The 63,694-nt window shown below is 42.3% G+C and overlaps 14 protein-coding genes across 25 annotated transcripts in view; 6 read left to right on the top strand and 8 right to left on the bottom strand.

The window, feature by feature from the left end:
• The window catches only part of LOC9636825 (probable esterase D14L), a 1,480-nt gene extending 280 nt beyond the window's left edge, over positions 1 to 1,200 (bottom strand). The window contains exons 1-3 of the mRNA XM_024677710.1: positions 982 to 1,200; positions 513 to 923; positions 1 to 213 (exon numbers count right to left, since the gene is read on the bottom strand). The exon at positions 1 to 213 is cut by the window's left edge and continues 280 nt beyond it. Of these exons, the coding sequence (XP_024533478.1) occupies positions 1 to 213; positions 513 to 877 (578 nt within the window). The 5' untranslated portion in view covers positions 878 to 923; positions 982 to 1,200. The remainder of the gene's footprint in view (positions 214 to 512; positions 924 to 981) is intronic.
• Positions 1,201 to 1,361: 161 nt separating this feature from the next.
• On the bottom strand, positions 1,362 to 3,974 carry LOC112347196 (pentatricopeptide repeat-containing protein At4g02750-like). Its single transcript, XM_024677665.1, has one exon. It carries the CDS (start codon positions 3,972 to 3,974, stop codon positions 1,362 to 1,364), a length of 2,613 nt encoding a protein of 870 aa, XP_024533433.1.
• A 340-nt stretch (positions 3,975 to 4,314) lies between these two features.
• Positions 4,315 to 7,124, bottom strand: LOC9637488 (zinc finger CCCH domain-containing protein 64). Its single transcript, XM_024677822.1, has 11 exons — positions 7,007 to 7,124; positions 6,678 to 6,939; positions 6,464 to 6,614; positions 6,289 to 6,396; positions 6,110 to 6,227; positions 5,565 to 6,049; positions 5,194 to 5,509; positions 5,027 to 5,120; positions 4,839 to 4,969; positions 4,638 to 4,781; positions 4,315 to 4,580 (listed from the first exon to the last, which is right to left on the bottom strand). The coding sequence occupies exons 1-10, from the start codon at positions 7,079 to 7,081 to the stop codon at positions 4,647 to 4,649; spliced, it is 1,875 nt and encodes a 624-aa protein (XP_024533590.1). The 5' UTR covers positions 7,082 to 7,124; the 3' UTR covers positions 4,315 to 4,580; positions 4,638 to 4,646.
• Positions 7,125 to 9,785, top strand: LOC9637487 (acyl-CoA thioesterase 2). Of its 5 annotated transcripts, XR_002992717.1 has the most exons (18): positions 7,125 to 7,228; positions 7,272 to 7,364; positions 7,419 to 7,474; positions 7,536 to 7,590; positions 7,646 to 7,686; positions 7,752 to 7,865; positions 7,921 to 7,998; positions 8,067 to 8,154; positions 8,243 to 8,355; positions 8,434 to 8,493; positions 8,551 to 8,606; positions 8,657 to 8,761; positions 8,810 to 8,866; positions 8,929 to 9,048; positions 9,104 to 9,152; positions 9,200 to 9,268; positions 9,327 to 9,447; positions 9,496 to 9,785. XR_002992717.1 is itself a non-coding variant. In XM_024677825.1 (17 exons), the coding sequence occupies exons 1-17, from the start codon at positions 7,180 to 7,182 to the stop codon at positions 9,541 to 9,543; spliced, it is 1,419 nt and encodes a 472-aa protein (XP_024533593.1). In that variant the 5' UTR covers positions 7,125 to 7,179; the 3' UTR covers positions 9,544 to 9,785. The 5 variants fall into 5 exon arrangements, 4 of the variants coding, with proteins under 4 accessions (XP_024533593.1, XP_024533594.1, XP_024533591.1 ...); XM_024677825.1 differs by having other exon boundaries at positions 9,104 to 9,268; XM_024677826.1 differs by lacking the exon at positions 9,496 to 9,785 and having other exon boundaries at positions 9,327 to 9,489.
• An 8,010-nt stretch (positions 9,786 to 17,795) lies between these two features.
• On the bottom strand, positions 17,796 to 18,555 carry LOC112347195 (pentatricopeptide repeat-containing protein At2g35030, mitochondrial-like). The gene is made up of 2 exons (XM_024677664.1): positions 18,259 to 18,555; positions 17,796 to 18,068 (listed from the first exon to the last, which is right to left on the bottom strand). The coding sequence occupies exons 1-2, from the start codon at positions 18,553 to 18,555 to the stop codon at positions 17,796 to 17,798; spliced, it is 570 nt and encodes a 189-aa protein (XP_024533432.1).
• A 6,547-nt stretch (positions 18,556 to 25,102) lies between these two features.
• LOC112347293 lies at positions 25,103 to 26,405 on the top strand. The gene is made up of 5 exons (XM_024677969.1): positions 25,103 to 25,460; positions 25,528 to 25,650; positions 25,721 to 25,998; positions 26,054 to 26,182; positions 26,238 to 26,405. The coding sequence occupies exons 1-5, from the start codon at positions 25,167 to 25,169 to the stop codon at positions 26,353 to 26,355; spliced, it is 942 nt and encodes a 313-aa protein (XP_024533737.1). The 5' UTR covers positions 25,103 to 25,166; the 3' UTR covers positions 26,356 to 26,405.
• A 511-nt stretch (positions 26,406 to 26,916) lies between these two features.
• Positions 26,917 to 29,951, top strand: LOC112347292 (pentatricopeptide repeat-containing protein At4g02750-like). Its single transcript, XM_024677966.1, has 2 exons — positions 26,917 to 27,110; positions 27,204 to 29,951. The coding sequence occupies exon 2, from the start codon at positions 27,423 to 27,425 to the stop codon at positions 29,421 to 29,423; it is 2,001 nt and encodes a 666-aa protein (XP_024533734.1). The 5' UTR covers positions 26,917 to 27,110; positions 27,204 to 27,422; the 3' UTR covers positions 29,424 to 29,951.
• Positions 29,952 to 30,868: 917 nt separating this feature from the next.
• LOC9637486 (acyl-coenzyme A thioesterase 8) lies at positions 30,869 to 33,128 on the top strand. The gene is made up of 17 exons (XM_024678023.1): positions 30,869 to 30,948; positions 31,003 to 31,095; positions 31,149 to 31,216; positions 31,274 to 31,334; positions 31,382 to 31,437; positions 31,497 to 31,619; positions 31,667 to 31,741; positions 31,809 to 31,896; positions 31,954 to 32,066; positions 32,119 to 32,178; positions 32,232 to 32,287; positions 32,336 to 32,440; positions 32,510 to 32,566; positions 32,623 to 32,727; positions 32,784 to 32,832; positions 32,881 to 32,949; positions 33,003 to 33,128. Exons 1-17 carry the CDS (start codon positions 30,900 to 30,902, stop codon positions 33,060 to 33,062), a joined length of 1,287 nt encoding a protein of 428 aa, XP_024533791.1. The 5' UTR covers positions 30,869 to 30,899; the 3' UTR covers positions 33,063 to 33,128.
• A 5,013-nt stretch (positions 33,129 to 38,141) lies between these two features.
• On the top strand, positions 38,142 to 39,017 carry LOC9636824 (protein TIC 20-I, chloroplastic). Its single transcript, XM_002972992.2, has 2 exons — positions 38,142 to 38,252; positions 38,321 to 39,017. Exons 1-2 carry the CDS (start codon positions 38,165 to 38,167, stop codon positions 38,974 to 38,976), a joined length of 744 nt encoding a protein of 247 aa, XP_002973038.2. The 5' UTR covers positions 38,142 to 38,164; the 3' UTR covers positions 38,977 to 39,017.
• Positions 39,018 to 39,124: 107 nt separating this feature from the next.
• On the top strand, positions 39,125 to 40,731 carry LOC112347203 (adenine nucleotide transporter BT1, chloroplastic/mitochondrial-like). The gene is made up of 4 exons (XM_024677680.1): positions 39,125 to 39,336; positions 39,389 to 39,481; positions 39,573 to 39,971; positions 40,036 to 40,731. The coding sequence occupies exons 1-4, from the start codon at positions 39,262 to 39,264 to the stop codon at positions 40,522 to 40,524; spliced, it is 1,056 nt and encodes a 351-aa protein (XP_024533448.1). The 5' UTR covers positions 39,125 to 39,261; the 3' UTR covers positions 40,525 to 40,731.
• Positions 40,567 to 41,423, bottom strand: LOC9636823 (elicitor-responsive protein 3). Of its 4 annotated transcripts, none has more exons than XM_024677682.1 (6): positions 41,307 to 41,423; positions 41,160 to 41,242; positions 41,046 to 41,111; positions 40,869 to 40,995; positions 40,694 to 40,811; positions 40,567 to 40,643 (listed from the first exon to the last, which is right to left on the bottom strand). In XM_024677682.1, the coding sequence occupies exons 2-6, from the start codon at positions 41,230 to 41,232 to the stop codon at positions 40,611 to 40,613; spliced, it is 417 nt and encodes a 138-aa protein (XP_024533450.1). In that variant the 5' UTR covers positions 41,233 to 41,242; positions 41,307 to 41,423; the 3' UTR covers positions 40,567 to 40,610. The 4 variants fall into 4 exon arrangements, with proteins under 4 accessions (XP_024533450.1, XP_024533452.1, XP_024533449.1 ...); XM_024677684.1 differs by having other exon boundaries at positions 40,567 to 40,640; XM_024677681.1 differs by having other exon boundaries at positions 40,614 to 40,811.
• Positions 41,424 to 41,428: 5 nt separating this feature from the next.
• Positions 41,429 to 43,682, bottom strand: LOC9636822 (acyl-CoA thioesterase 2). Of its 3 annotated transcripts, none has more exons than XM_024677679.1 (17): positions 43,597 to 43,682; positions 43,450 to 43,542; positions 43,333 to 43,400; positions 43,213 to 43,279; positions 43,106 to 43,158; positions 42,946 to 43,053; positions 42,786 to 42,896; positions 42,645 to 42,732; positions 42,478 to 42,590; positions 42,370 to 42,429; positions 42,259 to 42,314; positions 42,107 to 42,211; positions 42,002 to 42,058; positions 41,848 to 41,952; positions 41,749 to 41,805; positions 41,632 to 41,700; positions 41,429 to 41,577 (listed from the first exon to the last, which is right to left on the bottom strand). In XM_024677679.1, exons 1-16 carry the CDS (start codon positions 43,616 to 43,618, stop codon positions 41,664 to 41,666), a joined length of 1,200 nt encoding a protein of 399 aa, XP_024533447.1. In that variant the 5' UTR covers positions 43,619 to 43,682; the 3' UTR covers positions 41,429 to 41,577; positions 41,632 to 41,663. The 3 variants fall into 3 exon arrangements, with proteins under 3 accessions (XP_024533447.1, XP_002972815.2, XP_024533446.1); XM_002972769.2 differs by having other exon boundaries at positions 41,749 to 41,797; XM_024677678.1 differs by having other exon boundaries at positions 41,749 to 41,797; positions 42,478 to 42,584.
• Positions 43,666 to 45,737, bottom strand: LOC9637485. Its single transcript, XM_002972768.2, has 4 exons — positions 44,764 to 45,737; positions 44,106 to 44,707; positions 44,002 to 44,058; positions 43,666 to 43,949 (listed from the first exon to the last, which is right to left on the bottom strand). The coding sequence occupies exons 1-4, from the start codon at positions 45,713 to 45,715 to the stop codon at positions 43,716 to 43,718; spliced, it is 1,845 nt and encodes a 614-aa protein (XP_002972814.1). The 5' UTR covers positions 45,716 to 45,737; the 3' UTR covers positions 43,666 to 43,715.
• Positions 45,738 to 45,775: 38 nt separating this feature from the next.
• LOC112347202 lies at positions 45,776 to 49,155 on the bottom strand. 3 transcript variants are annotated; one of them, XR_002992702.1, is made up of 14 exons: positions 48,862 to 49,155; positions 48,609 to 48,792; positions 48,481 to 48,549; positions 48,314 to 48,412; positions 48,176 to 48,255; positions 47,503 to 48,118; positions 46,791 to 47,437; positions 46,655 to 46,739; positions 46,538 to 46,589; positions 46,433 to 46,482; positions 46,332 to 46,379; positions 46,063 to 46,268; positions 45,951 to 45,990; positions 45,776 to 45,869 (listed from the first exon to the last, which is right to left on the bottom strand). XR_002992702.1 is itself a non-coding variant. In XM_024677676.1 (13 exons), the coding sequence occupies exons 1-12, from the start codon at positions 49,143 to 49,145 to the stop codon at positions 46,077 to 46,079; spliced, it is 2,406 nt and encodes an 801-aa protein (XP_024533444.1). In that variant the 5' UTR covers positions 49,146 to 49,155; the 3' UTR covers positions 45,871 to 45,990; positions 46,063 to 46,076. The 3 variants fall into 3 exon arrangements, 1 of the variants encoding a protein (XP_024533444.1); XR_002992701.1 differs by lacking the exon at positions 45,776 to 45,869 and adding an exon at positions 45,871 to 45,899; XM_024677676.1 differs by lacking the exon at positions 45,776 to 45,869 and having other exon boundaries at positions 45,871 to 45,990.
• Positions 49,156 to 63,694: the final 14,539 nt, after the last annotated feature.

The following is a 63,694-nucleotide window of genomic DNA, read 5'->3' as shown; positions in this document are numbered from 1 at the left end:
AAGATGCTCTTGGCGACGGCGAGGGCGATGTCCGGGCGGACGTTGAAGAGCGTGCGGCTGAATTCCTGGACCGTGGCCGATTCCATATCGTCGCCCACTACCAGCGGAGCGAATCCGGACACCCACGCCTTGAAGTTGGATTGCATCGCGTCAAACAGCTCGTTGAGATCCTGCTGCTCGAAGCCTCCGAAGTAATTCTCATCGTTCAAGTACCTGGAGAAAGTTGGAAGAGTCGCGAGATCAGCCATCCATTTTCCATATGGACAAAAGAAAGAAACTACCAAAGAGAGAGCTATCCTCCATTTGGAATGGGAGATCTCAGAAAGAAGGAAGAGATCTTTGAGATCTTAGAAATCTAGGAAGAGAGCTTGGAATAGAAGAGAGAAGCTATCAGTGATTTAAGTAACCGCTAGAGAGAGCTCTGTGAGAGCTCAGAGAGAGAGACAGAGATCTATGCGTAATCTATCGCGAGAGATCTATGCGTATAATCGAAAGTAAACTGGATTTCTTACCTGGGAGAGGCCGAGAGAAGGATGATCTTGGAGAAGATTTCGGGGCGAGCAGCGGCGGCCAGGCAGCCGATCATGCCCGAGACCGAGTGGCCGACGTAGATGCACGAGTCGATCTCCAGCTCGTCGATGATGGAGAGGAGATCCTGCGCATAGCCGGCGAGAGTGGCATAGCGCTCGAAGCTGAAGAACTCGGCGTTGGTGGTGCCGGCGCCCATGATGTCAAAGAGGACCATGCGATACTCATCGACGAGGTGGGGGACGAGGTGCTTCCACACCGATTGATCCGTGCCAAAGCCATGGCTCAGGATGACGATCCGCTGGCCATTCCCAACGATCCTCAGGTTGTGCGCCTCGATCAGCGACATTGTCTCGCGCTGTGAATCAAAGATTTCGAGGTTTCCTGCTTGATTCCTGCGCAAGGAGTTGTCAAAGCACCCAAAAGCATGCGAGAAAGCCTCTTGTCCTATACCTGTGCCTAATTAGACGAATGTAGCGCAATTTTCAAAGATTTTCCCGGCCAAATCAATAAGCTCCTCACCAGCAATGGCTAGAAGCGCCGGATGCAAGCGTGAATCTGGAAATTATCGCTTGCTTCCATGGATAGAAGAGGAGGCGCGCGAAACCCTTTCCCTCTCCTTTCCTTCTCACGAACACTTTATTCCGTGCCTAGGCATTAGCTGGAAATTTCGGAATCGCAATCGTATCGGAACCGTCAGATCGTCACTGCTGTATGCGATCTAGTACAGCGGTCGCCAAACTATTTATTTGAAATTGGACTGTAATGCCGACGACGACGTGGTCAGAAACTGTCCACTCCGGTCGCAGAAGTTGCCAACGTGGCAAAATATCTCAACGTGGCAAACTCCTATTGGCGAGTCTGGAATGTTTCGAGTATCTCTCTTCCAGGTGACGTTCCTGGTCGATCCGCGCGATTGATTCCAATCGCTGCCTCGCGGAGAGGTTCCCCAGCAACACGTACGCGGCGGTGTTCTTGGGATCCGAGCGGAGGATGTGCTTGGCAGCCTTGATCCCGTGCTGGGCGCTGCGATAGCTCGCTGCGGATCCCAGCAGCGACGTCCACTCGAGCGAATCCGGCACGAATGGCATGCTATCGATGAGCTCCGCCGCCGCGATCAGGTACCCAGCTCGCCCCAGGAGATCGATCAGGCAGGTGTAGTGCTGCTTCCTCGCCTCGATTCCAAAATCCATGGCCATGGACACGAAGCATTGCCTGCCGCGATTCACGTCGCCCTCGTGGCCGCAAGCGTGGATCGCCGACGCGAAGCAGCTCTGCTCGGTGGAATCCATGACTTTGATCTCCGCGAAGAGGTTCGCGGCGTGGATGGGATGTCCCTTGTGGGCATAGGCCGCGAGCGTCGCGCTCCACGCGATGGAGTCCTTCTCGGGCATGGAATCGAAGAATCGCCTCACTCGATCCATCCGATGGCCGATCTGGGCGAAGCCCACCAGCATCGTCGTCCAGGAGATGAGATTTCTCTGCGGCATTTGGTGGAAGAGGTGCTGGGCTTCGTCCAGGGATCCACTCTGGGCATAGGCCGAGAGCATCGCGTTCCAGACGATGAGGTTCTCTTTGGGCGCTTCGAGGAAGATCTCTCGAGCCTTGTCGATCAAGCCGGTTCTCGCGTAGGCCGAGAGGATCGCTGTTTGAGAGATTGGATCACTTGGAGTTGGATCGATATCTATTGCTCGATCCGGGCAGCCGTGTCTCGTGTAAGCAGCGAGCAATGCCGAGCAAGAGATTTCGTTCACATCGTGTTCTTCGCGACCATCTTCTTTGCTGCTCAAGAACATAGCCTTGGCCTCGTCCCAATGCCCGTTTTGGGCATAGGCCGCAATCATGGCGGTGCGTGAGACGGAATCTTGACGTGGAATCTGGTCAAAAATGAGCTTTGCTTCCTCGAGCTTGCCGTTTTGAGCATATGCCGAGAGCATCACCGTCCAAGAGACGAGATTCCGATCCGGCATCTCGTCAAAGATGAGCTTTGCCTTGTCGAGGAGATTGTTTTGAGAGTATGCAGCAAGCATGGCAGTCCAGGAGATGAGATTCCTCTGCGACATTGCGTCGAAAACTTGCTTTGCTTCGTGAATATGCCCGCTCTGGGCATAAGCAGCAAGCATCGCATTGTAAGACACTAGATCACGGTCTGGCATGAGATCAAACAGCGCTTTTGCTTGATCCAAATTCTTGTGCTGGTAGAAAGCCGAAAGCATGGCTTTCCAAGACACAAGGTTCTTGTGGGGGATTAAATCGAAGGTCTCCTTCGCTTTTTCAAGCTGCCCATTGTGGGCATACGCTGTTAAAAGTGTGTTCCAGGAGACAACGTCGTGCTTTGGCATCGAATCGAAAACTTCTTTAACGCGGAATATTTTCTCCTGCAAAGATAAGACCGAAAGTATTGTGTTCCAGGACGTTAAGTTTGCCTGCGGCATCTCGTCAAAAAGCTCCAAAGCTTCGTGAAGATGCCCGTTTTGGGCATAAGCCGCTATCATAGAGTTCCAGGATACGATGTCCCGCTGCGGCATTTTGTCAAAAATGTGCTTGGCATCCCGGAGATTCCCACTCTGTGCGTAAGCAGTTACAATTGTCGTCCACGACACAATGTTTTGTTCGTCCATTTGGTCGAACATTTCTTTCGCTTGTTCCAGGTGCCCTCCTTGGGTATACGCCGAGAGCATTGCATTTGATGCCACGATATCTTTCACTGGCATTTTCTCTAAAGTTTTCTTTGCTTCTTCCACGAGCCCGTTTTGCGAATATCCGGATAAAAGAGCCTTCCAAGAGATGAGATCCCTCTCCGGCATTGAATCAAATATGTCTTTCGCCTCGACGATATGCCCTTTGTGGGCATATGTGCAAAGCAGTGTGTTCCAAGACGAGACATTCAGTTGTGGCATATCATAAAACACCCTTTTCGCGATCTCAGTGCTCGAGTTTTGGCCATAAGCCGAAAGAAGAACGTTCCAAGCCGCAACATTCCTCTCAGGCATCTTTTCAAACAGAGCCTGTGTTCGTTGCAGATGCCCACTTCGGGCATATGCAGAGAGCATCGCATTCCAGCAAATAGCATCTCTCTCGGGCATCTCATCGAATGTGTTCTTTGCGTCACGAAGGTGGCCACTCTGGGAGAACGCAACGATCATTGCTGTGCACGAAACGACGCTTTTCCTGGGCATCTTGGAGAAGAAGTCTGCTGCATCCTCGATCTGGGCATTCCCAGCGTAGGCCGCAAGCATGAAATCCCATGACATAGTGTTTTTGGTGGCGATGCTTTCGAAAACCCTGCGAGCATGAGTGACACTCCCACACTTTGCGTACATTTGGATGATCTTGTTGAGAAGAAACGTGTTTTTGGTGTGTTTGATCCGCGAGTGGAGGGATTGGGCCGTGGAGAGTGACTTGCATGAATCGATGAGCCGGACGAGCTCAATCTCCTCGTCCATGTTCTCATGTTCCTCAGGTTGGAACTTGTATTGTCCAAGTGGGTGATATTTCCAATAGGATGTCCAAGTGGGCGATCTTATCAATAGTACTAATTTGGTGAAAGCATGGGTGGAGAGGATGTACTTGGGACTCCAATATAAGACATTGATTGCGAAACAGCTTGTAATTTCAACGTTGTTGTTGTCCATCTCGATCAATCGCATTCCTTGTTTGGCACACGTTGGATATTTCGTTTGTTTTCTCCATTCCACATACCTCCAGCCAGAGACTCATGAAGCAGTCAAAGTTGTCTTGTTCCTATTGGAGAGATCTTGCCTTCATGATATTGGAGAGATCTTGTCCCGATAAAAGAGCTCTATATATTCATTACAGTTCCTGGAATTCTTTTTTTTTTTTTGTTGTTTTTTGTAACTAGTGACTACCACTTGAAGAAGTAAATGATTTCTTAATTTACTACATAGTGGTCGAGGACAGGGATCAAATGCTTATCTCGTCCTCGGGACCGGCTACTGAAAACTCGGGCTGTCAAAATTGTTTTCCTTTTACCGATGACTACAGGTTCCCTTACAATGTTTCCTTTTTTCTTTCTTTCTTGCAACGTCCACCTGAGAAAAAACATGGAAGAGCGTTTTACTCAATCTTGAAACGAAGTTGTCTCTTACTCAATCGAGCTACGGGTACTGCATCGGATCGAATGCTTGGAACTGGTGCTTGAAGTCTTCCACCAGTTTGGTTTCCTCGTCCTTGGTTAGCTTGCAAGCCTTCCAATCCGTCTTCTCTGGCGTGCCAAGAAGGCCTGCTAGCACCTGAGAAGAGAATTGTAGTCTAGAAGCAAAGAGATGCGTGGATAAATTCAGCTTTACCTCACGTCCAAACTGCATTGGCATTTTCTCTCCGGCAGCACAGGGATGAGCCAATGTCGTTCCATCGGGAAGCTCAACAACGAAGTAGTTTACTCTGTCCAGCAAACGTCTCAAGTCATTGGACTGGCTTCCTGTAAAGAAACAAGAATTTAATGCATACGAACAAAGGGGAAGATCGAGATCCTTACTACGCATTATGATGAACGAGAATCCTAGCTCGCTTGCAGCTGCATCAAATGCTTCACGGCAGGATTCTGCTGCTGACGATGAAACAGGAACTACCTGGAAGATAAAAAAGAAAAGAAAAGAAAAACACACTGTTAAAGGAGCGTAAAATAAAGAGCGACCATAGTACCTGTACATGCGCGTGAGTTCCTGCTCTTATGTTGATGTATCTCTCGAATATGATAATGGACGATCCCTGGCTCTCAAAAAACTTGCGGAGCGAGTCTTTGTACATCTCGAGCTCCTTCTCAACCTCTCGTGACACACACACGGCGGACGGCGTGTGTTCAATGGGAACTATCAGCATGTGCTTGTCCATCAGAGGCCCTTTCGCAAGCGCAACGTAGCAATGATCTCCAACGCTCGCAACCAGATGTGTCTCGACGTTTGGGCTCGCCAAACAAAACCAGCATTCTTGTTGCTTTCTTTCCGAAGAATGGCTAAATCTGTTCAGAACTTATATGTTAGAAAAAAGCAAAAGAGATAGAACAGAGCCATTACCTGCAGTCATCTCCCTTCTCACAGCTTCCTTTCTTGAAAAAGTTGAAACAAGAACCTGGTGGAAGCTGTTGTTCGTTGTCTGCTGCCGTAGAGCTTGCATTCTCATCTGATGAATGTAGATATCGGCACTCCGAGCCCCGCTCGCAGCTTCCTTTTGTGATAAAATCGTAGCAGGATCGTTTTGGAATAAGCACACCGTTTTCAAACGCGTGCTTAAACTTGCATCTGTCCCCACGAGCACACGAGCCCTTGGTGACAAAATCGAAGCATGCTCCCTCCACTCGCTTGGTCTTCTTCGCATCGGACGTGTCGTAACGCCAGAATTGTCCCTCGGACTGCGACGACGGTATCATCTCGGACAAGGGACGCTTTTTACTCGAGGGACGATTCTCATACGGAGAAAGAGTGCTGTTTGGAGGAGTAACAGCAAGCTCTTCGCTTGACAACTTTGAAGCTGGTGTTGGAGAAAGAGCATGTAGATATTTCTGCAAGTTAGAATGAAAAAAGAAATCCTTAGATTAGCACTGGTTTAAGCACAACCATACCTGTTTCTTATCATTCCCCACGACTCCCAGAGCCACAAATCGCGTTACGTGAGGCACACCTTGGTTGGTATAAGGCTCCCGTGTAAAGAATACGCCTTCTGATCCAGCAATGTGGTACCTGAAAGGAAAAGAAATGCAGGCCCTTTAATAGTGTTTATAGTTTTAGTGAGACGTCTTACCGAGGCCTGAGCTCTGCCGCTAGCTCTGCTATGACTGGATTCCCAGAAACTTTTTCGCTTGGTATCTCCCCTTTGCTTCCAGATAGCACTCCTTGAGGCCAGTCATTAGTGTGAACGTTAAGACCAAACGACCACAGAGAAAGAAAACAGATTAGGAGAAACATAGCAAGGATATGTGAGAAACAAATCGATGACTTGAGAATCGTCCGCTAGAGCTCGCAAAGCATCGACATCATCCTGATGAAATGCCCCCACGTCCGCTGCAAGCTTTGCATCTTCGTAGGCTAAAGCATCGGACTTTCCACTTAGAAACGCGATACGAAGTTCTTCCATACACAATGTCCGTCTTAGCAAACAGAGCAAAAAGAGAAAAAAGAAAGAACACGTACCATGAACGAATACCACACCACTTCCTCGAAGCCAAAATAGATTTTTGGAGACGACCACCGGCTCTGAGACGAGGCCGCGATCTTTTGCCGGTGCCAGCAATTGCAAAGCCTCCTCTCCATAATTCCCCGTGAAATACGTGGGGAGAGGAATTTCCTTGGCGCCATCGATGTATTCCCTCACTTGGGACACGCCGTGTTCGTCCAGAGGAAAGAACTGCCCCACACAAAAGAGCGCATCGAATGGCCCATTGGCCGTGTTTACCTGGAAATCGATCGCCAAAGAGAGCCAGCGATCAGCACACAATGCAGCAATGGAGCGGGGATCTTACAGCGGCGACGCGCTTGAAGAGCTGATCCAATCGTCCCACAACATCCCCACACAGGAGGATTCTTGGTTGCGACATGACCAACGATAAACCCTAAATAACCAGAAGCCCCATTTTCTTCTTTTTTGCTTCGTTTTTGCTCGTTGCCCATAAACCCTAATGATCATAAACCCTAAATGGGCGATCTCTTCCGGATCAATGGGACGGGAGTCACTCTGTCGCAAGGTAACAAACGCTTTTCTCTACCACTTCTCATCCATTTTTTTAGTTCTCGAATTTCTGGGCTCGATTCCAAGCTTCCAGCAGCTCCCAATCACTGCAATTGAAAGATTAGCTCTTGCTGTGCAACCAAAAGAGTGTTGTAAGTACTTTTTTTTTTTGCCTTTATTTCTTGGTGTCTAGCTTTTTTTTTCAGTACCATTAGAGCTTTCAAATCTTCCTCGCGGAGTCTACATTGTTTGGAGTGGAGAGGTAACGAGAAAGAAAGAAGAAAAATGTTGCTTTCTCTCTTTAACTTGAACGCGACTTTTAGCTTGCGCTTGGCACAGGGAATTCAAGCGTAAAAATCCTGAGTCGAGGAGGTTTTGGTTAGTGTTTTGTGTGTAAGCTTTGAATTATTTTCTTATGGTATCTCCTTTCTAGTAACTCAAGAAGAGCTCCAAGGTGCTACAGCGAGTGGCAAGGTGAATCATGGAACATTTTTTACTTATATTTTCTGGGTGTTAATTCTTTCAATTTATTTCCCCAGGTTGTTTTCTTGGTTCTCAACTCTGCTGATGCTGCGTTGATTCATACCAAACATATTTGGACACCCGGTGGAACGAGTGTCATAGAAAAACTTCTACAACTCGAAAAAGTGGAGGTCCGCCATTTTGCTTTTCTTTCACCTATTTTTTGGGTTTTTTCTTCGTTTTCAGATCGATGTTTACCGTGGATTCTCTAATCCTAATCTTGTAGAATTCAAGCAGATATTTGGAGGGCAACTAGTTGGGCAAGTTTGTGCTTAGTCTCAAAACTTGAATGACGAGAAACCATATTACGTCTTGTAATTCTTCTGTTGCAGGCTTTAGCTGCGGCGAGCAAGTCCGTAAATCCTTTCTTTCTGGTACACAGCCTCCACTCGTATTTTCTATTTCCCGGTGATAAAAGCAGTAAGTTTGGATGGGTTTTCTGTCATATAGATTAGTTTACCTTGCTTGTAACGAGTTTTTCATCGTTGTCGCTATGATTTTCTTGCAGTCCCAATAATCTATCGCGTCCAAAGAATCCGGGATGGATACAACTTTGCAAATCGATCCGTGAGTGCATTCCAAAGCGACCAAATTATCTTCACAATGACTGCATCATTTCGGGTGCGATATGAAAATCAATTGTTTTGCTGATGAACGTTTCTTTTCTCTCCTTTGTTTTTTACTTCTAATCTTTTTTAGAGGGGAGAGAGTGGCGCTGAACACCAGCTTCCCGTGCCTTGTGTGCCACCACCCGAGGAGGTATTAATTTTTTACCTTTGCATATTTCGCTCTTAAGAAAGAGTTTTATTTGCACAGCTGGAACGCGAAGAAATTGCTCAGCAGCGCTACCTCTCGGACCCTCGCCTTTCACTGTAAACGTATGTTTCTTCTTGCTCTAAAGCTTAAATCCATTTGTTCACAGATCAAAGAAGGAACTCCTGAAGAACAATTCTTCCAAAGAACACCCTCTGGATTTGCGTCGTTGCGAGGACTTTGATGAAGTGGACCCGGAACCATGCGAGTCAAGGTAGAGAATAAGATAAGAGTCGACTCATTTTAATTTGATGTTTGCTAGACTGGCGTTATGGTTTCGAGCCAAAGGAACGCTTCCGGATGATCAAGCGTTACACCGGTAAAAACAAGCCACCATTGTAATTTTCATGACTTTTTTTGTATTTTGTTTCGTGTAAGCAGCTGTATCCTGGCCTATGCTTCCGACTGGATTTTTCTCGAGTCGGCTTTAAGGCCCCACGGCTGGACATCCGGACCAACTGGGATTTTTACAGACATCAAAGTACTCAGTATGGATCATTCGTAAGTTGTGATCATCAAAAACATAAACTTTTGTTTATTGATTTTGTGCTGTCAGGCTATGGTTCCACACTTCTGTCAAAGCAACTGACTGGCACCTCTTCTCGGTGCTGCAAATTTACTTTCTTCGTGTGTTCACAGTTTCTCATTGCAGATGGAGAGTCCCTGTGCCGCATCAGGTCGAGCATTTGTCTCTGGCCATATTTACTCGAGACAAGGAAAGGTATTTTCCATAAGTTTTCTTCCACTGTGAAGTATCAACGTTCGCAATTCGTTTCTAGCTGGTGGTTTCCGCAACACAGGAAGGCCTCGTCCGAAAGAAGCTGGAATCTAGGCTGTGACAAGATGGTTTCTGTGATAGCTTCTTCCCATGCTCTTTACAAGCGTAGTTCTCTTCGAAAGGTACCATCAACCCCTTGTGGCGAACAATCTTTCACGCCCTTGTACCAGCCTCCAAAGCTTACCAAAGTCTTCATCCTGAACATTACTCCTGCGTGATCAAGATCTTGAGATAAAAGAGAAACTCAGAAAAGAAAAACCAAAAACCTCGCGTGTTTGTGCTGAGCAAGCGCGCTCCATCGCCAAAGTAGCTCACTGTCCATGCAAGACGAAGGGACGAGCTACTAGGCAGTTGCTCTGGCGCAAAGCGCAAGCCTGGAATCCACGAAGATATAATTTAACTCATGGAACCCACAAAGAAACAAACTCATGGACCTCAATCCATGCCATTTGTTCCTGTCTTCTGGGAGCATCGAGCTTATCATATACTGCCACGTCGACAACCAACCATCCTAGTCACCGGAAGCGCATTTACTCAGACTAATTATAGCTTCATGAAGGATCAACTCTTACAACAATTAAGTACCTCTCTTGGGCTGCCCTCCACCATTTTGACTAGCAGTACATTGAAGGGTTAGCTAATCTAATTTTAAGAAGAATCTAAACTAGCAAATAAAACAGTGTTCATGAATCTCATCTTGTTCTTCAAAAAAGCTCTTACAAAAAGCTTACATTTTGTTCTTTTATGATACCTTGTTATTATTTGTATGCATCCTAAACTGCCCATAACAATAGAAGATTTCTCCACATAGGGCTCAATTGAATATACTAGGGAATCTGGTACTCGCAACAATCTGCTGCACGAAGATATATGGAATTTCACACACAGCTAGTACCTAAAGATCTCATTCTACTTCTCTGTCCAAAGATCCTCGCGTGGAAATCGTCACAGCATCGCAGCGCAATCCGGCATTGCGCTCGGCAGTGGCGAAGCACGGCTCGGACTAGCAGCGAATATCTCGAGTGAAGCAGCGGCATTCCAGGGAAACGCGATCGATTGCAGATCTCCTCGTCGCCCTAGCTGCGCTAGAAGATCCTGACTAGAGTTCTGCCACGTAGGACCACCCCGTGTCTGAGATTCTATAGTAGCGCAATTTTCGAAAGGCACTCGCGCTTGTGCTTTGATTCCTCGTCTAGATCGATGGAAGGACGGCGGCGCTGGCGCCAATGTATATGCATTTCAGTCGCCAGGGAGGAGCGAAATCTTCGAGCGATGGCGCAGCATCGGCATACACAGCAATCTCGTCCAGGGTTTCTTCGCAGTGCGAGATGAAACGAAGTAAGTTCATCGCCACGGCCGCTCTGGACAGTGGACGATGAACAAGGCGCATTGGCATTTCTCTCCGAGGTCTAGTTTTGGAAAGAAGAAAATCGCGATCTTAGCTCATTCTTTTTTTTGCAAGGTCTTGGATCCGCATCTCACAATTGCTGAGCTTACAAGGTGGTTCTTTTATTTCGCCTTCTTCTTTTCCTTGCTGGAATGTTTCATTTTCTTCCAGCTTAGATCAAAGAACGCTATCGTTTTAGCGATGGTGGAGAGCCTGGAGGAACGGCAGGACGGCCAATCTATGCTGCCAGAGAAAATTCTGGTGTGGATGGAGTTATGATCATTGTCACGAGGTACCTATCATCGTTTTTCCAAACGAAAGAACAAAAGCTAATTGGAAATCCAGGTACTTTGGTGGAACGAGGCTTGGAACTGGAGGACTCGTTCGAGCTTATGGAGGAATCGCTGCTGACTGCCTCAAAAACGCACCGACGCACATTGTCAAAGCAAAGGTTTTCTTATGTAGTTTGGTGTTGTCTACTTACTTGCATCGAGTGTGTAGATCTACCTGGTTCTCAATCTTGGCTTTGATCATCTTGGAGATGTGTACCCTCTCCTAGGCATTGGTGTTATTAGTTTCGATCTTTATGTCTTGATGGGCAACGAATCCAGCTTCAGCTTCACGGTGCCGAGAACATTAAAGAAAGCAGCGGGACGTGGGTACTTGGAATTCAGTCATGGTGGGACACGGTGACAATGGTGAACCAGAGCTCTAGAGTTATTCCAGGAGATGAAAGCTCGGGGTTCTCAGCCAAACGCTCGGAGCTACGTTGCTGCAGTGAAAGTCTGGCAAGCTGCTAAAGGTGGTGTCGAGTTGGAGTATTTCGTTGCAAACACGCTGGTGGATTTCTACGTCAAATGTGGGAGCTCGGCAGACGCTCGCAGAGTTTTTGACAAGATGCCACTGCACGATGTCGTGTCCTGGACGGCGCTGGTGCTGGGCTACGCTGAAAACGGTGAAGGCCAGGTGGCCTTGGATCTCTTAGAGGACATGCAATCTCTTGCAAAACATCTCTAGAGGAATGAAAGAAAAGAGATCATCGTCACTTACTGGAGACAGATCGCCAGGATTTCTTCTCGTTTTCTTCATTTGTCATGACTCGCAAAGTCGAAGGTAGCGGAGAGTTCAATAAACTCGGGCCGTCAGTGACTTCACTTCCGAGCAGTCACCTTTCTTGCTCCCAAGGACGTGTATTGCCTCGTCCCAGAAGCTATCTCCTGGTGATACATACTCGTCGAGTAGCCACTTCGGAGTGGGATCACCATTTCCAGTGGAGTGCATGGTAGCTTTTTCGCACTGTGCTGAAAGGGTGGTAATTGTCTGTCAGCCACTTCAACCATTTCTGCCGAGAAGATGGACGTCTCTTCAAAGCAAAGCTTTGAGAAACGAGATGGCGATTTCTCTCAGTGCAACGAAGTGGAACGAGTGGCTGAAATGGTTAAAGTGGCTGACAGACAATTACCGCCCTTTCAGCACAGTGCGAAGAAGCTACCATGCACTCCTCATGCAAGCGCTGGAAATGGTGATCCCACTCCGAAGTGGCTACTCGACGAGTATGTATCACCAGGAGATAGCTTCTGGGACGAGGCAATACACGTCCTTGGGAGCAAGAAAGGTGACTGCTCGAAAGTGAAGTCGTTGACGGCCCGAGTTTATTGAACTCTCTGCTACCTTCGACTTTGCGAGTCATGACAACGTTGGCAAAGAAGCTGCTGCAGCTCCCATTGACGAAGGAAAGGCAATCGTGAACGATCTGTCGTCCTCAGTCTCCGGTGAGAAGTTGTCCAATTGGCTTCCGGCTGAATTATGTGAAGGATACTTTCGGAAAGGGGTTAGAAGACTGTATCAATGGCAGGTAATCTAACTGTTTGTGATTTTAGTGCCTACTTTCGACAAGGTGCTTGAGATTAGTTTTCTTTTATGGTAATCCGTAAAACTTTTGACAGTGCAGGAACGAGTCTTGTTGGAGAATTTTGATGTTAAAAAGAGTGCTGGCGACAGGGAAAATGGCAATGCTGGTTTTACCATATGTCGCGTTGTGTTCTGAGAAGGTATGCTTGGTTTTGTTTTGTCAAAACGTCAACTGGTTTTTACTTTGCTAGACAGAGCATTTAGAGGCGGTACTTTGTGTCCGTGGATATTTTGGGACTCACGGGAGTAAAACGCTACCTCCAGATACTTCACTTGCAGTTCGTACCATCAAAAGAAAATGGTAACCATGGCTCCAATGCGTTTGGAGGCTTGCGGAAAAGAAGGCCAAGGACCCAATCTTGCCGCTGTCCAGCACAGTGAAAACGGAAACATAAACAAAGTATTAAAGTATTGTATGCATGAGTAGATTGGACTTCTTTCAAATAAAAAGTCACATCTTAGATCTGGAAGCAAGGTTTTGATACATGCCCAAGCCAATAAGACTACTTCCTGATTTCAGGACAGTGGAAAATTCTTGTTGTGAACATCATCTTTAATTCAAAAAAGTGGTATTTCGATCTAATGTTATTAAACATGGAAGTATTTGTTTTCTTTTTTCTATCCTGATTGTATTGATTTAATTATTGATTCAATCAACAAAAAATATTACCTTGCAGATTTGATTTGAAATTAAAAATACCACTACATTTAGCTTTCTCCAATTCCATTTTCTAGAGTATCATGGATTCCTCTTTTCGCTTATCTTCTTCGGGCTCGAGATCTTGTTCAAGCTCAAGAGCAAAATCAATGTCCCCCTCCATTGCCTTTGCCTGCTCCTCCTGAGAATCCCCCTCAAGCACAAGATCTTCATTGTCCACATTCTTTTGGAGGATTTGGCTCGTTTCCCCATTGCCAATTTGAATTTCCACCAAGCCCTCATGTTCTGGCTGCTCAAAAACCTCCTCAAACGCAAGATCTAGCATCTCCTCATCATCCACGTCCTCAAGATTTTATGACAAAATTTCAGTCATCTCTTTGTCACTCACTTCAATTTCCGCCACCTCAGGGAACACAAGAGGGATGTGTTCCTCCTTGCTTGGGACATCATTCTCCTCGACCAGTGCCATGATTCTAGCCACCTCCAGGTCATCCATGTCAAAATCTTCCATGTCCTCCGCCCGGATCACCGCCCCAGCTTTATCGGCCTGTTGACCACTCTGCTTCACTTGACTTTTGTCCACCAGCAAACCCTTCCTCATCTCGTCTTCAACTGGAGTGCACTTGAGTTTCTTGTTCTCATGTGCCATGTCGACTTCTTGAGTGCTGCTTGACCTTGGCTGCTTCATGTAGGTTGGTTTTGTTTTTCCACCATAAGTGAATTTTTTCGTGCACAGATTGCAGCGATACCTTGGCTGGCCAATGTTATCATTGTTGAAGTAGTCAAAGTTGCTTCACTCACTGTGATTGCATTTCATATAGGTTGGGTGCTACTGTTTTAGGTACATCTTCAATTCATTCATGCTTCCAAACTGGAGGCCACGGATGAAGACCAAAATAGTGGGTAGTTCTGGAGAAGATGGAGCTCTTTGTACACTTTGCTACTCTTGTTTGGCATCACTACTGCTGAAAGGACAAGTGAAAACCTAAAATATTGCCTTTTTTACAAGCTTAAAGGATGAAATCTGTGTTTAAAGTTTTGAGAAAAGGGAGTTTTATTAAACATGTTTTAATTTCCACCCTTATATCTCACTAGAGTCCGGTTGCTTCTTCTCTGTCTTCCACCCTCGAGTCTGCCAGGCCGCATTGGAGCTCCTCGGATCAAACAGAGTCGATCGATAAGCTTTTCGTTTTCCTTCTTCTAATTACAAACGTAAGAACTTCGTCTCTGGATTTGGAGGTTCGCTTGTACCAGGATTATCTCTTCATCAAGCTCCCAGGATTCAGTGTCACAAACTGCACTCTGATCTCAATATGGTCCTGCTCGACATCAATTCCTTCCTCACGTTTTGGATTCCACTCCATTCACTACTCCACTTTGCATCCGCATCTCACACAGACCTTGCTCTGCTGTATTGGCAATTAAACCGAGGGATGGACAACTTGGAGATAAGGGGATACTTGATTGAAACTTACAGAGAACTCGCTGCTGGAGATGCATAAGCATTTTTGCTCTTGAGTTCCATGAGTTTTCTTTTGAGTTCCATTAGTTTTCCATGAGTTAAACTATATCTCTGTGAATCCAGGATTACTTTGGCGATGGAGTGCACATGCTCAGCATTCTTTTTATCTCAAGATCACGATCACAGAGGAGGAAAGTTCAGAATGAAGACCTCGTAAGATTTGTAGGCTGGTAGAAGGACTTAAAAGTAGGCCAAGTTGTTCAACACAAGTGCCTTCCTCTGCTTTACAACAATGGCTTTGTTTAATATGGTATTGTCTTTGTGATGGTTTTATCTCATCCTCTTTTCTCTTTGTTCTTTAGGCAAAAACGAGTGAACACAATGTAGTTCTAATCAAAGGGCCTCAAATGTGGCACTTGTTACATGTATTCAGCTTTTTTTCAGATGAGGGCTATGGAAACCACCAGCTGAAACCAAAATGAGAATGTTGAATCTTCATAGAGAAAGAAAAACTATGGAGAAGGTAATACGTTTACTTGTATTTTACTAGATATGGCTAGAGACACAGGACTCTCCATCTATAACCATAGTACCAAAAAGAGTTGTCAGTCATTCACTTTGACAGAAGTATAATTGTTGCTAAAGTATGATCACTAACTTACAAATGATCTAAATAGTCTGGATGTTGAGCTGTGGGATTCTAAACCAGAGTTGAGAAAATCCATTGCGATAGTGGATTGCTCTACTCTGATACGTCCCTTAACTTGCATGGACATACTCTCAAAGTCTCAAGCTTTGAGGGTGTTATTTGGAAGAAAATATTGTTCTTGACTATGTCCTTAATCTACAAACAAGTTGATTTGAGCTTTAGAGTAAGAAAAAACTGAAGTTTCCAGTGAAAGACAAGAGTCTGATATGAGATCTTTAGGTACTAGCTGTGTGTGAAATTATGGCATGCTATTCATAAAATCCATATATCTCTATGAACACATGTAGTTCACGTAGCAGATTGTTGGAAGTACCGGTAATAGAGTTAAGGATGGTGACAAGGAATTTTACTAGATATTCCTAAGAGTGATAAACATGAGAAATCTTCTATTGTTACGGGTAGTTTAGATGCATATAAATAGTGACAAGGTATCATAAAAGAACAAGATGTGGGCTTTTTGTAAGAGCAAGGTAAGATTCGTGAATAATCTGTTTTATTTGCTAGTTTAGATTCTTCTTAAAATTAGATTAGCTAGAATACTTTTCAATGCACTGCTAGTCAAAGTGGCGAAAGAGGGTAGTCCAATAGAGGTATTTGAAGTGGTATTTAATTGTTGTAGCACCATAACAGTTGATCCTTGCTGAAGTTGTAATTGTGCTTTATTAAAAGTCTGAGTAAAAACCGTTAATTCAATATTTTCAAATGGCAAACTTTAAATCTACAAAAAAGAAATAACTTGCCTATGGACATTCAAATCTTCATCCACTATGAAGTATGCATTATACTTTTTCTCTTTTGCCTGAATAAGAAATTTATTTGTTACAAGTCAAAGGAATAGAAGGCTCTCCAAAAAAGGTCTTTAGAAAAGAGGATAGGAATTTTTCACTATTAGAATAATGTGGTATCCCCTAAGTAATCATTTTCACACTTCTGTAATTGTTTTATATTTTGTAAATCTAAAGTTTCCCATCTGGAATTGCCAAATGAAAGATAAAGCATAGTTACTGTTTTGGCAAGAATAAAAACTATTGTAGTTCACCCCATCTTTGTCAAAACCCCAACCCTAGACCCAATTTTTTTGAATGGACAACAACTATATCAATTATGTATATGAAGGATATGATGATAGATGGGTATAGCTATAATATAAACTCACAATTGGAATCTTGGCTGCCCAAGGTTTAGTGGAATATACTATTTGTAGTGGATGAAAATTAGTGTAGGCCAATAAATGGATTCACCATGCATGCATGCAAGGGTAGCAAGAGAGAGTTTTTTTCAAAATACAGAATAGTATGACACCGTGTGCCACACTGTCTGCTGCCACTTTCTTCCCTCTAAATAAGAAGAAAAAGGAAAGAAATGCTCCACAATAAATGTTCATGACAAAAGATATCTTAGTTTTTTAGCCACCTTTATTTTTTGAAAAAAAAACGGTTTATGTTTATTTATCCATAAGCTACTATCCACTAGATGTTTGGAGCACAAGTGTCTATCCTTTCTCAGGCCCCTGAAAGAGCCAACCTTCCATCATTGGGAAAAAGACAGAGAGCGAAGCGTCATCTACAGAACGAGTTACATGATATAAAACTCATCCATCTTCTAAGCTCCACTGAATAAGCCTTCAAGAACAAAGAAAAACAAAGAATTTTCCTTCACACACACAAGCTACAAGAAAACGCAAGCGTGACCTCTGCAGCATTAGGTTGAGATCGCGAAATAGAGAACCGTCTGAATCCAAACATTCGTTTCCTCTCATATGACTTTCAAGGCCTGGCGCACCAAGAAATTCCAGAAAGGAAGATCACAGAAATGTTTGCAAAAGATATCGGGCCTCCTTGGGCGCCCTGGGTACCAAGCGCTATCCGGTAGGTCACGGTGGGGTTGACCATACCGACTTAGCACTACTGGGTCACCGACGAGGGGGGCCAAGTGGTCAAGGGTCAGCGACCCCATTTACTAAGCAACCCGAGGGATGCAAGCGCCCTTTCAGGCTCTCCCGGATTAACCATTCTTGCAACTCCATTTCTTTTATACTGGTGTTTCTCTACTGCGCCTTGGCTGGTGGGATAGGTTTTCAGCTTACATGGCACAACACCCGCATCTCCGGGGATGACTAGGATGGTTGGCTGTCAAGCTGGCATTATCCCGATGACTCCTTACCCAGCAATTTTCGAGCCGACATTTCCACAACCTTTGCATTTCGACCCAGAAGAATCGTCCACAAGCCCAGCTGTGGAACAAATGGCATGGATTGCTCCAGCTGACCAGCTCACTCCAGCGTCAACCAAAGCAGTAGTAATGCTCGATCTTGGGAGAGATCCCAAAGTCTGCCAAAAAATCTCAGCAACACTGCTCGAGCTGGCTCGCTGCTGCTGCTAGAATTGTCGTGAAGATGGTCTCGTCAGGCTTGAAAGCCAGCAAGATCATCTCTCGAAAGAGATCCAGTGCCTCGCTCATGCGTCCGTTAAAGACATAGGCCGCAATGATCGAGCTCCAGACCTCCTGCTTCTTTTCAAATCGCCCAAAGGTTGTTCTCTGTGCGAGCGCCAAGATCACGGTGATGAGCCCCACCGGCATTGTGTCGTAGTTGTCCTTGGCCTTCCTGTGCATAAACTTGCATCATCACAGTGGATGTCACAGCGTTTATCTCTGGCATTTCGACGAAGATTTTCACTGCTTCCTCGGATAATCGGCAGCTGACCAGTGAGGACAAGAGAGTGTTGTAAGACACCAGGTTGTGGCCGGGCATTTGCTCAAAGAAATCTTTGCAGTGATGGACGTCGGGTGCGTATCAAGCGGGCACGGTGTTCCAGGAGGCCATGTCCAGGCACGCCAAAGCATCAAACACTGCTCGAGCTTTGTCGGTCTTGGAGTGAACGGCGTATAAGACAATCATGTTGGTCCAGGCTGACGAGAAACTGGGATCGTCGAGTGTGGTTTCTCGCATGATCTGAAACAAACTCTCGCCATCTTGTACATGCCCAAACTGTGCAAATGCTTGAAGTATCACGCTCCAGGTAATTGAGCTTCGCTCTGGCATAATCGCAAACAGTCGCTTCGCCTCGTTAAGGTTACATGCGTCCGCGTAAGTTTTCAGCATAGTTGTCTAGGTACTCACGCTTCTTCCACGACACAATATTGCGAGCAGGCATTGCGTTAAAGGGATCTTTCGCCAGGGAGACATCCCCAGCCTGGGCAAATGCCGACAGCTAACGTTCTTGCACCGACGCTCTGGAACACAGCCACAGCTTAAGCGTAGCGAGGGATCATAGCTGTCCACGTACTCGTCGTGAGCGTGCATAATTTGAAAGAGCTCCATAGCTTTACTGTAATGCCCAGTCTGGGCATATGCAAAAATCCTAAAGTTCCACAACACCATGTTCCTCACAGGCCTATTCTAGGGCATACATTGCGCGAGATCCATAACGCCGTTCTCAGCGTACGCATTCACCATAGCCGTCCACGCTGCCACGTCCTTAGACGGCATTCTGTCAAAGACCCGGCGAGCGTCATCCAGATGCCCCCTCTGGGCATATGCCTGGAGGAGGATATTCCAGGAGAAGGAATTGGGATCTTTGATCCCGGCAAAGACGGAGAGGGCACGCTCGAGGCTGCCGCAGCGTGCGTACATCTGGACGAGGAGATTGGCGAGGTAGCGATCGTCGCGGCATTGCGCGCAGCTCTGGATCGAGGCGTGGAGCAGCGCGCCGCGATCGAGGGTCTTGACATTGGCAATCCTGCGAGCAAAATCTTCTACTTGCTGCTCGTTTGCGCGAGAAGGAAGAGAGGAGGAATGGATCATCCATCCAAACTTGCCAATTCCCTCACATTTGAATTTAGGGCTCCTGTGTGCTATGGTTTGGAGCTGTTCTTCCCTCCTCGGCCACGCGAATGTTGGCTCTGGGAAAAGACGCTGGAGCAGCAGCTGCGATTAATGCAATTCGCATGTTTGCATCCGGGGATTGGTCTCCAGTGCTGAGATTAAGCTTCTCAGGAGCAGACTCAGACGAATTCGTCCAGAGAAGAAGCTCTTTGGTGGAGATGGAACATTTGCAAGAAACCAAGTTCGGCATTCGTCACTCACTACAATTTCCACCACCTCAGGGAACACAAGAGGGATGTGTTCCTCCTCGCTTGGGACTTCATTCTCCTCGACCAGCGCCATGATTCTAGCCACCTCCAGGTCATCCATGTCAAAATCTTCCATGTCCTCCACCCGAATCACCACCCAACTTTATTGGCCTGTTGACCACTTTGCTTCGCTTCGACTAGTGAACCCTTCCTTGTCTCATATTCAACTGGAGTGCACTTGAGCTTCTTGTTCTCATGTGCCCTATCGACTTCCTAAGTGTTGCTTGACCTTGGCCGTTTCATGTAGGTTGGTCTTGTTTTTCCACCATAAGTGAATTTTTTCTTGCACAGATTGCAGTGATACCTTGGCTAGCTGATGTTATTATTGTTAAAGTAGTAAAAGTTGCTGCACTCATCATGATTGCATTTCATACAGGTTAGGTGCTATTGTTTCAAGTACATCTTCAACTCATCCATGCTTTCAAACTGGAGGCCACTTTGTTGGGAGGATGAAGACCAAAACAGTGGGTAGTTTTGGAGAAGATAAAGCTTCTTGTACACCTTGTTGCTCTTGTTTGGCATCACTATTGGCTTCTCTACTGAAAAGGACAAATGAAAACCTAAAATATTTCCTTTTTTACAAGCTTAAGGGATGAAAATGTGTGTTTAAAGTTTTGAAAAAAGGGAGTTTTATTAAACATCTCTTAATTTCCACCCTTATATCTCACTAGAGTCCGGTTGCTTCTTCTCTGGACGAATTCATCTTCCACCCTTGAGTCTGCCAGGCCGCATTGGAGCTCCTCAGATCAAACAGAGTCGATCAATAAGCTTTTCATTTTCCTTCTTCTAATTACAAACGTAAGAACTTCGTCTCTGGATTCGGAGGTTCACTTGTACAAGGATTATCTCTTCATCAAGCTCCCAGGATTCAGTGTCACGAACTGCACTCTGATCTCAACATGGTCCTGCTCGACATCAATTCCTTCCTCACGTTTTGGATTCCACTCCTCCACTTTGCATCTGCATCTCACATAGACCTTGCTCTGCTGTATTGGCAATTAAACCGAGGGATGGACAACTTGGAGATAAGGGGATACTTGATCGAAACTTACAGAGAAGTCGCTGCTGGAGATGCGTAAGCATTTTTGCTCTTCAGTTCCATGAGTTTTCTTTTGAGTTCCATTAGTTTTCCACGAGTGAACACAATGTAGTTCTAATCAAAGGGCCTCAAATGTGGCACTTATTACATGTATTCAGCTTTTTTCAGATGAGGGCTATGGAAACCACCAGCTGAAACCAAAAGGAGAATGTTGAATCTTCATAGAGAAAGAAAAACTATGGAGAAGGTAATACGTTTCCTTGTATTTTACTAGATATGGCTAGAGACACAAGACTCTCCACAAATGATCTAAATAATCTGGATGTTGAGCTGTGGGATTCTAAACCAGAGTCGAGAAAAATAGTGGATTGCTCTACTCTGATACGTGCCCTTAACTTGCATGGACATACTCTCAAAGTCTCAAGTTTTGAGGGTGTTATTTGGAAGAAAATATTGCTCTTGACTAGGTCCTTGCTTAATCTACAAACAAGTTGATTTGAGCTTTAGAGTAAAAAAAAACTGAAGTTTCCAATGAAAGACAAGAGTCTGATATGAGATCTTTAGGTACTAGCTGTGTGTGAAATTATGGCATGCTATTCATAAAATCGAACACATGGAGTTCATGCAGCAGATTGTTGGAAGTACCAGATTCCCTAGTATATTCCATTGAGCACTATGTGGGAATATGCTTGAGAATCCAGCTTAATGGTAATAAAGTTAAGGATGGTGACAAGGAAATTTACTAGATATTCCTAAGAGTGATAAACATGAGAAATCTTTTATTTTTATGGGCAGTTTAGATGGATACAAATAATGATAATGTATCATAAAAGAACTATCAGGAATCTCTCAATTCTTGCCACATTCTCTCGTTGGATTCCTGAGCTACAAACCACATTTCTGACTCTTGAGACACTTTCTTATTCCTGATTTTTTAATTTCCCATACAATTTTTGATTCTCAAACTACATTCCTGATGATGATGTGACACCTCCTTGACCTCAATTATATTTAGGCCGTCATCGATCCAAGAGTGGTGGAGCTTCATCAACCTATAATATATATAGGCTAGCCTTGTTCCATTTCACCACAATCTAAATCAACACTAATCTAAAGCATTTTCTTTGTCTCCACTAGCTTTTCTCTTGTCTTTTGCATTTTCTAGTCCTGATCTTATTAGGAGTCTTGATAAACTTTTTGTAAGAGTAAGATGAGATTCATGGCACTTTGTTTCATTTGCTAGTTTAGATTCTTCATAAAATTAGATTAGCTAGAATGCCTTTCAGTCCAAGTGGTGAAGGAGGGTAGTCCAAGAGAGATATTTGAAGTGGTATTTAATTGTTGTAGCACTATAATAGTTGATCCTTGCTGAAGTTATACTTATGCTTTATTAAAAGTTTGAGTAAAAATTGTTAATTCAATATTTTCAAATGGCAAACTTTAAATCTACAAAAAAGAAATAACTTGCTTATAGACATTTAAATCTTCATCCATTATGAAGTATGCATTATACTTCTCCTCTTTTGCCTGAATAAGAAATTTATTTGTTACAAGTTAAAGTAATAGAAAGCTCTCCAAAAAAGGTTTTTAGAAAAGAGGATAGGAATTTTTCACTATTAGAATAATGTGGTATCCCTTAAGTAATCATTTTCACACTTTCGTAATTATTTTATATTTTGTATATCTAAAGTTTCCCATCTGGAATTGCCAAATGAAAAATAAAGCACAATTACTGTTTTGGCAAGAATCAAAACTATTGCAGTTCACCCCATCTTTATTAAAACCCAACCCTAAACCCAAATTTCTTGAATGGACAACAATTATATCAATTATGTATATGGAGGATATGATGGTAGATGGGTATAGCCATAATATGAACTCACTATTGGATTCTTGGCTGCCCAAGGGTTAGTGGAATATACCATCTAATACTTGTAGCAGATGAAAACCCGTGTAGGCCAATAAATGGATTCACCATGTATGCATGCAAGGTAGCAAGAGAGAGTTTTTTTCAAAATACAAACATATGGAAGCCCATTTTATGAATAGTATGATACTGTGTGCCACACTGTCTGTTGCCACTTTCTTCCCTCTAAATAAGAAGAAAAAGGAAAGAAATGCTCGTCAATAAAACAATAAATGTTCATGAGAAAAGATATCTTAGTTTATACTTTTTTAGCCACCTTTATTTTTGAAAAAAACGGTTTATGTTTATTTATCCATAAGCTACTATCCACTAGATGTTTGGAGCGCAATTGTCTATCCTTTCTCAGGCCCCTGAAAGAGCCATCCTTCCATCATTGGGAAAAAGAAAGAGAGCGAAGCGTCATCTACAGAACAAGTGATACATGATATAAAGCTCATCCATCTTCTAAGCTCCACTGAATAACACACACACAAGCTACAAGAAAACGCAACCATGACCTCTTCAGCATTAGGTTGAGATCGCGAAATTGAGAACCGTCTGAATCTAAACATTCGTTTCCTCTCATATGACTTCAAGGCCTGGTGCACCAAGAAATTCTAGAAGGGAAGATCACAGAAATGTTTGCAAAAGATATCGGGCCTTCTTGGGCGCCCTGGGTACCAAGCGCTATCCGGTAGGTCACGGTGGGGTTGACCATACCGACTTAGCACTACTGGGTCGGCCAAGTGGTCAAGGGTCAGCGACCCCATTTACTAAATGCAAGCGCCCTTTCAGGCTCTCCCGGATTAACCCTTCTTGCAACTCCATTTCTTTTATACTGGTGTTCCTATGCTGCGCCTTGGCTGGTGGGATAGGTTTTCAGCTGACATGGCACAACACCCGCATCTCCGGGGATGACTAGGATGGTTGGCTGTCATATCCCGATGGCTCCTTACCCAGCAATTTTCCAGCCGACATTTCCACAACCTTTGCATTTCGACCCAGAAGAATCGTCCACAAGCCCAGCTGTGGAACAAATGGCATGGATTGCTCCAGCTGACCAGCTCGCTCCAGCGTCAACCAAGCAGTAGTAATGCTCGATCTTGGGAGAGCCCAAAGTCTGCCAAAAAATCTCAGCAACACTGCTCGAGCTGGCTCGCTGCTGCTGCTAGAATTGTCGTGAAGATGGTCTCGTCTGGCTTGAAAGCCAGCAAGATCATCTCTCGAAAGAGATCCAGTGCCTCGCTCACGCGTCCGTTAGGGACATAGGCCGCAATGATCGAGCTCCAGGCCTCCTGCTTCTTTTCAGATCGCCCAAAGGTTGTTCTCGGGGATTGGGCCGTGTGAGCGCCAAGATCACGGTGATGAGCGCCACCGGCATTGTCTCGTAGTTGTCCCTGGCCTTCCTGTGCATAAACTTGCATCATCACAGTGGATGTCACAGCGTTTATCTCTGGCATTTCGACGAAGATTTTCACTGCTTCCTCGGATAATCGGCAGCTGACCAGTGAGGACAAGAGAGTGTTGTAAGACACCAGGTTGTGGCCGGGCATTTTCTCAAAGAAATCTTTGCAGTGGTGGACGTCGGGTGCGTATCAAACGAGCACGGTGTTCCAGGAGGCCACAGCGTTTATCTCTGGCAGTGAACGGTGTGTAAGACAATCATGTTGGTCCAGGCTGACGAGAAACGGGGATCGTCGAGTGTGGTTTCTCGCATGATCTGAAACAAACTCTCGCCATCTTGTACATGCCCAAACCGTGCAAATGCTTGAAGCATCACGCTCCAAGTAATTGAGCTTCGCTCTGGCATAATCGCAAACAGTCGCTTCGCCTCGTTAAGGTTACATGCGTCCGCGTAAGTTTTCAGCAAAGTTGTCTGGGAAATCACGCTTCTTCCAAGACACAATATTGCGAGCGGGCATTGCGTTAAAGGGACCTTTCGCCATGGAGAAATCCCCAGCATGGGCAAATGCCGAAATTATAGCGTTCTAGGCAGCTAGCCGTTCTTGCACCGACGCTCTGGAACACAGCCGTAGCCTAAGCGTAGCGAGAGATCATAGATGTCCACGTGTACTCGTCGTGAGCGTGAATGATTTGAAAGAGCTCCATAGCTTTACTGTAATGCCCGGTCTGGGCATATGCACAAATCATAAAGCTCCACAACACCACGTTCCTCAGGGGCCTATTCTAGGACATACATTGCGCGAGATCCATAACGCCCTTCTCAGCGTAGGCATTCATCATAACCGTCCACACTGCCACGTCCTTGGACGGCATCTTCTGAAAGACCCGGCGAGCGTCGTCCAGATGCCCTCTCTGGGTATATGCCTAAAGGAGGATATTCCAGGAGAAGGAATTGGGATCGTAGACCCCAGCGAAGAAGGAGAGAGCGTGCTCGAGGTTGCCACAGCGCGCATACATCTGAACGAGGAGATTGGCGAGGTGCGATCGTCGCGGCATTGCGCGCAGCTCTGGATCGAGGCGTGGAGCAGCGCGCCACGATCGAGGGTGTTGACTTTGGCAATCCTGCAAGGGAATTCTTCTACTTGCTGCTCGTTTGCGCGAAAAGGAATGGATCATCCATCCAAACTTGCCAATTTGCCCCTCACATTTGAATTTAGGGCTCCTGTGTGCTATGGTTTGGAGCTGTTCTTCCCTCCCCGGCCACGCGAATGTGGGCTCTGGAAAAAGAAGCACGGTCGTGTCGCTGGAGCAGCAGCTGGAATTCGCGAGGAAGGGGCATGTTTGCATCCGGGGATTGTTCTCCAGCGCTGAGGTTAAGCTTCTCAGGCAGAGGATCCAGGCACAAATCTGCAAGGAGGAAGAAAGGCTCGCGGCTTACAAGCACCGCGTCTCGGTGCTGTGCCCGGGCATCGATTTGCGTAGCGTCCAAAGCGTCAAGCAAGCCAGAGCGTTGATCCAATCCAAGGTATATAAGTTTCTATAGTTTTTTGGATTAGAAGTTTTCGATCATCTTTTCTCTCTTGTTGTTCCAGGGGAATGACGAGCTTGGTTTCTTGCAAATGTTCCATCTCCACCGAAGAGCTTCTTCTCTGGACGAATTCGTCTTTCACCCTCGAGTCTGCCAGGCCGCAGCAGAGCTCCTCGGATCAAACAGAGTCGATCGATAAGCTTTTCGTTTTCCTTCTTCTAAGAACAAACGTAAGAACTTCGTCTCTGGATTCGTAGGTTCGTTTGTACCAGGATTGTCTCTTCATCAAGCTCCCAGGATTCAGTGTCACAAACTGGCACTCGGACCTCAACATGGTCCCGCTCGACACGAACTCCTTTCTCACGTTTTGGATTCCACTCCATTCACTGTCACAAACAGACTCCACGCTCCACTTTGCGTCCGCGTCTCACACGGACTTTGCTCTGCCGTATTGGCAATCCAACAGAGGGATGGACAACTTGGAGCGAAGGGGATACTCGATCGAAACTTACAGAGAACTCGCTGCTGGAGACGCGTAAGTAGTTTTTTTTTCTCTTGAGTTCCATGAGTTTGTATCTTTGTGAATCCAGGACTGTCCACCATGGCTGGACCTTGCACTTTGCGCCCGAGCAACCAGCTAGTAGCTCCTCCTCTCGTCTTGCATGGACAGTGAGCTACTTTGGCGATGGAGCGCGCTTGCTGAGCACAAAACACGCAAGGTCTTTGGTTTTTGTTTGCGGTGTTTGTTTTTATCTCATGATCACGCTCACGCAGGAGGAAAGTCCAGGATGAAGACTTGGTAAGCTTTGGAGGCTGGTTCAAGGACGTAAAAGAAGGACAAGTTGTTCGCCACAAGCTTCTTCCTCTAGTTTACAACAACGGCTTCGTTTGATATTGTATGGTTTCTGTGATAGTTGCTTCCCATCCTCTTTTCTCGTCGTTCCTCAGGCCAAAACGAGCGGACCAAACGTAGTTCTCAGACTTTGGCTTTTGTCACTGCCTGGATTCCAGCTTCTTTTCTTCCTGTGCTGCAGAAACCACCAGCTATAAACGAAATGCGAACGTTGGAGGAAGAAGAAAACTATAGAGAATACCGCTCCTTGTCTTCGAAAGTGGCCGGAGACGAGCACTGGACCTGATGAATCACGCATCAAGCACAAAGTACCTGAAAACAATAAACGAAAGTTTTTGTTTCCTTATTGCTATCGTGGCAGAAACAATGTGATGCAAATAAGATAGAATAGAATAAGATGCAAATGAGATTGGAGCTCGCATCTACCATTTGGTCTGAAATGATCCATACTATTTTGATGTCTGTAAAAATAACAGCGCTTTAAACCAAAATCCAGTTAGGCCTCGGAAGATTGTCGGTGGCGTTGACTGACGACCCAGAGGGGAAGTGGTCAAGGGTCAGCGACCCCATTTAGGGATACAAGCGCCATTCTTTCAGGATTAACGTTTTGAACATTTAAATCTTCATCCAGGAAAACGAAAAGCTTATCGATCGACTCTGTTTGATCCGAGAAGCTCTGCAGAGGAGGAAGAAATGTTCGAGGCTTACAAGCACCGCGTCTCTGTGCTGTGCCGGGGCATCGATTTGCGTAGCACCAAGGCGTCAAGCAGGCCAGAGCGTTGATCCAATCCAAGGTATATGTTTTTTGGATAGATCATCTTTTCTCTTTTGTTGTTCCAGGGGAATGACGAACTTGGTTTCTTGCAAATGTTCCATCTCCACCGAAGAGCTTCTTCTCTGGACGAATTCGTCTGAGTCTGCTCCTGAGAAGCTTAATCTCAGCACTGGAGACCAATCCCCGGACGCAAACATGAGAATTCCAGCTGCTGCTCTAGCGTCTTTTCCCAGAGCCAACATTCGCGTGGCCGAGGACGGAAGAACAGCTCCAAACCATAGCACAGAGGAGCCCTAAATTCAAATGTGAGGGAATTGGCAAGTTTGGATGGATGATCCATTCCTCCTCTCTTCCTTCTCGCGCAAACGAGCAGCAAGTAGAAGATTTTGCTCGCAGGATTGCCAATGTCAAGACCCTCGATCGCGGCGCGCTGCTCCACGCCTCGATCCAGAGCTGCGCGCAATGCCGCGACGATCGCTACCTCGCCAATCTCCTCGTCCAGATGTACGCACGCTGCGGCAGCCTCGAGCGTGCCCTCTCCGTCTTCGCCGGGATCAAAGATCCCAATTCCTTCTCCTGGAATATCCTCCTCCAGGCATATGCCCACAGGGGGCATCTGGACGACGCTCGCTGGGTCTTTGACAGGATGCCGTCCAAGGACGTGGTAGCGTGGACGGCTATGATGAATGCCTACGCCGAGCACGGCCTTGTGGATCTCGCACAGTGTATGTTCGAGAGTATGCCCGTGAGGAACGTGGTGTCGTGGAACTCCATGATTTGCGCATATGCCCAGACCGGGCATTATAGTGAAGCCGAGGAGCTCTTTCAAATCATGCCCGTTCACGATGAGTACACGTGGACCACTATGATCTCTTCCTATGCTCTCAGTGGCAACACAGGCAAGGCTATGGCCGTGTTCCAGAGCGTAGGCGCAAGAACATTAGCTGCTTGGAACGCTATAATCTCGGCATTTGCTCAGGCTGGGGATTTGTCTTTGGCAAAAGAGTTTTTTGACGGAATGCCCGCTCGCAATGTTGTCTCGTGGAACTCCATCTTGCTTGTGTTTCTTCAGTTGGGGCTGGAAGAGGCCCTGGAATCGGTGTTTTCGGTTGCCATGCCGGAGCGCAACGAGATTTCTTGGAATGCTGTCTTGCAGGGTTATTCCAGAATGGGAGATTTGGAAGGAGCAAAGGCACTGTTTGATTCGATGCCTTGTAGAAGCGTGATTTCCTGGACAACTATGCTGAAAACTTACGCGGACGCATGTAGCCTTAACGAGGCGAAACGACTGTTTGCGATTATGCCAGAGCGAAGCTCAATCACCTGGAGCGTGATGCTTCAAGCATTTGCACGGTTTGGGCATGTACAAGATGGCGAGAGTTTGTTTCAGATCATGCGAGAAACCACACTCGACGATCCCAGTTGCTTGTCAGCCTGGACCAACATGATTGTCTTATACGCCAATCACTCCAAGATCGACAAAGCTCGAGCGGTGTTTGATTCTTTGCCGTGCCTGGACATGGTCTCCTGGAACACCATGCTCGCTTGCTACGCACCCGACGTCCACCACTGCAAAGATTTCTTTGAGCAAATGCCTGGCCACAACCTGGTGTCTTACAACACTCTCTTGTCCTCATTGGTCAGCTGCCGATTATCCGAGGAAGCAGTGAAGATCTTCGTCGAAATGCCAGAGATAAACGCTGTGACATCCACTGTAATGATGCAAGCTTATGCACAGGATGGCCAACTTGCGAGTGCCATGGACATCTACGAAACAATGCCAGATCGCAACCAAGTAGCTCTCATCACCGTGATCTTGGCGCTCGCACAGCATGGCTACGTTCAATCCTCGAGAACAGCATTTGAGCGGTTTGAAAAGCAGCAGGAGGTCACGACATGGAGCTCGATCATTGCGGCCTATGTCCAGAACGGACGCGTGAGCGAGGCACTGGATCTCTTTCGAGAGATGATCATGCTGGCTTTCAAGCCAGACGAGATCATCTTCACGACAATTCTAGCAGCGGCAGCGAGCCAGCTCGAGCAGTGTTGCCGAGGTTTTTTGTCCATGATCGCAGACTTTGGGATCTCTCCCAGGATCGAGCATTACTACTGCTTGGTTGACGCAATGGGGCGAGCCGGTCAGCTGGAGCGAGCCATGGAAGTGGTGGAATTCATGCCATTTGTTCCACAGCCGGGCCTGTGGATGATTCTTCTGGGAGCATCGAGAATCCATCGAAATGCAAAGGTTGTGGAAATGTCGGCTGGAAAATTGCTGGGTAAGGATTCATCCAATGGTGCTACTTATATTTTACTTGCGAGCTCTTGGAACTAAACTCTTACCATAGGATAATGCCAGGTTGACAACCAACAATCCTAGTCATCCCGGAGATGCGGGTATTGTGCCATGTAAGCTGAAAACCTATCCCACCAGCCAAGGTGCAGTAGAGGAACACCGGTATAAAAGAAATGGAGTGGCAGGTATGGTTACTCGGGTTGCTTAGTAAATGGGGTCGCTGACCCTTGACCACTTGGCCCCCCTCGTCGGTGACCCAGTAGTGCTAAGTCGGTATGGTCAACCCCACCGTGATCTACCGGATAGCGCTTGGTACCCAGGGCGCCCAAGGAGGCCCGATATCCTTTTAGTAAAAATTTTCTTTGAGGAAATCCTTTCGCGCGCAGCACTCAGGTAAAAAAGAGGAAACGAAGTTCTTTTTGCTACAGTTTTGAGGAAGCGGTTCGCGAGAACATCAAAGCTCAACCAGATGATAGTGAAGAGGTTTTGTGGATTTGTCTGTTCGAGATGTGATCATGCCTGCATTTTCTTGTAGCTTGTGTGTGAAGAAGTCGTTTGTTCTTTTTTTTTTCTGCTAACTTCACTTTTTGTTTCTTTCTTACTCATCTCAAGGAAGAAGATAGACAAGTTTTATGGCAGCCTTGGATCACTCGTGATCGAATCGAAAGACAACGTAGATGACGCTTCTCTCTCTCTCTTCTTTTTGATTCTTTTTTCAAACGTTACACTTCTTTGCAAGTCGGGAGTTACACGTCTTTTCAGTTCGATGTTTACGGTGGATTCTCTGATGAGAAAACGAAATGAGGATAACGAAAACATAAAAAAAATCTACTGCTGGACTTGCACCAGCTCACAACCGTAGAGAACGTCACACAGTCAGGTCCAATGCCGTCGAGCAACATTCTCGTGAATTGGAGAGCTGCAAGCACAGCGTTCCAAGAATGAGATCAACCTCCAAAACTCTGGAAACTTGAAACTTGTGGAGATGTATAGGAAATGTGGAAGCATGGAGGGTGTGAGGGAGATGTTCTTTTGGATAGAGAGGAGATACGAGCAGTGTGGCCAGGAAGAAGCTCGAGAGCAGTGTTTTCCTGGACAAGATCACCTTCTCGAGTCTGCGCCAAAAGTTCACGGGTGCTTGGGCGAACTTGGCATCCGGCATTGGCACTGCGCTCGTCAACATGTATGGGAGGTACAAAAGTCTGGACGATGCGAGGGAAACTTTCGACCAGATCGAGCGGAAAGTCGTAGCAACGTGGACTGTGATGTCTCGGAAGGAGAAGACTTTGGTGGCTTTCCAGGAGATGCTCGCACTGCTGTTCTTCCACAAACCAGTCTAAGGAATGAAGCCACCTTTCTCAGCATCATCGCAAGGCTGCGTGACTTAAGAACGGTCTTCACTCAAGCATCCCTTGGATCCGCAAAAGTCCGCGTCGTATGTCATGCTTTCCTTTGTTATCGGCTAGCTTGCTTGAGCACTTTTATCCACTGCCGAGGCTTAGGGTTCTTCCGCCAATGGCTATCTTGTTCACAATTGGCGACAAGGACGTCAGCGTGGAGCAAGGTACTCTTTTCCTTGAGTTGTTTTCGAATGCTAGCGTTTACTTTGCGCGCCCAGCCATGGAATTCCTAGGCTCTGTTCCACTGCTCCAGCAGCTCCCTGCCGGATTGATCAAGAAAATCGCTCACGCTCTCAAGCCAATGCGTTTTGGTATAGTACAAGGGAAGCTTTTTCTTTCCTCCCTTTCTCTAATCCTTCTGTAGCTCCTGGTGAGACGCTGGTGAGAGAAGGCGAGGCGGGAGAAGGATTTTACATTGTCTGGAAAGGAGAGGTGAAGTTCTAAAAGCTTTTTTTTTTCCCTCATCAAAAGTTTGTTCGATCTCGTTAGGCTGAAGTCGCTGGTGTGAGCAACACTTTGATATTAAAACCAGGAGACTACTTTGGAAGTGGTGAGTTTGCTCCTGGAGGTAACTTTTGCTCGATCTGTTCTCCACAGTTTGTCCGGAACATCTCCAAGAGATCCACAAGGCTGATGTTGTTGCTGTTGATGAGGTCTTCATGCTTTCCTTTCCTTTCTAGATTTTGATAAGGATTTATGTTGTTTTTCTCAGGTGATATGCTTAGTGCTCACACATGAACACCATGCCTTGGTGTCTTCGGACTCTATATGGACTGACAATCAAAGAAAGGATGTGGCTACGGTGGAGAGAGTTCTTGAGCTGGACAAGCTGGATGTAAGCTTCAATGGCCACATCGGCTTTTTTCATCTGTGCTCTTCCAGGTTGACTTGTATCGTGGTCTTACTGCGTATCCCTCTGAAACTGGGCGTGTCTTTGGTGGACAACTTATTGGCCAGGTAACTAGTTTTACAATCTTTGAACTCTGTTTTTCTTTCCTTCTTTTCGTTTTCTTCCTTTCGATAGGCTTTGGCAGCCGCTTGTAAATCCGTGGATCCTTCCCTTCTTGTGCACAGTCTGCACTCTAATTTCCTCGTGGCTGGAGATGAAGCTCGTAGGCAGTTTGTGTTAGAACTAACTTGGAAGGAAGAAAGCTAAAACTCTGATGCAGTGCCTATAATGTACCAAGTGGAAAGAGTACGAGATGGCCACAGGTTTGCAACAAGGTGCGTCAGAGCAATGCAAAGAGGACAAGAGATTTTCAGGCTGACTGCCTCCTTCCAGGTAAGATTTACATCATATCTTTTTCAAGTTGATCACAATTCTTTTGTCATAGAGATTAGAGAAAAGTTTGGAGCACCAACGAGACATGCCTGAAGCACCTCGACCCGAGGATGTAATTCTTTTATTTTCTAGAGCATGGTCTTGAGTTTCTTTCTGAGTTTGCAGGTTTTGCCTAGAGAAGTTCTTGAGCAAAGATACCGAGTAGACGCCCGAATTCCCTTGTAAGATTCTTAAAGGTAGGCAATGTTTGGTTCTAATATCCTTGGCAGGCGTATAAAGAAGAAGCTTGCAGCGGCTCCACATCTACAATATCCCATGGAAGTGCGACTTTGTGATCCAGTCGATCTTGTAAATCCTACTCAACTTGAACCGAGGTATTTCCTTTCTTTCTTTTCTTTTTTCTGTTTTAAGGTTTAATGTCCTTTTCTATTTTTCTTTTTTAGGCAGCGAGTGTGGCTAAAAGCACGTCAAAAACTCTCAGACGATCAATCCCTTCACTGGTATGTTATTATTCTACGTTTACATTACTGGTAAAGTCTTTAAATTTTTCATATAGTTGTGTTGCTGCTTATGCTTCTGACTCTCAATTCATTGGGACGGCTCTGAGACCTTTGAGAACATCATCAGGGCAGAGATTTAGAATTTTGAGCTTAGACCACTCGTAAGCATTTATTACTCTTTTTGGTTGTTACCATGTTTTTATACGTTTTCGTATAGGATGTGGTTCCATCAACCTTTCAGAGCAGATGAATGGCTATTATTTGTGGTTAGTACGCTGTCCTGATATTGTTTTTTATTATATGATCTTTTTCAGATGGAAAGTCCTTTTGCTGGTAATGGACGTGGCTTTGCAACTGGACATATGTACACTCAATCTGGCGAAGTGAGAATAAAAATCCAAAATATTATCTTATTCTAAAACTGTTTTCTTTTCAGCTTGTTATTTCAGTTGCACAAGAAGGGGTCTTTGGACCATATAAGAGATCAAAGTTGTAATGGAAGCAATAATATTCATCGTTTATTTAATATAAATGAAAAAGGAGAAAATCTCAGGTTATTTTGGATAATTAGCATATAATCACAACTTTCAAACTTGAATTTAAGTATAATCAAAGGAATTACAATTTCATGAAAAATTCTTGATGACTATTATGAACAAAATAGACAAGCTACATTGTTGATAGATTGCAGCTCATAGATTAAAGATGCTTTTATTTGTTATGAAATAGGGAATCTCAACATTAAAACTAATTTTATAGCCAAGCTAATTTTGTCTATATCTATATAGTATATATTTTCCCCTTCAAGTATTATTGTTGGTAAAATGGTAGAATCCAAAAGACATATGCACTTGATATGGTCCAATCCACAGGGATAATAGATCAGTTCTAAGGTGAGGAATCTCCAAGGTGAGGAAACTTCACTAACATTATATCACTTTGTTGATAACTCAACATAGGTTTACTTATAATACTCTTTCGCCCTTGCCTATGACTCTAAAAATTATGCACATGATGTTGGCAACACTCAATTCAAATATTTTAACCATGTTTTCCACTCTAGATAACATAGGGTAATTGACATCAAACCCACAATAGGAGGCTCCCCCCAAATAATACATGGAATAGAGAGATGTCAGTAGACTTTTGTGATGCTAGTATATAAATAATTTGCAAATATGACATCATATACTTCACAATTATGCCTTTTGAATATTTGATTCAATTGTTCAACAAAGTTATACATCTATCTTAAGATGATAATTAGATGCAAAAGACTAATTAATATCAGCATTTTAATAACTTCAAAAGCTAGGATAGGGCCTTGATAAAGAAAATCATCAATCTTTTCAAAATCTGGCTACACTTCGTATTTAAAAATTAAATATCTCAAAACGTTTTGCCTAAAATAACATTTTGGAAGTTTGAGTTGGAGAAAGTGTTTTTCAAGTTATTGAAGCATTTATTCAACATGTCACAAATGATCATATCACGTGCTATCAATATAGATTAACAAATTGTCTAAATAAACTTATGCAATCCCTTCAAAAAATTCTATCATTTCATCCATTTTACTCTGAAATGTGGTAAAACCCTCCCACCAACATGAACTTACTACTTCAGTATTAATTATAGGTATTATTTAATACCTCAATATTAAGTTTAGTGAAATAACAATGTTCCCTAGAGTATCATCAACTCGAAATAAAGGATCTGAGTCAACAACCATAATATCATTTAGAAATATCATTTGTTTAAGAAAAAATATATCTCAACAGCCATAAATTATGTGATTTTCAAATGACAAATATCTCCTTCATACACTTGTTCATTTATTTATTTTAACAAGATCACTGAAAAATGCTTATTTTGATAGGACAAGCATCTTGAGTGGAGTAAGTGCAACTTGATTTGATTAATATGATTAACTATAACTTATAAACTATCATCAAGATGCTATAGAATATTTTTTCTCAACTAATGCTTGCTCAAAAGTTTATAAGCCCTTATGCAACCTAATCATTCTCTATACTTTCTCAAAAGTGTGTGAGTTCAGCCTTACTCTCTTTCTATATATATGATACAGAGTTGATGGAAAATAAGAGGTTTATGCTTGTTTTCTCAGGATTAGTCCATATATTCTCCATTCATCATTTAGTAGTGTACTCACTTGTGTTATATGAAACTTTATATAAACACACTCTTCACATGTTGTTTGCAAAATAAAAGTCTTCTATGGTTGTTATGCATGGCATATATAACTTTCCAACTTAAGGAGTATTAACACACCTTTTTATTGCATATAATGTGTGTCAATTGCTTATAAGTTATTGGGTAGTGTAAAATCTCCTTTCTATTCTATTCTATTCAATAGTGTTTTTTTTTTGTTGTTATAAATTATGTTTAATATGGTTCAATGGCTGTTTTTGAAAATCTTCCCACTTTGCCACTTTTGCCACATGGGCTTTTTACTATAGAGTGGAAGCTGTAAACAATAAAAAAGAATGACTTGATAATTAAAATTCAAATATAAAGGGAAAAGGGCATATAAATAAAAGTGCACAATTTTTAAAAATTGGTTAAAGCTTTTGGGATATATAGAATTAATTGATATTTAAAATATTATAAATGACAATTAGAAAATTTTAATATAATTATTTCTCAACCTTGACAAGACCATAACCATAACCTTTATACTCACTAGTGTCACACATGTGATACTTCTACTATAATCACAATTGCATACCATAATCTTATAGTTTGCTAGCTGCTCCTCTAGCTATAATGGAGGACTATTTTACCCTATTACATCACAACTTTCAAAATAATAAATAATTCTATATAAGAATCTGTAACAATGAGAGAACCCTAAGGGAAAAGATAATTTTAAATTATTAGAGTTTTATATTTATATAAATAATTTATGTTATATCTATGTAGTAAATATTTATACCATATGTAGAAACCTTATAGATTAATATTTATTGCAATATTTATTATCTGAAGATCATAATCACAATTTATATAGTATATATCAGGACATCATCATAATCTAGAACACAGATTATTTGTATAAATATAAAACCCTAATAATCTAAAAATATTTTTTTCTATATCAGCACATCATCACAATCTATAGATATTGAATTTATAAAAATCAATAAGCTACAAAAAATTAATTATATTTTTTATTTAAAGAAAGATAATAATTTCTTAAATAAAATTAGTAATAAACAAAAATAATTTTTCTAAGAAATGTAAGATATAAAACTATAAATTTCAAAACTAAAATGCTTAAAATTTCTATTATAGTAGAAGTTAATATTAAAGTGTTAAAATATTAGAACCTAAATGTATGTATAGAAGGTTTTTAAATAGATATAAAACCTCTAAAAATGTGTGTCATTATTGTTAATAATTTTCTTATCCCTAAATTCTGAGGACATTAATTCAAAGCATCCTTACTACAATATTCTCCATTAAAAATTCAAAATAATTCATTTTACAAGTTTATGTTATTATTTTCACCCATTTATAAAGTTCTTTCACTATGAACATTAATGTTAGATTTTATTACAAGTAATGTTATCTGTATTAAATATTTATTTTATCCTTATTTTTAAAACTCTGAAACCATTTTAATTCATCCAGAGTTGGGCTTTATTATCTATAAAAATATAAAAATATTATTATAATATTGTAATTGACTTTCAGAAGATTCACTAGTCAGAAGCACATTATTTTGAGTTGCAACACCAAAGTTTTAAATGTACTTTAAGGTTTGAATTAACAAAAGATTTAAGGATTGAAACTCTCAAAATTTGAAACTTTCTTAATTAAATAGATTGTGTCACTTATCACTTCAAATGGAATCACTTATAAATATCTTAGTAGTGGTTGGTTTTGGATAGTATAAATTTATATATCAACAAAAGTCTTCTAAACTTGAGTAAATGTCATTATATTAGACAAATAGCACCTTGCATGAATATAATATTTTTGAAGAAAGATATTAATTAATTTAAAAGCTAATAATATTAAATAGTTTCAAATTAAAATAAACTGTCATAGAATTTGACTGATTCTTAGTAAAATATTCTGAAATAAGTCCTAGGAAGGTTGCTTTAGTTGAGATAGATACTGATGTATCAATTATGTCACTTGTCACATCAGAATAGAATCATTTATAAAGACCTTAGCAGTGGTTGTGAATAGCATAATTATATATCAACAAAAGTATTCTAAACTTAAATAAATGTTGTTATAGTATAATGCCTCCAAACTTAGAGAAATGGCACCTTGCATTGAATATGATATTTTTTAAGGAGGGACAATCGTATCGAAACCTTATTTTGATTAAAAAAACACATACACCTCTAAATAACATACAGGTTTAACTTGTCATAAAATTTGACAGATTCTTGGTCAAATCTAGTAAAATAATTCCTAGGGAGGCTGTTTTTGTTGACCCATATACTGATATATCAATTGCATCACTTGTCATTTCAGAATGGAATCACTTGTAAAGATCATACTAGCGGTTAGTTTGATAGTATACAATTATATATCAACAAAACAGTCTTCTAAACTTGAACAAACATCATTATAGTATAAGATAGATAAACATTTTTAAAGTCACCACCAGGTTCCAGATCTAGCCATGCAAATGCTTATGCATCTAACATCCTAAAAATTGAGTTGATTGAGAGATATTGAAAATGGCGGCTAAATTAGATGCCTCACTACAACATTATGTCCTGGAATATGGTGATGCTTAGCTACTGCGACAATGGCCAGGAAGAGGTGCCATTGGACTTGTTTGGTTTGGTCTGTATAGCATAAACTAGAACTTCAAATCTATACAAATGGCACATTGGATTGAAAATGATACTTTTTAAGGATGTATGTATAGATATCAAGTAATTTTAAAAGATAATCAAGATTCAAGTAGTTTCAAATTCAAATCTTAGTTTGTCTACACCTTTAAATAACATATAGGTTTAACTTGTCAAGATCTTGTGAAAAAATTCCTAAGGAGGTTGCTTTTGTTGAGCCACATACTGATGTATTGTTAGTCAAAGTAGTAAACCCACTTGAACAATTTGCTTCAGAAAACAAGATTCCAGACTCATTTGTGAAAATGAAACTGCATAACGCAATTACACATTAGTACTGCTTAGAACAAGTGTGTAAAAAGAGGGCAATTACTTGTATCCGAAAAATGGTACAACAGAAAAACACTGATTAAGCGTTGATAGAGTCATTACAACAGTAGCACAAGAGGAATCTCTATAAATTTCAAACATACTAGAGCTTACCACACCAACCATGGAAGAAGTCGCTAGAAGCAAAATCAATCTACTCAACTCAATCATGTTCTTCACAAAGTTTTTAAAAAAAAGAAGACAGAGTAACTAAAATCCCTTCGATTTCTTGCACCTAAAGTGCCAATGAGCGAGCTTAACTATGATATCTCCCTAGGAAAAGAAAAATTAAAGAAAGAAAACGTTAAACTAAATTTCCAAAGTAATTAAGTGCCACGTGGAGAAGTGTGTTTTTAGGGTGGTCTACACGTCATCACATGTTTTAGGGCTCGTCATGGCCGCGGCAGTGGGCTGCGCGGCCCAGTGCTCCTTCCTCGCCGGGAGGAGCTCACTCTGGGCAAGGACCGCGGTGCCACCTCCAGGTACGTAAACGCAAAGCTCTCTTGCTCCAGGGACCCCGCATTTCATCTCACGGCCTTCTTCTTCCCAGCAAGTCGCGGATTGTCCATCCGGGCAGCGAGAGCTGGACTGAGTGGTGGATTGCTGGGCAGTGGAGGCTGGAGGAGGAGGGGGAGGAGGAGACCATCAGCGCCGCCATCGCCCACCACGAGAACGAGGGCCCAGAAGAGCCCCGAGGACGTGCCGGCGTTCAAGGGCTTCCCGCCCATGCAGGGCAAGCCGGCGTGGTACTGGCGGCTGCTGGCGCTGGTGCCGTACATCATGCCGCTGTGCGAGTCGTGGATGTACGCCGAGACCGCCTACAACCTGCACTGCTTCATCGAGCAGTACGAGTTCTGGACGTACCCGGTGCTCCGCCTGCTGGGCCGCCTGCCCTCGTGGTTCCTCCTCGCCTACTTCTTCGTCGCCTACCTCGGCATCGTGCGCCGCAACGTCTGGCCGCACTTTTTCCGCTTCCACGTCGTCACGGGGATGCTGCTGGAGATCATCTTGCAGGTGATGGGCACGCTCAACGACTGGATCCCGCATGGGATCTACTGGGGGAAGATTGGCGCGCACTTTTGGCTGGCGGTGTTTTGGACCTACTTCTTGACCACGCTCGAGACCATCCGCTGCGCCATCATGGGGATGTACGCCGACATTCCCTTCATCTCGGATGCGGCCTACATGCAAATCCCCTACGACTAAATTGTACCATCTCTTTCTTTGCAACCAAAACTTCTTTTTTTTTTGTCTCCAAAGTTTTGTGCATTCAACATTTATTTTTTCTTCTGTTTTTTTTTTTTTGGTTGCAAAGTTAGTACAAAAGGTTCGTAATCCCGATTACATTACGTGGATTTTACAGACTTTATCTGGCCACGTATTTCGGAACACTTGTCGATCGTTGGAACTGCCCAAAGCGCTTTACTCTGGGGCGAGAAACTTCGAAAAATTAGAAGTGCGAGACAGAGAACTCACGATCTCCACAGCGCAATGGGGTCTGGAGGCTACAATGCAGCGCTTCTGTGCCTTGCGAGCATTGGAAACACCTGGAGCGATGGCTACAAAGTAAGCGTAGCTTTCACCTCTTTAGCTTTTCGTCACTCTTTCTTTGCGACAGGATCCCAAGGAGACTGTTCAGCATCTTCGCATTCCCGTTCCGGAAACCACAGTTCCATTTCTGGGATTCGTCAAAAGCCTCGCCTTGAAACATGTAAGAGAGAAAAAAAAAACTTGCTTAAAGAACATAGAAGCTTGTAGACTTACTTGGAAGCTCTTCTTCATCGTTTTTGATCTCCGTATAGCTCATCTGCGGCACCATAGCAGGGGCGGTGTCTTCGGCGTCGTGTGCGCCACTCGGGGCGGCTAAAACGCGAGTGATCGCTCGGAGAGGAGGAACCTCCACGTCGGAAGTCCTAACCAACTTGTCCAAGAAGCCTGGAGGCATTCTCGGCCTTTTCCCGGCCTCGCTCTCTAGCTGGATGATGATGATCTTCATTGGGTCGCTCAAGAGGGGCGTCCAGTTCCTCACCTTTGAGTCCGTCAAGAGGAGCGAGGAGAGAAGACACACCAGAGATCCCAAGGTTGTTCCACTGCTGCCGCGAGAGGTCTCCATTTCCACACTTTCGGGAGCTCTCTCTGCTGTGACTTCCCTTCTCACTACGTATCCCTTCAACACTATCCAGGACCGGTTGATGCTACAAGTGAGTCCACTTCCTCCTTGAGATTTCGTCACCTGTTTCCACTTGACCTTTCGTTTTTGTCCAGCCAGAAGATTACTCGTCAACTTTCTCGGCTTTTGGTAAAGTTCTTCGCGAGGAAGGTGTCCGAGGCTTGTACACGGGGCTGGGGCCCGAGCTTCTGCGGATGGTTCCCAGCGCAGCTGCCGAGTTTTACGCCTACGAGGCCCTGAAAAGCAAGTTCTTAGATCCCGCAACCAAAAACATCGGAGTTGTGGCCTCACTCGCGATTGGAGCTGCTGCTGGAGCTTTGTCCACGACTTTGACGTACCCCCTGGAGCTGGCAAGGAAGGAGTTGAGCTTGAGTGCTGTTCCTAACACCGCCTTGCACTTCTCCAGCACCTGGGACGTTTTGAGAGCTGTGTCTGCTCGCGAAGGATTCAGAGGCTTGTACCGAGGACTCGAGCTCGACTTGCTCCAGATTGTGCCACCAACGGCAGTGTCTTTTGCAGTTTATGAGGTGATGAAAAGAGTTCTGATTGCAGTTGCCGAGGAGAAGAGAAACGAAGTCAAGTAGAAAATGTTGCCGGGGGGAAAAGAAGCGAAGTCAAGTGGAAAATTTGCAACGGAATTGATCTCCTTTATTGACATGCATGTGTTTTCTTAGAAAGTAGAGCTTCCCTCATCCTCTTCCTGCTGCAGTTTCAAGTTTAAAACGAGTGACTTCCTCTGTAATGCCTTCTTACCTTTGGAGTAAATTTCAATGCAACCATGACTTCTCCCTTGACCTTGCCGGATGGTCGAATAACATTGTAGGATGCCAGTGGATGATCAAGCTCAGACAGGACTCTGTTCAGTGGCACCCTGAAAATTCAAAAGGAAACTCATGAACAATCCGAAGACAAGATTATAGGACATTACTTAGCACTGCCAATAAAGTCGTCTCCAGTAAATCTGTCTTCATCATACAGCTTGATAAAAAGCTCGCTCACTCCGTCTTCAACCACGAACAGAAACTTCTGGTTCCAAATCGGGTTGGAGCCTTGTCCTGCAAATCAAGTTTATATCGTAAGAAGAACAGGGAGCTAGTTGGCTTACTCTTTGCCGTGGTGCTCTGAAAGCTCTGCCTCCAGCAAGTCAGGATAGCATAGGGATCGCATTTCTCTGTGTCAGATAGAACTTCAGCAAACATAGAACGGCAAGATCAGTCACCGGTACTAAGGAAATCTGTGTTTTTTATGCCGGTAGCTCCCCGGAGATGCACCTCGAGCGCCCCTTTCACCATAGCCCTCAGCCTAAAGATAGTCAATACACAGGTCAAGCACGGTATAAATCCACAGTAGAATTTTTAATTCGAACCTGGCCTCGCTCTTCCATCAGCTGCTGCGAACGAGTAAATGTGAATACCAAACAAAAGTCACCCCTTTAAAAGATTTCAGGAAGCTAGCCTACAACAAATTCACGAAGCCAAGAATACAAAATGGCAGAAAGGTGAACCTTCACCAAGAAAACTGTTAGTTAAATTGGTGTCTAGGAGCTCCTGGAGAATTAAAGCTGTCCTCTCATGTCACAACTTGGAGCTCAGATTTTGTGGTCTGACGAGACCTTGCTGGACGGCCGTTACAACCAGCTGCAGCAAAAACAAAGTGAAGAAAAATATCAAAGCTTGAAGTTACAAACCAACCTCGCCTGACTGATTGTACATATGTCCAATCACTAGGCCCCTGGACTCGCTTGCTCGTGGACTTGTGATCTGTGAAGAGATGTTTATACCACGAAAACATACCATTAGGCACTGAACCTGGAAAAGTAGCCACTCGTCTGCCTTGATATCTTTATGGAACCACATCCTGTAAAGCTTGAATGAAGAATGTGATTGTTAGAAGCACTCTTTGCTTACGAGTGGTCTAGGCTCAATAAACGGTACTTCACCCGCCTGTCTCCTTCGTAAGGCCTTAAGACCGTTTGGACGAACATCCAGTCAGACGCATAAGCCACAACACACCTGATACATGAAACGTAAAGAGAAGTTTTAAGTTTTTCAAGTACCTCACCGATGCAATGCTTGATCGTCTGGCAACCTTTCTTTACAGCGAAGCCAGAGGTTTTGGCTGTATGAACAAATATAAACAGATAAATACAAAAGAGCAATGAAGTACCTTGGTTCTAAATTTCGTGGACTTATATGGTTGTTTGGTTCACACAGCCGAACATCTAATGGATGAACTTTCATGGGATAAACGGCAAGATTTTCCCTCATTTTCCTAACGAAAGTTTTGTCAATAAGTCTTACATGGAAATAAACTCTTACATGGGAATCCTTGGATCACCTAGTTGCGACAGCATTGTCCGTTCCAGAGACCGGAGCTACATTTTTACAGCTTTCAGCGGATAAAAGAACAAATAAAGCACAAGCACAAACCCGAGTTGGATCTGGTGTATCAGGCATAGGATCCTGGTACGTGATACTCTCTTCTTGTCTCTACAAGAAATCAAAGAATGTTATTTTCAAAGCTGGCTACATCCTCACCTGAAATGACGCTAACAAAGTGAAAACTTTTCGGCCTCTCTGGATTGCAGTCACATTTCGAGTCGCGAAGGCCGGGCTGTCTCGAATTTTTTCCACTTTGTAAGAAACTGGCACTGAAACACGTCAACAGAGGGACATTTCTAGACCCAAGCATTATAAACACTTACAAGAAAAATCCCCAACGTAGAGAAAGTATGAATGAAGGCTGTGAACTGATAGGGATGGTTCCACGGACTTCACAGCTGCAGCTAGAGCCTGTAGAAAAAGTTGCAAAACCTTCCTCATGTACACAGAGCATGGCATCATACCTGACCAACAAACTGTCCACCAAACATTACTTTTCGAGGAGGTTGCCCCTTCGGGCCGAATAAAACCCCGCATGGTGCTCCTTCCAAATTATTTCCTTGCCAGCAGTCCTCCTACAGTCGATGTGTAATTTGAGAAGGCAGACGCAAGGAAAGTACTTACTTCCAAGTTTTCAAGCCGCAGCATACGTTCCACCGTTATGCCTTGCTTCCACAAATAATCCGGAAACAAAAGTGCAATATCTGTATGGTAAAGAACTAAGCATATGACCTGCAATAAAAAATCCCTGTAAGAAATAACCGAGGTAATACAGAAACCCAACCTCGTCCCGAGCAGCAACAGTTGTTTCAAGAATGTCCTCGGAATCGAAGCCAACTGCAAATGAAGAGAACCCACATGAGCGCCTTAAGAAACATCTCGAAAACGCACTCGTTCCGAAGTAGTGCCCAGTTTCTAGTACGCACTCAGCTGAGTCGACAGTAGAAGCGACGACAGCCTGTGTCAAAGCAGGATTTTGAAAATGGTAGTTAAAAAAGGGAAGAAGCTCACTTGTCCCTTCCAGACGTAATAGTAGCCATCACCGGTCGTGCCTTTGTGGACGATCACTTCTCCAGCTCCTACAAAAAAATATGATCGATTTATGAAGAGCACGGTTTAGTGACATACCAAATCGTTTAGGAGAAACAGCTCGAGCAACCTTGACAACATCGGCTTCAGACAGCTGCTGTAACCAGGGAATTGCACCAAAAAACTTCACCACTGGACAGATCAAACAGCTGAAACATTAGAACGGATAGAATTCCAAACACCCACCTTCTTGGTGGCGATCTCCCATCCCTTTACTCGACTTAACCTACACACAGTCCAATACGAAGGGAAAAATAAAAAAACAGAGGTCATGCTATTATGCACGGTACGTCACTGGAAGAAGGTTACAAATTTGTGAATACTCCAGCTAACTTCTCGTACATTGCCGCCTGTGTGTAAAGCTCTTTAACTTTGTCCCTGCCTTTCCCACCCATTTGCTTTCTCAAAGCGGGACTCCTCAGTAAAACCAGAACGTTCTGGGCAAGTGCTTGCGCGCCTTTGATTCCCACGGGATGGAGAAGGCCAGTGACGTTTGCGTCTACGATCTCTTTGGTTCCACCCGCATCCGTCCCCAAAATCTAGCAAACAGAGTTAGCAAGCTCACTAGCTAAGGTAGCAGAAATAGCTTACTGGCAATCCAAAGGCCATGGCTTCGACAGTAACTCTACCAAAAGTTTCTCCTATGCCCTGCAAACAAGCACCATTTATAAGATGGAACTACAGATATCACGAACCTGTGCGTTCATGATGTACGCATCGGCTGCAGCGTATAGAGCAGAAACTGACACACTTGCTGGAGTCCACAAAACGGAGTCTGCTAGCGCTGGATGCTGGTGTAGAAAGCTCAGCATCTTCTCAACATACTCCTGCTTGTTACTCTTAGAACCGACTGATCCAATGAGAAGCTTGAGATTCGACGCCGTGGACTGATTCATCTTTTGCTCCATCACACTCGCAGCCGCATATAGAGCTATAAGCTGTCCTTTCCCTGGATTGATGCTGCTCAACGTAGCAAGAAGTACGTCGTCCGGTTTCAAGCCCAGATCTTTTCTCACCTCTTCCCTCAGCTTTGCCATCTTCAGGGCGTCGTCTATCCCTGCTGCGGAGAGAACGGCATCGTTTACTGACAGGCTCACGATAGTCGTCAATGAAGGGAGGCTTATGTTCTCTCCCCTGCTCCATTCTCTCCATTGGTCTGCTTGGGTCTTGGAGAGAAAAACCAGTGCCCGGACTTTATCAAGAATCCGCTTCGAACGATCGAAGTACAACCGGCGGTTTTCCATCACCCACCAGACAACTTTGCTAGCTCCTTTCTTGTGATATCTGAGGTACTCTCCTGTACATGCATACGTCAGTCAACCCCGCGAGTCATAAACTGCAAGCTTATCGTACCAATCCATGAGGCACATAGAGCTGAGCCAGCGATGACGAGATCGGCCTTTGCTGCTGCCCTCCAGCTCTTTGCTGCCTTGTCTGCCAGAACGGGAATTCTTCTTTGAACGAGCTCGTTTAGTAGACCACCTCTTCTATCAAGAACCACCACGGAGACTTTTCCACCGCAACCAATTATCTCGCTCGCAAGCTCCATCATTGCCAGAGGACTTCCAGTCATCGAGAGTTCGTGCATTAGCACGACTACACGTTTGCCGCTCGCGAACTCCTTGAAACGGCCTTCGTCTGAGCTGCATGTTCGAGCTGGTGTCTTCTTCTCGGTCGACATTCCCAGAAACTTCTGTTCCAATTCGTCGTAAGGGCCGACAACTCTACCAAGAAAGTAATCTCCAGATTGCAGAGCTTGAAACCTCTTGAAATTCATGTCGGAAGAATTTTGTATGTACTGGAAAGTCCTTCGGTGCTCGATAATATCAGACTCGACTTGAGTAGTCCCTGGCAAAAGAGGAGCGGTCCTGTTCTTCTTCATGTAGCCAAGCCAGATCCAATCTCTAGCCAGTCTCGACAGCCCCGACTTCACGGAATTCTCGTCACTTCGACTCCTCAATGCAACATGTCGTCTCAATTCCTCACCATCTTCCGCTATCACGTTCTCAACTGTGGCCGGATCCTTAGAGTACACCTTAAAAACCAGAAAGACCCAAAGTGCGATGAGAAACACCCACGGTAACCTCCGATTGAAATATCTCGGCAACCAGTAAAACCACCGGAACAGTAAACTGGAGTCTTCATCCTTCCTTGGAGTCCTCACGGTCAGAGAATGCTGCCTCCTGAACGATGGAGACCCATGAGGACTTGAAACTGATCGGCTCGTCCTTGAACTTCTGCTAACACGCAGTGAAGGTGGTCGTAAGACGTTGCCCAGCAAGTCGCCTGAAAGCTCATCTTCCATGCTGAATTGTAATCCTCCTTCCTCCCAGCCAAGTAGAAATCTTCTAGCTGGATCCCGACATTGCTCTTCCCTGCTCTATTTCGCTGTCGCTACTAAACTTGGATTGTCATGAGTCTCCATTTCTATCGTCCAGCAACCTCATAGAGCCCTAGATCTGTCCAAAACAGGGCGCCCAACAGCCCGGCTATTGATCGCATCTGAGACTTAACTTAGAAACAAGCGATATAAAACTTACACCGGTTTTGCTCCGTCAAATAGTGAACAGCCCACATTCCCTGCATTATAAAAAAAAACGCCCAGTGTCACACGGCATCAGCCAGTGAATAAAAGGGAGTTCCATGACTTACTATAAAAGTTCTTCTCAGACGTACTGGCTGGCCACGACTTGCACCACCGCTGAAACTCGGAACGTGTTTCCTTGAAGAAGATCCACAAGTTCATCGAATAGGAACGCCGTTCGCCAACCCCAGCCTTTGGGAGCTTTGGGGAGAAGTGTGCCTCCTTGAGTTAGGCTGCCTAAAGTCATAACACCTCGCTTTGCAGGACATATCAACTGAAAGAAAAGGCAAAAGATGTAAGTTTTTTGGAAAGGGAACAAGAATGTTTCTTCACTTGCCTGATACCGTGCTGTCACCTTTTCTCTCGTGTCTATGTAAAGAGAAACCTGCACAAACAAGCACATTCATTAGAAGCAAGAATTCCGGCTGTACTTTCTACTTTTCTAAAAGGTCCAGAATCATCCGCTTTCCGCCGATGTAGAAACAATCCTGAAGATTGAAAACAATCAGAGCTTGTAGCCCCTTATAGACATAAAAAACATACCGAGTGTTCGCCTGCAGCGTGGGTCTTCATCATTAAAAGCCTGAACGCTCACCTGAGCCATGCAAAAGTTCATTGTCATTAAATTAAGCTCAAGAGGAAAAAGCGAACGGAGGGTACCTTCCAAAGCGAGCCCGCATAAAACACTTCAGGTGAGTGCTTCGACTGTCCATCTGTTAGTCTCTGCACGTCATCAAATTCTACCCTGCGACAAGCAAAGCCATCAGGTCAATACAAATGGCATTTCAGTACGTACCCGAAGCGAAATGGAGGGAAACTTCGCAAAGGCGTTCGCAAATCCAGGGATATTGTTGACGACCCCTGGCCAATCTCTCCTGAGGCCAGTTGAACATCAAGCTTCTCAGAATTGACGGATTCTCCGGTCACTGATCTTTGAAGCGTTTGATCCTCTGGCCGGCCATTGTTATCTGACTGAACTGGAACGCTGCTCATCCCCTGGCTCAGTCCGACCACCATATTCAAGCCATCCACAGAATAAGTTGGCAAATCCATTGCCGTGTAGTCAACCGCTTGATCGTTTGCTATGAGCTGCTGCTGTTGGTTCCCCCTGTGTGCACCAGGGAAAGGTACTCTCGAAAACATTATACGAGCTGGCGGCCATGTAGTACCATTGCGACCGATACCAGCGAGGCCGTCCATGCCTCCTCTGACATGGACTCTGGCTTGCCCGTTCGATGCAGCAGGCAAGTTTTGATTCTCGGGCAGCGGATGAATTCCTAAAACTTGGCTTTTGTCTTGCTCTTCCCGGTAAGGAATAGGCGTCGAGATTCGACCGTGTGGTGGATAGACATACGACTGCCTGCACTGGCATAAAGCGAGAGAAACGCTGCAGAGTTTGCACGTATCCGCAGCAACGGACAAGACTTGTTGCCTGAGAAGTGTCTGCAACAATGACAACAAGTCTCATATCATATAGATGTAAAACTTCCAACTTAAGAAAGACATACCTGTAACCAAAGCCCGTCGGCAACGGACTTGCAAGGAAATCCCAGCTCTTCGAGACGAGCTCTTGAGTCTAGCAAGTCCTCAAAAGGCATGTGACAATAGTGTATCCCTCCACTTTCAAAAACGCTTATGAACGTTTCCCATTCGTCGTTGTTGGTCCAGTCGCTGTTTGGGTAAGCCTTCATTGATTTTCGCCCAACCAATCGTCCACCCCAAGATGGGGACGGACGAGCCCAGTTATGGGAAGAAGATTTTGTTGAGGACGAACATTCGCCGCCACCACCTTTCCAAAACTCTTCCCGAGCGGCCTCCATTCTACCTGTGACATTTGCCTCCAAACCCAAGCTCGAGCCACGAGTGGCCTGTTCTTTGGCAGTTGTGGCTGTATCCACCATCTCCAAGATGATGCTTTGAATGGCTTGGACGACGTCGCCCTCGTTGTTTTGATGAGCTTCGGCTTGGTATGAACCACCTGTTTCTTCGGTCCTCAACGGCATAACATACACGTCCGAGGACGTATCTCCAAGACCTGTTTCCGAGAGTTCATCCGAAATGGAGGACGAATCAATCTCCGTAACAACACCTCTAGCAATGAGCACACTCAATGCTAGCTCGAACCTAAACCGAAAACCAAGACGTCAGCTATCAGAGCTGCTGCTGCGATTTATGTGCTACCTTTTCTCTTCGCTAGGAACCCAGAGCTCGTCAGACGTTAATAATGTACGTAGAGTTTGAGCTGAAAGTTTTGGAAGAATCTGCAGCAGCGGAGCAGCGTAAAACAAAAATCTATTTCGTGAAATGAATGTCACCAACCTCTCGAAGTTCTACTGCAGCACCACGGCACAGATATCCCCAGCACGCCTTCTGGACGCGCTCTCCGTGGATACCATAATCTTGCGTCTCTGCGAAGGCCTACGAAAAAAACGCAAACACATATTACTAGCTTGCGCCGCGAACGACAAAAGCTTAGTCGCACGCACCTGGTACGACAAGAAGTTCTCAGTCCAGAGCTCGGAAATAATGAAATCTGTGCAAAAGGCGCATAAATCCTGCAAACACATGATACTTTGCCTCGTCAGAAATCGACTAGAATATTTTTTTCTTTCACCTGTAAGTCTAGAAACGACGCGGCAGCAAGCACGCGAAAGGCATTTCCATCGTCTAGTCTCGGCTGATGGCCATATAAATAACTCAGAGCAGTCGCCACTGCCTCGGCATTTACGTTCTCATCGTCAATTTGGAGCTTCACTTCGGTAGCACTGGCTTCCTTCCATGGTCCCTGGAGCATATTTCTTACAAACAAACACGAAACACGCAGAGTAAATCTCTCGCTACCAAGTACGAAGAAACCCTCGCAATACCTGAAGAAGGAGCTTCGCGACAGCAGCAGGCGATGGAGATAGAATGTGGATCCCATGGCATGAACCACAATATCGGAGAATGCCCTGGAATTCCAGCCCTGAGCTTGAATGTGCTCGCACAGAGCTCCCAGATTGCCGTCGACATGAATTTGCGACCTGATTCCGCCGGCGCCAGCGCCGCTGCTATCGCACGCATTGCTAGCTGCGTTGGGCAGCGCCATTGGAACGGAAGGAGAAGCTGAGGACGACGACGCCTGACGCATTCCTGGAGGAGGAGAAGACATCCGCTTTGCCCTAAAGCGTTGCCATCTGGATAATCACCTCATTAGTTCCTAATTAAAGTTTAGACATAACTCAGAAGATCTCACTTTTAGCTATGAAAATGTTGTCATTTTATTTTATTTTCTGGTAAATTTAGAAAATTAAAAACACCAAATCTTTTTCTTTCTTTTAATTGTATCATACAAACATATAAAACCAGAATTTTTTATAGCAATAGTTATTCTTCTATACAAATTGCATTTTAAACAAAAATAGTATCTATCATATAATATAAGGTTACAATTTGACTCATTTAACATGAAGATAAGTTCCTATAAACTGATTAGGACCACTTGTAAGTTCATAAGCATGTGACCAACAAGAAGTTAAATCATAATCATTTGATGTTAAATATGTATTATTATTAAGAAAATCTACTGGATAAAGTGGAGGATAGTAGATTTTCCAGTATTTATATACTCAAGCTCATAATTTTCACAAGTATAATGAGATGACCATTAGCTAATGCTTCTCCTACTAATTTTGGATAAATCTCTTGTAATCCTTTAAATAATTGTTTACTAGTAATTTCTACTACTGAATTAGGATCCATAGAACAACTAGAATAACCAATATCTGATTCTTTAAAGCTGCGGAGAATAATTCTTCTTATCAGAAACAGTTTCAGAATCAACTACAACTGTTGCACCGAATTCATAAGTCTCATCTTCATTATATAATCTTTCAAGCATTAAGGAAACAATAGTTATAATTCTATTAATATAGAAATTTGAAAAATGCCATCGGTTATCAGCAAATCTAATAATTCGTGATTGAATATTACCAAATAAAAGTATTACAAGTATATTAAACCATATCCATAGATACTTCATCATTCAATCAAAATAGAAATAAAAACGAGCTTCCTTTGCTTATCATTGATAATAGTAAAAAAGGAATTATTTTGGTTATAACAAATGTAATTCTAGAAATTACCTCTATTTTTTAATATAAAATAAATACAACTGTTGCAAATATAAAATATTACTTATTCACTCTTTGTTACATTGTTTTTTCTTAGTAGTACTATGCTACTTAATTAATTTGGATTTTATATTTATTTTAATTTATCTAGTATAGATTTATAATGTGTAAACTAATTTAAAATAAATATTTGGTTTGCTTTTATGTAAATATATTAAATATTTATTAAAAATTATTAAATAAACCTTTATAAACAAGTATTGTGAAGGTGATTAGATAAACCATAAACCTCTTCATAAGAAAGATATATTTAATCATTAAAAAATTTATTTGGATTAGATAAGCTGCACCCCATCCATTACTAAAATTTTCATCTTTTCTTGAAACTAAATAAATCTAATAGCATCCTCTTATAACATGGTTAAGGTACTAACAAAAAAATTAGAAAATTGATTTGGATGTGCAAGGTTTACCACTCAGCTTGCCACTTGACTCTAGGCTTAATTGACTTGGTGAGCAATATTTGATCATCAATTTAATTCTCAAAATAGTTAGTAGGGGTGGATTCCCTTGGCAAGAGCTGAATCAAGTGAAGGATCATGATACAAAATAACAGTTATGATGTCTTCTTGCATAATGCTATTTTCAAAGTATAACTCAAGAATAAAAGTTTAAAGATTTTCCTTTTTCCAAAAAGATGCTAAAGACTAACACTACTGGCTAGTAAGGGAGAGATTGATTTATGCAAAATCACAAAAGGTTTGACTAAGCTAAGAAAACCTGTAAGTAGTGACTTATAAAAGAAATTAATGAAGAGACTTTAAAAATAATATGCAAAAAATACTTGAGTTAGCAAAGTTGAAAATAAAACAATCTCAAAAGATTAGGTGATAAATTATTATAAAAATGATTATGGGTACTTGTTAGCAAGTCTTTTCAAATATTCTTTTTTTATTGCCACAATGGTAAGAAGTTGGTATTGCTAAACTTTTTTTAGTCTCTATCTAAACTAATTGAGAAATTAGTCTTCATATGTACACTTGGCCAGAAGAGCATAAGGATGGAATTCTTAAGTGTTATTAATCAAACATACGTAACTTGGTTAGAGAAACTTATTCATTGGCTTGTAATTACTAATGTTGGAAACCTTTATGATATTGGTCCTTTAATATTTGCTAAGTAATTTCCTATGTCTGCTAAAATACCTTCACTATCATTCCCCATGTGTTGGTTTAGTTTGGTCCTATTAGCTATTTATGGAAATTATCTAGATTTGTTAATTAGACATATCTATCAAATTTAGAGATTGTTTTGAACACAATGATGTTATTCTCACATCCAAATTCATAATTTAGCATCATTTCATATTTAATAAGTTTTTGTAAGGATAGTGGGTATGTTTGGGATAGCCAACCAACTTAAGGTATCTGTTTGCGTGTTTGTCCTTATTTTGCAGTTAACTTGGGTTTAAGCCTAAGTTCCATACCATGTTAATTGGTGGAATACCCATATCCTCACTTTATGCCGCTGGTATGTTGAAATAATTTGACTTTATTTAACTCTATTTTGTATAATTGTCTTGGCATTAGGATGCTAGAAGCTCTAAGATTGTTCTAATATCATTTTGTGCTTCTATCCCTTTGCTCTTTAAGTTGTAAACTTGGGAGTTGTTCTGTGCTTTGGTTTTTTACATTCCTTAGCTATATGCTTGGGAGTTTAGTTCTATCCCTTCGTTCAATGGCACAAAGCTCTAGATTTAGGTTTCTTTTTATTGCCCTTGATTCATATGTTCAAGGGTTTAGCTTCTGCTCCGTATAATAAATTACTATAGGTTAAAGGGTAAAAACCATATGTGCTACATTTGATATCAAAGGTAAGTCTTAACGAGTACTATTCAATGAGATTGGGTACCTAATCTCATTGCATATGTAGAAATAAAAACAATGATCCAAGTGAATATACATTTGGTTGTAACGACTTTACATATGTTCCTTAGATATAGATTTTGGTTATCTTTTCATATTAGATAATATGAATTTTCACTTGGGCTCATAGAATGGATTTAAGATGTACCATTTGCATAAGTTTGTGTTTGGGCTCGTAAGTGAGGCATATTAGCAACTCAAAGTTATACTTTGAGTTGGTAAAATTAATATTAGCTTATCAATGGTTCATATAGCACACTCTATCTCTCTCCCCTTAAACCAATTAGAAAAGGGGCAATTGTTTAATAAGAGAGTCTTTAGTGGCTATTTTATCCTTATTTATCCCTCAAGGTTCTAAGGATTTATGGTGATAGTATATCCAAATTTCACCTCATGATCACTATGCTACAGTTATTATCAATTGTTCCATGTTACTATAGATAAAAGTAAACCCTAAAGATTAGCCTAATGGTTCAAGTAATCATTGTTGTGCTTTATAATAAACTTCTTTCTTAGATTGAACTGAAGGTAGTGCAAACACAAGCTTGAGGTTTACTTAAAGTTAAGTTTGAAAAGAGAGTCATCAGGGATAAAAAATCAAACACCTATATAATTTTCTCTTTCTTGATAGATGATTTGCAATAAAATGTGATATCATTGCTCATGTTCATATCATGCAATTGAGACCCTCTATTTTGATACATATTGATTATAATAGTTTTACAAGTGGTGAGTTATGGGATAGATAATGGTGAAGCACTAAACCATTTTTAGGCTTATTACTGTAAGGCTTGGGTTGCAATGCTCCATTCTTTTTTGGAAAACCTTGCTATTGCTCTTAAGTAGCTTGATATTATATTAGTTTTGAGTTTTGTTAGAAAGAGAGTGGTATAAATTTGTCGATATTATGAACAAAGTTGGTGGTGTTAGGTATTGTAAATCTTTATCGATAGGGTGTGGCATTTATGTTGCATTTTGTCAAGTCAAGTTGGCACTTGATATTCATATAAACATTTGTAATAGTGATATAAGCATTGCTCGTGGTGTTGCTAAATTGATGATCAAGTCATTATGAATTTTACATCATATTCTAATAATTATGAGCAATGTTTTTATGAGGTTGCCTGGTCAAATGATGATCAACCCTAAAGTAGTTGATAAAGATATTAGTCTACTTACATATAATAGCATTATAGTGGCTTTGATTGTATTTTTAATAGTGATCCATTTTATGCTAAGTTGATGGATGTACCTTGATTTCTTGAGAGTTTGCCCATTAAATATTAAAAAAGGTTATAACATTCATTTGTTATAGCTTGTTGATAAATTCATTAGCAGTTGGAGTAGATTATTGAATGGAAAAGATGTGGAGTTAAAGCATTAATATTGTTAGCATTGGTGTAGTGTAAATGATGTCATTATTTCAAGTGATGAGAAGTTTTTTCTTAGATCTTGAATTTTTATATTATTTTTAATTAATACTTTAGATTTATATTGAAATTTAAAGGTGATTGAAGAAGAATGTTAGTGTAATATAGATATTCAAAAATATAATCTTCATGATTGAGTCTTAGATATTCATTTACATTTTGTAAATGTCAGTATTTGATATCAGTTATATGGGTATGTTGTTTGATGCTTAAATATGGTCATACAAATTTATGTTGAGTTGAATCTATGTGAAATTATAGATAGGAGGAAATTGATTGAGTCTTAGAAATTTGCATTTCTGGACAAAGAGCCATTCTTTTTTTAGAATAGAAAATTTTCTATAAATTTTCTTTGGCTTTTCCAATGATTGATTTGTTAATCATTCTGCTTGAAACTTATTCCATTTTTGTGAGCTAATATAAACTAATGAAAGGGTTGGCATTGACTTTAATTGGTTTAGACCTTAATAGATAGTTTATGTGATGAGGCTTGAAAGGGATATTAACTTTTAGAGCTAAAGCAATTGAGTTGGATAAAGTCTAGAGTTAATATAGCAAAATAACTATTACACTTTTTTTAAAAAGTGACCCTTGTGCATTTCTTTATAACATTATATTTGATGATAGGTTGCACTTTGCATTTGGTTATACTTTATGGGAGTAGTGAGTTGTTATTAATCTTGACTTGGTTTTGGTAGTCTTCCACCTTAGTTAAACATGGTAATATCCAACTTAGTTGTTTGTAGATGTAAGTACCCACCCATATTATAACCTTGTCTATTAAGAAGTTGTGTATCTATATGAGTTTATCTCATGGTCTTCATTTTAGTTTCAGCTAAGTGTTACTCATATATAGCTAACCTCTTCAATTATACTCAAAACTATTGGTTAAACATATTGGTAAGTTTATTTTTGTATGATTGGATTTGAGTAGTCATTTTGTTTGTACTTACCCATATTTTTATATGTTGTACCTAAGTGTTACCTTTTTATTGGATCAATATATGATATAATGATGTAAGTTTAGTGTTTAGGTCTTGTGAAAGAAACTTGAAGAGTGATTGTTGATTGTTTTGTGACTTGTGGTTGCTTGTAAACTTCATTTAAACATTCACTAGTACCACTAGATCTATACTTTATCTATGCAACACAACCACAAATTGATTGAATCAATCCATTCTGAAGATCACGTCAAATCCCACAAAGTCTAAAATTGTGAAATCCATGTCCATATTTTATGTCCCTACTTTAACTCTTGTCAAATTACTTCATCAATGATTTGGCTACTTTGAACAAACTCTTTAGTCCTTGATTCACCCAGCCGCTGCATTGTTAGTTTGGCTTGCCAGACTATGTCTATAGCCACAAAATTATCTAAAGCACTCCTGTCAATAAACATCTTAACAAAGCTACCTCCAAGTTTCCCTCGGAGGGTTAATAAATGTCGCAAATAATTCTCTACCAAAATTATTTATGTAATGAGTAACTTTAAGCTAAGGACTAAATCATATACCTTAATTTAGACTTCACTTGATTTAATGGCTATATTAACTCTGGCCTTCTTCTAGTAAGGATATAGAAGTGTCCCACTTCATTACAATTGTAGCATATATTATTTCTCACATTGTTAGTAGACTTCATTTTTTATCCTTTTTGCCTGACTCCTCTATATACTTGCTCTTTGGCTACCAAATCTATCTTTTCAAAACCCTAAGGGTTCATTCTTAGAAAAAGTATTCCTAAATTTTCCTTTACCATATATACCCTTTGATTTGGCTCTTTTACTAAATGAGGACCTCAACTCTATTGTGTTCCCTTTGCATAAGTTATCATTGAAATACATCTTAATAGTTGCATCCAATGCTTGTAATTGGTCGGGTTCCAATGCATTGCATCGCTTTGAGATAAGGTTTGCAAGCCTAATATAAAGGCATGGAATGTGTCCATGTCACCCATATCTATAATAAAAATCTTCTTAGCTATAAACAAATTCACATACTCTTGAATGGTTCCTCGCGCCTCCTCTTTTATAAATGGAAGTGTAAGCTCCTGAGTTTGGACTTCTTGGGAGGTCACCCAACTTAGTACTATTCAAAACTAAGGACACTTAACCCTAAATATCCCAAGACCCTTAACCAATTGGAAAAGGGGGTGCACTCTTGTTCATGGGCCCTTTCCCTCTATATTTGAATCCCAACGGATCGTTTCTCGAGTCATTCTCTTTGGTTGTTTACAATCCACCACACTTCCCTATATTCCTTACAAGTTCATGCCCTCGTGAACGAAACCTACAAGTTCATGCCCTCGTGAACGAAAGCTGAGAGCCGCAGCTCTCCCGAGAGCCCTGCTCTCTTGACACCTTACCCTACATTCCCTACAAACTCATGCCCTCGTGAATGAAACCTACAAGTTCATGCCCTTGTGAACGAAAGCTGAGAGCCGCAGCTCTCCTGAGAGCCCTGCTCTCTTGACACCCTACCCCTCGGGTTGAGCCTAGCAGGAGCAAACTAGACCAACTAGATGTCAATTAACATATGGTGTGATTCCCTTAGCCAACCAACAGAGTCAGACCTGAGACCGCTCTGATACCAAATGTAAGCTCCAGATGTCAATCAACATATGGTGTGATTCCCTTAGCCAATCAACAGAGTCGGACCTGAGACCGCTCCAATACCAAATGTAAGCTTTTGAGTTTGGACTTTTTGGGAGGTCACCCAGCCCAGTACTATTCAAAACCAAGGACACTTAACCCTAAATATCCCAAGACCCTTAACTAATTGGAAAAGGGGGTGCACTCTTGTTCATGGGCCCTTTCCCTCTACATTTCTCATATTTCTCAATAGTTCATCTCTTGAGTCATTTTCTTTGGTTGCTTACAGGAAGTAAGCAATAATTTCCAGATTCACACTTGCATCCGGGTTTGCTTTAACATACTCAGCTCATCCTTTAGATATAGAATAGCATTCGAAGGAATGTAAGTTGTATAAATCCTCACATTCATCACCTCCTAAGTGGGCATTGGTCTTTTGTTGGCCTCTGTTGTTCTCCACCAAGACTTAGTATTATCTATTAAGTATAATTTTGCATATGGGACTTTTTTCGAGTTTGGTAATTGCAATGCTCAAAAGTAATCATCTATATCATAAACCAATCCTCTTCCACTTTATAGTCATTCACTCCTTTGAACATTGGTGAGAGCTTTGGTTTATACTTGGGAATTGATTAAAGGATTAATTCTACTTTGGTTTGTTCAACCTTGTTTAGTTCTACATCAATCTCCACCAAAGGTCCACAACTTTTGCACTACTTGCATTTGCAGTCTTTTGCCTTTTCTTTAGCTTTTTATTATGCTTTAGCTTTTGTATGATGGTCTTTTGCAAAGTATTGGTCTATGCTAGTTGTCCTTCTAAAGCATCTAATCAAGCTTTTGATGACCGAACCTCACCACTAAACTCTTGTTTGGAAGTTTCCTAATTGAAGTCCTCCTCATGCAAGAATTTCTCATCCATAACTTTTTGTTCGACCAAAAGCTCCATCTCTAGAGAAGGTTCTGTCTTTGCTTTGGTCTGCTTATGCCCTGTCTTAAACTCAACAATCTGCCTCTATCTTTTTGCTAGAAATAAGGAAAAGGCTCTAATACCAAATTGTAAGTCATAAAATTTTCCTTTTAAATTTGTCAGCTTACCTCATTTATCTTATAACCACTATCTTGGATTTAATTAAATTTCTTTGCCAAGGTTTCTACCTATTGTACTAGCTTTTACTTGGTCTTATTTTTGTTTAGCTACTCACTACACAAGCAACGAGGTGTTAACCATCTATCCACAAATTTCCAAATTCTCTCCCACTCCCCCTCCCAGGGTTAAACTAGATTTATGGTTCGGCTACACTCTTTGCAAGCATAAAAACCAAGGACACCAAGCCTCTAGGTTCTTAATATCCATTGGTACAACAAAACTTAATTGTAGGACTGTTTAAATCCCAAGCCTTAGGTGTATCTCTTATTTTGGGAGAGGGAAACACTATAGCCTAACAACCCAATATTGGTATCCCTACTCCCCCACTTTCATCCCAAAGGGAAGTGGGAGATGCTCTTAAGCACTTTCTTAGATGGCCTTTTTGGCACCACTTGAGTTCATGCTCACTCAAGCCTGAGTAGGTTATGAGTTCACGAGTTGAGCTCATGACTTCTTAAATATAAGGAAAACATTGGTTCGTCCCAAACCAACATCTTTTCATTTTTCAAATTTTGATTTAATCTATATTTCCAAGTAAATTCGATCAATAAAATACAAATATAAATATAGATCCAAACACTAAAAGTGATCTAGAAACACTTCTCAAGCTTTGCAATTGCAAAGCTTGCCTGATGGATGTGATGCTCCACTTTAGGATCTTGGTTTAATTTCTGCATAAAAATGTAATAGATGTGCTTGTAGGTTAAATATACCTTTCCCCTATTCTCCCTTTGTGTAAAATTTGGACAGGTACAAGATGGATTTTTGTAGATTCTAATATTGTAGCTCATACCCTTTGACAACTCAATCATAAGAACAAACTCCTTAACCACGATACTGATGTAGTTTATCCTTGTGATTGTGCACTTCAATGCCTTTGCCAGCTTTATCTTCTCTTGTGCACATTTTGAAATGGAAAACCTATATTGTACAACCTTCCCATTTCTAGCTGGTCTTGTATGCCAGTCTAGTGTTGACATTGGTGGCATAGCAATATCAATAGCAACATTTAAGGAAATCTTCAGCATGAAACTAGCTCTCTCCAGACTTTCAATCTCTTTTTTCAAAAGATTGCAGCTTCACTCAATTAGGCACTCCTCTAGCATAGAATCTGGCTTCGAAATAATTGAGTTGTGGATCCAGTTTGTATGAGTAACATTAGTCCCACAATAGTAAATCCAACTTAACTGGTAGCCCTTTACCCCTAGATCTTGACAGCCCTAGAAACATGGTACTGCTAAAGAATTTGAACCTAAGCACACAAATGCAAGACACTGACCTTGACTCCTAGAGAAATGTGCATTACTCTTGGCACTAACTCTTTGAATTGCTTAGTTGATACGAGAAATTGGCTGATAAGTAATCATTTTCTCAACCTCTGACACTAGATTTACTTGTATAACAATTAGCACCTCCTCCACTCCATGTTCTTTAGTTCTTCTCTAGTGTCGTGGAACAGAATGGTAATCAAACTCTAGATAATGAGAGCTAGAAGGAGTGATGTTAGGCCCATCAAATGTCTACTGACGCTTCAAACAGGTTGTCCTCATGTCCCCAAGTGGTTCATAACTTGATTCCATAAGAGTTTTAATAATAACTTCCCCAACCATCTTAGATATTGACTTTGTTGCTAGTGTTGTCCTTTTACCAACCCACTCTCAAAGTTTGTCTAAGTTTGGACTTGTACCAGCAAACTTTGCTTCCTGTGTAGCCAAAGCTTTTAATGATTACTCAAGAGATCTAGTGAGGTTGGAGAGTGTAGCTTCATAGAAGGATATTTTTCCTTTCTGTATTTTAGAAGCTCTTCAACTCCAATGTTTGCTCTTAGAGAGATTAATTGCTGGTATAAATGCAATGTCATCAAGTGGTTGATCCTAGGAAAAATACAACATTTGAATATGACAAAAAAAGAAAATGAGAGAAAACTTACATGGAAAATATAATGGCTCCACTGAAACATTTGAACTTTCCACCATGCAAGCCAACACTCCATTTGTACCTTCACACCACTATATGCACATCTCATTTGCTTTTGCCCTCCTCTTTAGTTGGTGCATGCATCCATTCCTGACAAAGTTATTTGAACTCGTGATAGAAGCTAGACTTGATGCATCGGCAATGTTCATTGACGCTCTTTGCCCAATGAAACTCACAACTCTTCTCTTTACCTTGTAATAGCTCACTTTTATCACCTTCGAATACTTGTCGTACAGCCAACCAGTTAGCACTAGCAGCATCTGCCATGAAACCACAAAAGTTAGGTTTCGTCCCGGTTTGCTGTTTTACAACCTCGGATATACATGTCCAAAAGACAGTTTGTGCTTGGAAATCTTAAACCTTAAATTCAGCTATAGCTATAGTCAAGTTTCATTACAACCTATAGAAGGAATGGTTATAATGTAAATCGGTATGGATCCTTAAAAAATGATTAACCACTTACTTGTGATCATAAATACGAGCTCCCATTGTTGAACAACCTGAAACTCATTCCATATGGTTGAAATGGATCTAGGAATTAGCCAAGTCCCCGTCTCCATCCATATCCATTCGTTGTATAAGGTCCACACTAGAAGCAGGACCAAGGGTGGACATTTTAAAGATGAAAGTGCGTAAGTCACTTGGCCAATGAATAAACTCCCATGAATAAATTTATAGGGACATTTTCTTTTTAACTCCAAAATTGCATCTAATCCATATTGAAGCTTTCTATCTCGCCCTTCTCGCATCCAGTTCTTTATTTTGCTAAAAAAGAGAGTGTTTCTAGTGATAAAGTAGAGTTAAGTATTAACTTATATCTGTTTAAATTTATCACAGGTTCTATATTTTGAAACAAGTCCTTCAAGCTATTCTCCATGAACTCTTTTTTGCCATCAGCTTGTAGCAACATGTCCACCACATAGTCCTTTAGTACAAACTATTGAACACACTTTGGAGTTACGGCACTTTTCTTCCCAACCTCTGTAGTAATAGCAACCTTCAAATTGCAAAAAGAATCATGGCGAATTCCTTCTTCTATTACGTGTTGGTGGTATCCAACATGCACTACTACTCTATCTAAATATCCATCCCATGGAAGAAAATAATACATTTTTGCATCGTAACATGCTTGACAAATAGGTGTTGCCCTGCATTTGCGACATCTAAACCCTGTAGCAACCTCATCACACCTAGGGGGATTGATTGCTGAGCCTTCAAAGAAACACATATTCTTGCCATGATCAGAAATGCATTTCTCAGCGACACATTGAAGCTATCCACCACAATGGACTATGAACACAGATTCATTGAAATGGGAGAAGTGGGTCGTCTTTACTCTGCACCAATTATGTGGATCAAGCATGTTTCCATGCCCCTCTTCTTGCTTGATAAACTGGCTGGTCGAAATTTGAAGAATATATTCCCATTATAGGAAGACGGAAGCTCCTCACCTCTCATGTACTAAAACTCTTTCAATTCCAACCATAATGATCGAGATTGCCGAAATGCCTTATCCACCACTTCAAAAACTGGTCTAGAATAAACGCACCTACTTGTATGGGAAGCTATGTTGGGAAGCTTATCTTCTTCACTTTCATCATTGGAGAGAATAACAACTTCATCCTTCACTCCTTGCATAGTTAGCTGTGAAACTGACGCGCTCTCCTCTGCTTGCTTTAGAGATCCTATAACTAAAATCTCTTGACCTGTACATCTATCAAAATCCCATTGAATCCCATTCTGCCCCACACCATTGTCAAGAAGAATGGATTTTCTATCTGATACCCTTATTCTGACATATATTCTCCAAACTAATTGATCCCGGGTTCAACTTGAATCTTTTGCAGAGGAAGCTCTTTCCATATAACATTCTTAGAGAAAACAATTGGAGGCTTTTGATCGAACTTCAAGTAGAATTCTCTCATATCTTCTTCTTGCTCGAGCACTTAGAAAAAATTTGAGGAGAAACTGACAAAAAAGAACAAAGATATTCTTCTGTATTGTGAGCTTTAATTAGCTGTGTCCTTGCAAAGGACAAGTTAAAGATTTTAACAAAATATACAACCATTTAGAATCTAGAGATATATGAGAATGTTAAAGAGCCGCCCATATTAATTGTATAATTGATTATGACAGGAATAATACTATTGAAATGAATGTGGTTATGAGCGAGAGGCGCTGATTAATCACGAGAGTTGTAGCATTAATTACTTGTTCTCCCTCTCATCTTGCCTCTCACCAACCTTTTCAAGCTTGAGTATCTCTCACTTATCACAAAAGAATAAAACTCTTTTGAAGGGAAAAAAGCATAGAGATGAGAGGGAGAATAAACAATTAATACTACAACTCTCATGATTAATCAGTGCCTCTTGCTTATAACCCCATTCATTTCAACAGTATTATTCCTTTCATAATCAATTATACAATTAATATTTAAAACATTGAATGATTGTCTTTTTGGAAAGAACATGTGAAATCTATGTTCATAGTGGATTTGTCCTATAAATATATCCAAGTACTCTTTAAAAATTGATCATGACCATTGATCGTGACCATTGATTGTGACCTTTAATTTTTAGGGTTTTACTGTTAGGGTTTGAACAAGGAAGGGCAGAGAAAAACACTTGAATGCTTCAAGATGCCTCAATCAAGATGTTAGGTGCTCTTCAAGACACTAGAAAGACACTCCTCAATTAAGGTATGCCTCTCTCTGCTGCTTTTCCATCCCATCTTTTGCTTCTAGCTCGCAAGTAACTTACACCTCACGGCTACTTCACGCTGGAATGATCAGTTCAATAGCAAACCGATCTTTCCAGCACACCAGATTCTAGGTTTTTCATTTCTTGTCATTCCATTGGCACTGAGAAGATCAGTTCAACGACGAACCAATCTTCCCAGCACATCAGATTTGGGTTTTTTTTTGTTTCTTGTCATTCCATTAGCGCTAAGAAGATCAGTTCGGTGACAAACCAATCTTCCCAATGCCAAGGGAACTTCTTCTTTTCTTCTTTTTTTTGTTCCCTTGGTGTTGAGAAGATTGGTTCGGCGACAAACTAATCTTCCTAGTGCCAAAGGAACTGCTTCTTTTTTCCTTTTTCTTGTTCTGTTGACATTGAAAAGATTGGGTCAGTGATGAACCAATCTTCTCAGCACCAAGGGAACTGCTTCTTTTCTTCTTTTTTTTGTTCCCTTGGCGCTGAGAAGATCGGTTTGTCACCAAACCGATCTTCCCAGTGCCAAGGGAACTGCTTCTTTTCTTCTTTTTTTTGTTCCCTTGGTGCTGAGAAGATCAGTTTGGTGACGAATCAATCTTCCTAGTGCCAAGGGAACTACTTTGTGGTTTTTTTAATATTTACTCAAGTTTATTTGTCATTTTCATACAGATATATAAATCATGCCACAATAGAAGAAGCATGCCGGTCAACCTTAATGGACCCGTTCTCCAGGAAAACAACTATAGATCATTATGCTAGATTCACTAGGGACACCTCACAAGTTCAAAGTGCTGCTTCAGAGGAAGATCATGGTGGGAGCAGCGGTGTCCAGATCCAAGTAATGGTTGATCCTGATCCAAGTGTCAGCATGCAAGAGCCAGATGGTTCTAGAGAGTGTGGAAATGCAGAAGCTAGCTATAGCATAGGAGAAGCTACTGGTGGTAGTGCCATAGGTGGTGGTGTGGAACTTGGTGGCAGAAATGAGGCACCTATTGCTATAGGTGGTGGGGCAGATCTTGGTGGTGGAAATGGCAGACATGTTGCTGCTCCTAAAGGTCATAGAAATAAGGTGGTAACTATGCTAGAGGCTGACACAATCTTGAATGAGCAAGTACGCAAGACTATTGTCCAAGCTCAAGAACAAACTATCAGCAGAGTGTTAGGTGAAATGGCTTAAAAAGGATCCCAACATCTTGAGATTCCACTTTGCCGTCTTAAGCAGAGTCACTAGGTGTGTTTAGCCTACGACCTCAATATAGCTATTTATACCTCTTTTACAAAGGTTGGATTCAGGCATATTGCTGGATCATTTATTGTGTCATCATCATTCCCCAGAATAAATCGCATAGACATGGTTACTCACGAGATTAAGTAGACTTAGGATCAAATATGGCAAGGGAAATCTTAGGAGTTTGATACTTTGATGGCGTGCCACAAAGGGACACAAGCCTTTGTAGGTTGGATGTTCTTCATTATTGATGGAAACCACTGGTGGCTTACGTTTTGGAGGTGTATCCAAAAGAAGTTCCAGGACTAATGAGTGACATATTTGTGTTCTAGTGACACTTGTGGAGCCACAGGATCAAAACCAAATTATGAGGCTCAATTTGGCATATCACAAAATCAACATGTAAGAATCTTTTACTAGTAACCTTTGTTCTCACCAACTATGTTATAGGATTAATTTGTTTGCTTTCCAAGCACATGCCTTGGTCCATGATATTGAGCATCTTTGATATATTGGCATGCTTTCTCTTGAGGAAATCCAAATGCTATATAGTCGTGAGGTTATGGAAGTAGTTTAA

Source organism: Selaginella moellendorffii, unplaced genomic scaffold (assembly GCF_000143415.4).
Source record: "Selaginella moellendorffii unplaced genomic scaffold, v1.0 SELMOscaffold_20, whole genome shotgun sequence".
In the NCBI taxonomy this organism is placed as follows: Eukaryota; Viridiplantae; Streptophyta; class Lycopodiopsida; order Selaginellales; family Selaginellaceae; genus Selaginella; species Selaginella moellendorffii.
Note: the sequence above shows the minus strand (reverse complement) of the source record. Positions and strands in the feature narration are given on the sequence as shown.

Excerpts from the sequence above, each read along its gene's own strand:
- LOC112347196 (XM_024677665.1), bottom strand. The coding sequence starts at position 3,974 with ATGGACGAGGAGATTGAGCTCGTCCGGCTCATCGATTCATGCAAGTCA.
- LOC9637486 (XM_024678023.1), top strand. The coding sequence starts at position 30,900 with ATGGCTATCTTGTTCACAATTGGCGACAAGGACGTCAGCGTGGAGCAA. Across the intron at positions 31,217-31,273 it reads ACATTGTCTGGAAAGGAGAG|GCTGAAGTCGCTGGTGTGAG; the intron begins GTGAAGTTCTAA and ends CGATCTCGTTAG. Across the intron at positions 32,567-32,622 it reads GACGATCAATCCCTTCACTG|TTGTGTTGCTGCTTATGCTT; the intron begins GTATGTTATTAT and ends TTTTTCATATAG.
- LOC112347195 (XM_024677664.1), bottom strand. The coding sequence starts at position 18,555 with ATGCTGAAAACTTACGCGGACGCATGTAACCTTAACGAGGCGAAGCGA. Across the intron at positions 18,069-18,258 it reads ACATGGCCTCCTGGAACACC|TTTATGCACAGGAAGGCCAA; the intron begins GTGCCCGCTTGA and ends TGATGATGCAAG.
- LOC9637488 (XM_024677822.1), bottom strand. The coding sequence starts at position 7,081 with ATGTCGCAACCAAGAATCCTCCTGTGTGGGGATGTTGTGGGACGATTG. Across the intron at positions 6,050-6,109 it reads TGGGGAATGATAAGAAACAG|AAATATCTACATGCTCTTTC; the intron begins GTATGGTTGTGC and ends TCTAACTTGCAG. Across the intron at positions 5,121-5,193 it reads GAACTCACGCGCATGTACAG|GTAGTTCCTGTTTCATCGTC; the intron begins GTACTATGGTCG and ends TTTATCTTCCAG.
- LOC112347292 (XM_024677966.1), top strand. The coding sequence starts at position 27,423 with ATGATCCATTCCTCCTCTCTTCCTTCTCGCGCAAACGAGCAGCAAGTA.
- LOC9637485 (XM_002972768.2), bottom strand. The coding sequence starts at position 45,715 with ATGGAAGATGAGCTTTCAGGCGACTTGCTGGGCAACGTCTTACGACCA. Across the intron at positions 44,708-44,763 it reads TCTATGTGCCTCATGGATTG|GAGAGTACCTCAGATATCAC; the intron begins GTACGATAAGCT and ends ATGCATGTACAG. Across the intron at positions 44,059-44,105 it reads CGTACATCATGAACGCACAG|GGCATAGGAGAAACTTTTGG; the intron begins GTTCGTGATATC and ends GCTTGTTTGCAG.
- LOC9636822 (XM_002972769.2), bottom strand. The coding sequence starts at position 43,618 with ATGGGAGATCGCCACCAAGAAG. Across the intron at positions 43,159-43,212 it reads TGGGCACTACTTCGGAACGA|TTGGCTTCGATTCCGAGGAC; the intron begins GTGCGTTTTCGA and ends CTTCATTTGCAG. Across the intron at positions 42,897-42,945 it reads TGCGGCTTGAAAACTTGGAA|GAGGACTGCTGGCAAGGAAA; the intron begins GTAAGTACTTTC and ends CATCGACTGTAG.
- LOC112347203 (XM_024677680.1), top strand. The coding sequence starts at position 39,262 with ATGGGGTCTGGAGGCTACAATGCAGCGCTTCTGTGCCTTGCGAGCATT. Across the intron at positions 39,337-39,388 it reads CCTGGAGCGATGGCTACAAA|GATCCCAAGGAGACTGTTCA; the intron begins GTAAGCGTAGCT and ends TCTTTGCGACAG. Across the intron at positions 39,482-39,572 it reads AAAGCCTCGCCTTGAAACAT|CTCATCTGCGGCACCATAGC; the intron begins GTAAGAGAGAAA and ends ATCTCCGTATAG.
- LOC112347293 (XM_024677969.1), top strand. The coding sequence starts at position 25,167 with ATGGTTTGGAGCTGTTCTTCCCTCCCCGGCCACGCGAATGTGGGCTCT. Across the intron at positions 25,461-25,527 it reads GAGCGTTGATCCAATCCAAG|GGGAATGACGAGCTTGGTTT; the intron begins GTATATAAGTTT and ends TTGTTGTTCCAG. Across the intron at positions 25,999-26,053 it reads GAACTCGCTGCTGGAGACGC|GACTGTCCACCATGGCTGGA; the intron begins GTAAGTAGTTTT and ends TTGTGAATCCAG.
- LOC9636823 (XM_024677681.1), bottom strand. The coding sequence starts at position 41,232 with ATGGTGAAAGGGGCGCTCGAGGTGCATCTCCGGGGAGCTACCGGCATA. Across the intron at positions 41,112-41,159 it reads CACAGATTTCCTTAGTACCG|AGAAATGCGATCCCTATGCT; the intron begins GTGACTGATCTT and ends TATCTGACACAG. Across the intron at positions 40,996-41,045 it reads TCAGAGCACCACGGCAAAGA|GACAAGGCTCCAACCCGATT; the intron begins GTAAGCCAACTA and ends CTTGATTTGCAG.
- LOC112347202 (XM_024677676.1), bottom strand. The coding sequence starts at position 49,145 with ATGTCTTCTCCTCCTCCAGGAATGCGTCAGGCGTCGTCGTCCTCAGCT. Across the intron at positions 47,438-47,502 it reads CCGACGGGCTTTGGTTACAG|ACACTTCTCAGGCAACAAGT; the intron begins GTATGTCTTTCT and ends TCATTGTTGCAG. Across the intron at positions 46,740-46,790 it reads TTCCCTCCATTTCGCTTCGG|GGTAGAATTTGATGACGTGC; the intron begins GTACGTACTGAA and ends TGCTTGTCGCAG.
- LOC9637487 (XM_024677823.1), top strand. The coding sequence starts at position 7,180 with ATGGGCGATCTCTTCCGGATCAATGGGACGGGAGTCACTCTGTCGCAA. Across the intron at positions 7,687-7,751 it reads GTGCTACAGCGAGTGGCAAG|GTTGTTTTCTTGGTTCTCAA; the intron begins GTGAATCATGGA and ends TTATTTCCCCAG. Across the intron at positions 8,494-8,550 it reads GTGTGCCACCACCCGAGGAG|CTGGAACGCGAAGAAATTGC; the intron begins GTATTAATTTTT and ends TTATTTGCACAG.
- LOC9636824 (XM_002972992.2), top strand. The coding sequence starts at position 38,165 with ATGGCCGCGGCAGTGGGCTGCGCGGCCCAGTGCTCCTTCCTCGCCGGG. Across the intron at positions 38,253-38,320 it reads GACCGCGGTGCCACCTCCAG|CAAGTCGCGGATTGTCCATC; the intron begins GTACGTAAACGC and ends TCTTCTTCCCAG.